The following is a 72,089-nucleotide window of genomic DNA, read 5'->3' on the forward strand; positions in this document are numbered from 1 at the left end:
CATTCCTCCTTTGGAAGTTAAGTTGAGCTCAAGGTTCAGGTTTTTATTTATTTTAATAACCCAGATACTTAATGTCATCTTTAGGCTAGGCTACAGCCTTCACTAGTCCTATAGGCTACTTGTGTTTAAATGTGTAAACATTTTCTAAATAACAAAGTAGGCTACATCTATCTGATTCCACTTTTTTAACTTACAGCTGGTTGATCTGATTGTTTGACAACAGCGCATCTTGGCTGAAGTATGGCACCATCTTGACCCCGCAGCAGGAGCACACGCTGACCGCCGACGAGCTGTCGGATCCGGACACTGCGCCGAGAGTCATACCGGAGTGGAGTGGACGGAGGAGAAGGGTGGCTGGTGCTTTTGGTCCACAGAAATCTTTTACTTCTTGCCAACAGTCATGTGCTCTGTTATGTCCAGAAGGCTGTCTGTCCACTGTCTTCTTGTAAGAACTTATACTTCCAATTGACGAAATACCCCGCGAAATAGACACCGCTAAAACGAGATGTTTCCAAAGTTATTTAGATGCTGTAGTTAAAAATGTTCCTGCATCCGACAGCATTGCCTGGCCAAACTTTCCCAATAAAACGACAGAGAGAGCTATTTTCCACATGTTTAAACACATCCCCTCTACTGAGCAGTAGATCTCCTTATGAAGACAGTACTAACATGTATTACTTAAGTCAGATTCTCACTCCACAAGGCACAGGAGGGTGGAGTTTGCGACATGTGTTTTGGGGGAAAGCGTGTTACCAATGAGGCCATCAGGGAAGTCCGACTGCCCTCTCTCCCACCCCTTCTGCATTGCCTTTCACAAACCCGGAGCCCCCCCACTCCACTCCGTGACGAACTGAAATCCGTTAGAAGTCACACTCCGAACTGCTGAATCAAGCAACCTCCATACCATATTCCTCAAGGAAAAATCATTAAAATCACTCTATATCATGAGAAAACTTTGGTAATACTTATTTCAATAAGCATTGTATGTTTTTTTCCTGATGATTATAATCTGTCTATATAATCAAAGTCCCTGTCAATTTTAAACATTTCACTATGAATAAACACGTGTGAGTGAAGACTAAAAAAATGACACTATTCATTTTTCATCTTTTATAATTCACTTTGAATTTTTGAAATAACACTGAGCGTTGAGCAGTGTCAAGGTGAGGACCACAGACTGTATATTAGATTAATATGGATTGCACAACAGCCTCCTGGGAATGAAGCCAAAGATTTAGAGCTCCCCCCTCTGCTTGGCTGCAGTATAAGACATAAACACTGCCTCCTCTATGTTAATACTATTACATACTGGACATGGTCAAACTGCACATCAGAAGTTTTTTTTTGTCATGGTAGTTAGTAATATGGCATTCTATGTTCAAGTTACCTTTTTTCTGAGAAGTTTCTTTTAAATAAGTTATCTGACTGACACCATATATTATTCCATGATTGACAGCTTTGTTGACGAATGTAGTTCCTGCAGTACAATATGCACCGGATTAGCAGAGTACAGCAGAAAACGGCAAGAGAAGACATAATCAACAACAACTCAACAGTCTTAGACTTCCATACTTGTCTGCTTCAAACTGACAAGAATCTGTTTTGCTGTGGACTGTACCCACCTGTATTATGGTACGTAGGTGCATTCTTTCATTAGCAGAAGCAGTGTCAATTCCACGGCCATTTGCCATTTGTAGGGCACATGCTCATTAACTTAATGAAATTGAGTCTATCACGTCAACACAGGTTTTTGCTTTGGCAGGTTTGCTCAATGGGGAGACTTACTCAGTAAGTACAGACCTTGTGATCACATTACATAAGAGGCCAGACAAATGAGAAACATGCTGAGGTTATTCTGACTCAGTGCCTGTAAGAGGCCAAAGACTTCATGTAGGCTTCATGTTTTAGTCTTAAGTGTAGAGGAGCCTTTACATGAGGGTAGTCAGAGAATAGGAAGATCACCTGAGATGCTAAATGGACAAAATGTGTGTTGGGTCATTTTATATCCCAATGACCATTCTTTATTCTACTGATGTGTCAGCATACATGACAATTTGTTCATCTAGGTGTAGTTCATTTCAAATGTAATTTCTGGAAGCCTATTTCCAATAACCAACACAATAACTTAAGCTCTTCTCCTGGGAACAAGACAATCCATCTCACAAATAATAAAAAAACAGCTTTACATTCCCATGAAGCTTAACCTGTTAAGATATAAAAATGAAGTCAAATGGCAGGTGACTGTGAACACTATACACTCTGTGTTCTGCCTACAGCTGATCTGATTACATCACACATAACACATAATGCACATCACACATGAACACACATGCTCCTACCATAACTCATCTTTGTTTGGACAACTTTTACATCACAAGTCAGGCTGTCCTATGAGCCCTGCAAGCAACACAGTCTCTCTCGCTCTTGTCATGTGGTTCCATTTAGTGAAGTCAAATTTACCAGCAGAGGAATTCATTTGTCCAGCGGCTGGTACATGAGTCTGTTATGGTGCACAATCTTCTTGTAGTATATCTTACAGTACTCGATGTGAAAGGAAGAAACATGCAGTTCAAAGGCACTGTTGTTCTGTAGTGATGCTGCCCCCCCCCCCCCCCCCCCGTTTAAAAAATGTAAAATAAAAATAAAAACAATTTAGATGGCTGTTGATCAAAATTGTCGATAAAGTTAAAGGTGAATAAAAGGCAAAACTCTTTAAATCAATCTCCTCAGTGTGTGCATGAAAAACTCATCCACAAAGTATTGATAGAAGCGGCAGATCATGTTTTGAGAATTTCATTGGCTACAAGAAATGTCAGTCATCAGTACAGTCAGAACAGGGGCTGGCCCCTCCTTTAAACAAAAGCTCTCATTGGCTGTGACGAAGTGCTCCAACAGCCAAATACTGATTCAATTAAAATACAAATATGTTGTTGCTAGCTCATGTAGCTTAATACCCACTTCTATACTTCTAACACACTATAAAACAATTGCTCAAAATATCCCTTCATGCTGTGTTAATTTTGGCAACCACTATCAATTTAGTCCAAGTCTCGGTCAAGATTATTTAAAAAATGAGTTTCAGTCACATTTGAGTGAGTTATAGAAACTCAAAACATTTTGGTCCAGTTTTAGTCTTCAAAATGTACTTACTTTCAGACTAAATGTTGTCTCTCTTCTGAAATAATTCAATCAACTTCTGCTCACATCAAACTCTTCCATGACAAAGAAAAAGCTCTACAGCAGAGAGACAACAGGCATTCAGCATCCTGTCCATGCAACATAAAGGCTCCTCTGTTGGGTTTGAAGCTTATGCAAACTGTAATCAAGGACTCACACAAACATTTCCAATGAGTCTTTTTAGGTTAAGGTGCTGTTACGTCAGAAAAAAGATTCTTAATTCGACGTTTAAAAAATGAAAATAGAAACAATTTGAATATATTGTGCAATGCTGCCACTTTTGACAAGTCATGCCGTCTCATATGATTTCCCCTGCAGTCACAAGAAAGGTCAGAAACAAACACCTTCTTTGTTTAGCAGCAATTCTGAACATTTTTCCCAACCATTTGAAGTCTTATTTAACCTTCAAACTAAGGTTGGTTTTGTAACTCTGGACAAAAAATGTCTTCACCAATGTCCCTGAAAGTCAATCCTGAGGCAGCAGTCTGTGCCTGAGAGTAATTAATGCATTGCAGTAACATTATACTCCAATTGTGAGGTGCAGGGGGGTACAGACAGCTGTTTGTGTGTGTCTGTGTGAAGAAGATATTGACAGAGGGAGGAAGAATCAGAGTGAGAGTTACAGTGTGTTACTGTGTTGAAAAGACAAAAGAGATAAAGACTTAAGAGAAGTTAATGTTTGAGTGCACTGTCAAATCCAGAGCTTTCCTCGGTCTCAGTGGACCTTTTACAATATATATTTATATTTTTTTATTGCTGCTTAAATCCATAGTAGGGTGGGGAGAACACCATTTGTTGGACCTTAACTCTTATGTAATCCACAGAAGGGTCACTCAGCTATGCCCCTGGCCCCACCCTACTTGCTAGAGTGCATAACCCTAACCCATGTTTGTGAGGATACCAGGGATGCAGTAATTGTCAATTTAATATTGAACAGTTTAGTACGGTATCCACATTTCAATACGTGCTTGTGAATCGAAAGAACACTCCAACAGCCTGGGCCTTCAAAACCAACCAAACCAAAAACCTGTGACCAAAAAAACCTGCTGAGATACATATTGAACCGTGGGCTGATAGTTCCAGAGTGGATATGTGCCAAAGCTGAGCAAATTGAGTATGATGTAACTGAAATTAATAGAAAAAACAGGACTATTATCATTTCTGGTGTATGGGACAGAAGCTTTATGTATTATTGTGTGTATGTGTGTGTGTGTGTGTGTGTGTGTGTGTGTGTGTGTGTGTGTGTGTGTGTGTGTGTGTGTGTGTGTGTGTGTGTGTGTGCGCGCACGTGCATGTGTGTCTGCATGCATCCGTTAGCATGATCACCAGCTGCTGGTGCTGTATTACCTAACAGATAATTGGGAGCATGTGTCCTCGGCACAAAAGCAGTGTTTGAAAAACTTGTTGAAATCTGACTGACAGTTTGATCTTTGTGGTTAAATGGGATTTGATATTATTAGAAATGCTAATGACTAATGCTTCAGAACACGTCTTTTCACATTTTGATAAGCCAGATATTTCAGAAGCTTGAAACAAAGGACTTAGGCAGGTGATCAGTTTTTATGTGAATCTGTTCACAGATGTGATGTTTTCAAAACAAAAGTTAAATTTTAACTATATGGTACATAAAAAAAACATCTAATTCAGTAAATTACTTAATTTTTTAGATTCAACATAAGCCCATTGATACCATAACCATTGCATATGCTGACTTTATTGTGCTCTATTTCTTTTATCATACATAGTAGAAACAGTAAAACAATTCAAAAAAACTCTTATTTCACTGGTTAAAGCAAACAAAGGGAATCTTCATTTTGTGATTCTTTGTGTGGATACCCTGGTTTCATCTTGATACATATCTTTTGAAGATAAAACAAACTGTGCTGTTCTGCATTTGAAAAACACAGTAAATCCAATGTACTACCACCCCCTAGTGGCTTCAGCCCTATCTTACAGGTTCTAGTGTGGTATGAAATAGTGTTAAAAAGAATCGTACCAAAAAACAAAAACAGACTGGAATCAGACAATATGGGAAGTGATCTTACCTCCTGGGCTGGAAATGGTGGTCATCCTCACAAGTGCCCGACTCCTGGAGAGGCAAAAAAAAAAGGGATGGAGAAAAAAAAGTCATGAAAGAATGCGGGATATTTATTCAATAACTGCATTAATTTCAACATGTCCTGTATCAGCAATTATTATTGTAGAGAGAGCACACTGTACCAAGTGTATAATCACATTCTGAGTAAGTCCCATTTAACCTTGTGTTATAACAGAGCTGAACTGGCCGACAGCTTGGCTACATCTAACCTTTCATCTGTGACTTAAAGCAAGTCCAGCATTGTATTTTACCTCTCAGAGGCTCAGAGCAGAGACAAGGGTCTAAGCCTCTGGGTAACCAAATTCAACTTTCCTTTGCAACCAGTCCAGTTTGCCTAATGGTCGCCCTAGAACTATTGAGTATGGATTGACACATGAAAAGCACTGACATTGGTCACCTAATCTGGTTGCTGATGCTGGTAAATGGTAAATGGACTTGAGCTTATATAGCGCTCTTCTAGTCTTCCAACTACTCAAAGCGCTTTTACACTGCAGGTCACACATACACATTCACACACTGATGGTAGTGATCACTATGTAGTATCATCAGAAGTAACTAATCCCATTCATACACCACCACTGAAGCAGCGGGAGCAATTCAGGGTCTTGCCCAAGGACACATCGGACATGTTGCTCAGCTGGGGATCGAACCCTCGACCTTCCAGTTGAGAGGCGACGACTCTACCAACAACCGCCCTGGAGCTGAATGGTTATGATAATAGATTAGGCTAATGGCTGAATGCCATAAATAAGGAGGGGTAAAAGCTTGATGAGTAAGCATTCACACTAAGCAATCAGTACTGTGCCCAAGCACGCTCCACCCTCAAAGTCCAGGTATGAGTGCTCCAGTCCGTGCTCATGCGGGGTACGCGTCCTTGGCCCTGGCGCGGTTGGAAGAGGTGTGCTTCATCACATTACAGTTGTTCATGCACGAGCACAGGCATGGGCACGGGCACAAAACTTTGGACAGCCTTCCATTGTCGAGAAATCCCAGAGTGTTATGTATCTGACTAAAATGAGTCAGTAAAGTTTCATTCTTGTTCTCTGTGTTGTTCTCTGATTTGAGTGTGCGTCCCTTCTTATTTATTTTTAGTTTTTTGAGTTTGCCTTGTCTTCTAAACTAAACATTCTTCATGACCATGTAAAGCCATTCATATGTTGTACAAAAGGTAACCATAGCCCAGATAGTCCTGGAGCAGTGTGAGTGCAGGCCAGCGGGGGAATGTGCTTCATCAAGGGTCAACAGGGCCTAGTGTGAGTGCACCCCCCCCCCCCCCACCCCGCTATCTACCCATAGCTGAAATAGTGTGGGTAGCGTCTGATACAGCCTCTGTCGGTAAACAAAGAGAGAAGTCTATGCCTCCTTGGATGGATGGATTGTAGTGCGACAGTATCATGTTTAATATATCCTATAATATATCATATAAACATCAGCCGTGATGCTTAGTGATCTAAGCAGGAGAGCAGCTCTCTCCTTCTCTCTCATGAGGCCATGTGTCTGTCCCTACCCCTCTATTTATCAAAAGCAAGATTCCAGTAAAAAAAAAATTATATATTATTATATTATTATATATTATACTTTTAAAAGCACAAAGATATTTTGAAAAATAAGCAAAAGAGGACACCAAACTGGATTATTATTATAATATTATGGTGCAGAAAAGACACAAATTGGAGAATTAAAAAAATGGAGCAGAATGCAGGAAAGAAACATGCAGAGTTGTTAATCAGTTAAAGGTAATCAGGGGGCTCTTTATGATCGATGATAAAGAATAACATTTGCATTTAAACATGAAAAATGTGTCACTTAAAAGTGAAACACAGGTTTTTGTTTTTCTTTAAATTAAATGTAACTGTGTTATATGATTACATAATATCGTCCGAAATCGATCGCAGGCCCCTGATTAGAATTGAATCGTAATCGTATCGTGGCAGACTTAGTGATATCAGCAAAATTCATATTGTTGTCCAAACAATCAATATTGTATCGTGATGAAACTGGTTATTTACACCAAGTCAGTGGTCTTAAAACAAATAAAATGGAAATTGTTGTGCTGCTAGGCAGATTAATAGCAACTACACTATTGAGTGGCTGTTCCCTGTGCTGCAGGCAGAATGCTGTATTCATTGATAGATCAATTATCTGAAAGTTCATGATAACAAAGGTTTAGGATGCAGCATACTGGAAACATTCTGCTCTGTTGACACATGGTTTGGTAGTGTGAACAATCATTTTTCCTGGGCCCGCTCAAGTTATGTTATCTGAACTGTTTGAGTTCTTGGATAGCAATGCTGCCTCCCACTGGTTAAAAAGAATGACACATTATTTTCAAATGTAAATGATACTCGGGTGCTTATTTAAATTTGCAGAAATATTTTCCAATGACATTTTATTAACTACAATTATAATAAGTAACATGCGTTTTATACCACAAGGTGTTTTTTAGGAATTTTAAATATGGAATACTTTGTTTTTGCATGTTGTAATATGCATGTTATCATCTTTATTATGTAGTTGTTAACATAATTAGGATCCCCCCCCCCCCCCCCACACACACACACACAGATCAGGGGTACCAGTGGTGAAAGTAAAACATTGTTGGGCAGCTGTGGCTCAGCTGGTAGAGTCGGCCATCCCTCAACTGGAATGTAAATAAAAAATAACACAAAGATATTTACAAAATACCTTTCAAATTTAAAAAGATCTGCAGTGATATCACATGCAGTGATATTTCAGGGGTGCTGGGATGAAATTTGAGGGTGCTTCAGCATCCCTATAGGGACTTAACTCAATGCTGTCCACTTGTGATCAAATCAGTCAAACATCTATTTGTTGAATAACAACTACCAAGTGCTTTTCAGAGTTCATTCTTAATTATCTGCATGGCTGTCCCATGTGATTCTCTATCACACCTGATATTACTACAAACAATCCACCTAAACTGGGATATGTAAAAGCTGCTTCAATTACTGTATATAAAAATGAACCCAGAACAGAATATAAAAATCTGAATGATAACATTTTACACATCATGATGTTCAGTGGCTTATTCTTCCATCTTTAATTATGACCATCCATTTTTCATCAAACAGTTTCATTTAAGATCACTTTCCCCAACATAAGCTGGGTTTTATTGGCCACATATCCCACCCTGTTGGTTTTTTGGTGTATCGTGTCCTTACATCTGGAGTAGCTTACATTGCCAACCACTGGGGGGATCAGAGCTCCATAAAGGCTGAGGGTGGATTCTGATGGGAGGAAATGTAACGCAATAATTGGACAATGGCTTCATTTATTTGTTAATGGCTGCAGGTAATTCACTACTTCCAAGATTGCCATTTAAGCCCATGTCTCTTTCTGTCCCCAAAGTGGAGTGACCTATTGCAAGACGTTGAACCCCAAATTGCTCCTGGAAGCAAAGTTATTGGTGTGTGAGTGTGTGTTGCTGAAAGAGACACAGACTGCAACAGACAATCACGACTGCAGAACAAATTCTTTGGTGTCGACCTGCCCCCCATCCAGGACTTATACCGATCCAGGGCCAGGAAACGGGCAGGTAGCATCACTGCAGACCCCTCACACTCTGGACACAAACTTTTAACCCCACACAGTTCACCGAAGTTAAATTCCTTGTGTGTGTAAGTATACCTGGCCAATAAAGCTGATTCTGATTCTGATTCTGATTCTGATTCTGATTCTGATGAGACTTGAGACTTGGGGGCCGTCGTTGCTGTATACTTCCACTGACACTTTCTTAGTGGACATCCTGTCAAAACATGTGAATCTTAGATCAGTTGAAATACATGGTTCAGGTTCCTGAATATAACAGAGGTGTTGAACTTTGGCTGTTTAATTTAGCAAACATATATGAATAATGCAATAAAAACGAGACCCTTTTTGCAGGATGAAAAAAAAAATGGAGTTAGTGTTTGACAAACTTTTATAAAGATATTTTGTTTTGTGGCCCAAGTATGAATTTTGGTATGAAGGCAGCTCAGTTCCTAAAAGAGAATAATGTCAGCTTTGGGTTTTTAAGTTTACAATTTAGCTGATTTTACACAGAAAATTCTAAAATTGTGGAAAAAAATAAACAACGCGTTATTTCAAACATCAAGGGATCAGTTACCTGTTGAGATGTTTTTTTAAAGGGTTAAAAAATTTAAATTTCTATTTTCATGGCCTTCAGAAAATATGAGAATCTACCTCGTATTCTTTGCTGAACTTTATGTCTCTAACTCCAGACAGCATATGATGACTTTACATACTAATTATAAACTCATTAATAAATCAGAATACAGACAGAGAGCAGCAGTGTTTGTAGCTCTTGAACTACATTTACTTTAATGACAGGTGGTTGTGTAGTGCACATCATTTAATTCTAACACAAATACCCACCAACTACAGCCTCCAAATTGACCACAAAGTTACATAAACATGATCCTAAATCAATTTAAAACAACAATGATGACAATTATGTAATAATTCAGGTAGACATCAGTCTGTCATTTGTATAACTGCTTTTGCCCCAATAAAGAAACTCAGCTAGCTTACAATTACAGAAAAAGGTAAGGCCAGGGCCACGTTAAAAATAGCTAATTTAGCCAAAAGATAACGATATTTAGCTGTAAAGATTTATTTTCCTGCAGACAAATTACTGCTCTCCACAAAAAGAAGCTTGGTCTGTCACATGCCAAACCTGCTTGTTAGCAAGCAAGGTAAGTTTGCTAGCAAGCAGGCGAGCATAACATGTAGCATAACATGGGGTCAGCCCTATGTTCCCACAGCCCAATGGTCCCACATTTCTAAGATTTTTCTCAAAATTAAACCCTATGTTCCCACATTTCTATTTGCGTCCAGTTGCTGCGCTTCATTCAACTGATCTGACCGGAAGCTAGTCAATGCGAGGCCTCTGTGCTACTTAGTTTAGTTTGTTTATTTAAAAGGACAATGTGCACTTACATTAAATGTTTGCAATACACAAAGAGATGGACGCACAAGATTTAGCTAAAAGCTACATTCCATCTGTAGTCCATTGCTACTGGATAATAGGTTGGGTGTAATTAGCTACCAAATTGGGAGAAAGGGGGATAAAATCTGATACAAATTTATGAAAAAGGAAATGTGGGAACATAGGGCTGTGGGAACATAGGCATGCTCCCCATAACACAAGCAAACTCCTTCTACACATATCTACTCTTACAATAATTTAGAAGCAGCACATGAGAGACTGAGCCTGCATTAAGACTTTAGCAGAATGTTCTCTTGGTAGGGGAGGTGACTTGAAAGTCTAGTGACTAACTCAAGGTGGAGAAACTGAAGTTATCAGGTCAATCGTATTGAGTTTTCTGTCGTTCTTTATCTGTTCTCACAGAAATGTGAAATGAAATGTCAAACAGAAGTAAGTTGATATAATAACCAACATCATGAAGTCAACATTACTCATTGAAACTATGTTCCTAACTTAAACGGTGAAGCCAAATCTATGAATTTGTATTTTTATTATCTTGCAGCAATGCGTCTAATAAAGCATCAGGACAAGTTAAGTCAAGTCAAGTTATGTCACCTTATTTATAAGGCACATTTGAAAACAGCAGCAGCTGACCAAAGTGTTGTACAATGCAATACAGAAACTATATACAGTATAGGAGTTTACATCAAATAATAAGAATAAAGAAAGAACAACAAAGAAAGCAAAAAAGAAAAAAACTGCCTGTTCAGAATCTGAATATGAGTCAAATGCTAACATATAAAACCATGTTTTGAGTCAACAGAGGGGGAAGACCTCCTGGTAGGGGGAAGGCTGTTCCACTGTTTAGGGGCTTTGACTGCAAAAGCATGATCCCCTTTGAGCCTGAGCCGTGAGTGAGCAACTGACATGTCGGCCTGAATATATTGTTAGGGCTGAGGAGGTCTGTTACAGGCAAGCCAAGCCAGTCTGATTTCACTGAAATGAAAAGTTTATCAAGGCTAGTTAGCAAACTCGTTGCTTGCTACTATACTCATCTTAGCAAGTAGCAGGTAGTGGGTAAATCAAACTAAGCAGGTTACTTAAGAGTACAGGCCTTCTTCTCAACACATCAGGTTGTTGTTAGTCTAAAATCCTCAAACACACCACCACACCTGACCATTCCTCATTTATCCTCAAGATAGAAACACTAACAGGGGCACAAGTTAATTTGCAATTCAAACAACACGGGCGCTGTGCGTTAAAATGACAACTGCAGTGGCTGGAAAATATCAATTGACTCTGCTGCACACCAAGACACTTTGCACCTGGTGTACGTCGGGCCCTGAATGAGCCAAGACAATGAGCACAAATATTGAAACATGCTGATTGAACATAGATACGTAATTACAATATGGTTCACCAAAACATTGGAGCATATACTTCCTGGATGGTCTGTTGGAAAATTTTACTACACTACAAGTCACATGTCTATTTGTATTGAAATATCTTAAAAAGGCAACACCACATACAAATTTGAAATGTCATGTTAAGTAGAATTAGAAGAAGTGACACTTTAAAGAACAGATAGTGGAACACATCTGGCTGGGGATTTTACATTTGGATTAAGCTCCAAGTGATCTCTGGTGAAACTACAGTATTTGGCAGACTGGTTTTGACTAAGTCAACTGTTTGTATGAGATAAACTAAATTAATTTAATTTATTTTTTTAAAGCCTTTTTGCCTTTATTACAGCTGACGAGAGACAGGGAATGTTGGGCGGAGAAAAGGGGATGATGACATGCAGTAATGGGCAGAGGTTGGATTAGAACCAACAGGACTGCAGCCTCTGTACATGGACTTCAGGTTATATAGTGCTTTTCTAGTCTTCTGACTACTCAGGGTGCTTTTACACCACATGTCACACCCTTTCACACACTGATGGTGGTGGTTGCTATGTAGTATCATCCATCAGAGGTAACTAATCCCATTTATACACTGCCACTGAAGCAGTGGGAGCAATTTGGGGTTGAGTGTTGAGTGACACATTGGACATGTTGCCCAGCTGGGGATTGAGCCCTTGACCTTCTGGTTGAGAGGCGGTGACTCTACCAGCTGAGCCACAGCCGCCCATGGGGTGAGGGACATAACCACTGTAGGCTATCCAGTTTACAGTATTCTTAAATTAATTATACTTTTGTTCTGTTTTCTTGTAAATCCTAAATATTCTGCTGTGATGAAGTCCTTTGTATTTCTCTTAATGTTCAAAGTTCTTTATATCACACACTGAGGACACTTCCACACGAGAACTGCAGGAGCTTGGGATTTAAAAACAAAGAATACATGTTGGAATATTATTAAGGATACATTTTCTCTATTTAAATCCTTGTGTTTCTCATCTCTTTACCTCTAATAACAATTCTACAAATAAGTAAACCTTACTGTATCTTGGTAACATTTATGTGAACTATGAATGTAGGAGAAGCTATGGAGAAAAGAGAGAGACAGAGAGTGTGTGTCAGAGAGAGAAAAGGGCCTCTGCTGCAGAGATAAGGATGTATTCTTCCTTCGTGCAAAATGAGTTCATTAGGGGAGTGAGAGACAGGCATTGCTGGAAAGCAAGGTTTCTGTGTGATAACAGGTAGGAGCGACATATTGGACTGACAAAAAAGAGTTTAATTTCCTCTTCTTCAGAGGCAGCAGCAGTATCAAGGGATCAGCAGAAAGGCTGGCGAGAGGGGGAAAAATGCAGAGATTGAGGGAACAGAAGGCACAAGTTAAGAAGGTAAATGCCAGGATTTTCTGTCAGAGAAAAAGAGTGACCATCTGGATTGCTTTCAAAACATATTCAAACCCAAAGCCAGGGGAAGACTGGCAGACAAAAAAGAAGTTCAAAGACATGTCAAACTCAGGAGTCATAGTGAGCTGTTTGAATACGGTACAGGGCAGATCAAATAGAATCCATTGACACATTTAAGAAAGAGAAATACATGCACACATAAACACAGAGTGTTGCCAAAATTAATATAGGAGAGAAGAAATAAGGAGATATGAGAGCTGGAAAGAGGAATGAAATGAGATGGTCTTGATAGACACCCAATAGTGAGTGGTTGATTCAGAGATGGCAGGTGCACCAAAGGTGGAATGATACACTGGCTGTGTTATGCTGTTTAATATAGATCTGCGGTGATAAGGCGAGACAGAGAACACAAGATATGTCCATGAGTCCCGGAGGCTCAGAGGAAATTGCTACAATAAAGCTCACACATTTATAAATAAAGGAGACATCCCTCCCACATAACTAAATGTGTGGATAAATACCATTTTGTGCACTCCCAGAGATATACAATTTTCCAAAAAATAAAAAACAAAAATTGAATTTTTGGTTCAACTTAATTTCATCCTGGTACATGCTAACATACGTACACTTCTCTAAACGTTTATTCTCACTACCTAAAATGTACTATACTCACTAGCTACATGTGGTTACTATGGGAAGTTTTGAGTGTCATACCCTTTATTCCCTGCTTTCTGGTGTACTTATTATACCAATTTGTCATTAGATTGTCTTTTTTTGTTTAAGGAAAATACAATTGCTTTTTCCATATAAACACCAAATGACATGTACTCTCTGCATGAATTTCAAATTCTAGCAAGGTTTGATAAAAGAATGATGAATGATGCCCTCACTTTTTATGTTGTACTAGAAGATGAACTTCTAACTTGATTGTAATTGATAATTCAGGTTTCATATAATAAGGGGAATTATCTTTTTTTATGTTGCAGGATTTAAAAATAATAGGGGAATACACAGTATAATTAATGTGAGCTGAAAATATACCTTTTGGGTAACACTTTACAATAAGGGTACATTAATTAACATTAGTTAAGGCATTATTAAGCCTTAACTAATGGTTACTAACAGTTAACTAATGCCTAGTAATAATTTATTAAGGGTGTTCATGTTATCTACAGTATTAATTAATACATTATTTAATCCTTATTAAGGATGCTATTAACATCAGTTAATGCAGTAATAAGCCTTAATTGATAGTAAATTAATAGATTAATGAACATTAAGAAACCCTTAACAGATGTCTCTTGTTAACATTAATTAAGGGTTTACATGTTAATTAAGCCTATTAACTAATATTACTAAATGGTTGATAAAGATGTTCATTTAGATGTATGTCTTGAGGTTCACAGCTAAGTCATGTCATTAAGACAAAACTGTTTTTATTAATGTTTATTAAAGGTTAATGACTGTTCACTTACTTGTCCATCCTCCAACTGATGAGTTATTTTTGGTAAAGGTTGAGATCAGTGGACCACACCATGGTCTTCATGTAGATGTTTGATTGTTCCTTTATCTTCATGTAGACGTTCTTAATTTACACCCTAACCTATCATTATTGTTGATGTTATATAAGCATTACTTAACCATAATTAACCATTTATTAATGCTCTGAATAAGCCTTACTTAACCATAATTAACCATTTATTAATGCTCTGAATAAGCCTTACTTAACCATAATTAACCATTTATTAATGCTCTGAATAAGCCTTACTTAACCATAATTAACCATTTATTAATGCTCCGAATAAGCCTTACTTAACCATAATTAACCATTTATTAATGCTCTGAATAAGCCTTGTAAATTTGAATCAATCACAGAGCTATTAAACCTCAGGGAAACATTAACAAATCGAATACAATCATCATGAAAACCATTTCCACACCAAAATTTAAAAAAGATAGCGACTTTTTACTTCTTGCTCAACATCCTTTATTTAGAAAATGTAAGAATTTTAGTGTTCTTTGAAAGGAATAGCAAAAAGGAGATTTAACAATTTCACTGTGTTTCTCACAGACGTGCCCCTTCCATCTTATTTTGAAAACAACATTTTCAACTAAAAGTAAAGAGTCTCCAAGAGGAGTTAACCATATAGAACATGTTTTTGAATGACCTCTAAGGTTAAGGACTAATTCACTTCAACATGAACACCAAAACAGAATACCTGCACAAGGTGGGTTTAAGAGAGGGTGAGGTGGGGTTTCTACAAGCGGTACCTATGCCTTGTGTCCTTAATTAATATTCCCAAAGGACCAGCTTTGTGACAGTTTGCTAGCCAGTAGGTCCACTCAAATAGTGAGAGATGATCTTTTAGCAGAGCCTCTGTCCAATTCCCTCTTCGTCACCATGCCTTCTCCTTCTATAAGTCCACTGCTCTCTTCAGGTTGTGTGTGGCTGCCTGTCACTGGGTCAATAAACCACCAATGGTGGTTGATAATAAAAGCGTCTGTATCCACGATTGGTCCGTACATCTCTGTAGGCCCGCCACTGTCACTGAGGATGGTGAGTCTTGGATGTAAATGGCACAAAATGAGTAAACTTTGAACTTCTGTTGAAGCGACTCTCACTTTGAATGGCTATGGATAAAAAGGGAACTACAGCATAAAACAGGAAACACTGAAAACTAAACTCAGGATTATCAACAGAAAAAGACACAGGAAACAGAAACACAAGGAAACAACTGACAAAATACAACTAAGCAACAAAAAGGAATAAACAAACTAAACAAGAGTAAATGATGACATAAGTTGGTTAAATGAAAGGAGCTCAGTGCAACACACTCAGCCTTCATTCTGCTGGGCCATAAGCATAAACAATTCAAATATTTTGAACTGAACATAGTTTTCCATTATTACTATTTATGTAATTGTTTTAACATTTTATTTGATGTCAGATGTGGTCCTGTCTTTCAGCAGTTTATTCTGCAGCCATTAGAATGAGTAACAGAGTTCTCACACTGTTAAACACAGTTACAAGGACAGGGAGCCCTTTGTGCCATTTTCCCATAGAGTTGCACTTATATAAGAACGATCTGATCCTGTTGCTGCATTTAGGCGACTTTGTCAGCAGTTTTAATCTGGCAGTGTTGAGGCTCAACATGTTACCACCTATTTAACCAGCATACAATCCTGCACACTGCAGAACATGAACATTGTTATCAGCCAATACGAAGCAAGAAATGTGATTTAATGAATCTAAATCACAAACAACACAATACTGTCCCTCAGTGTTAAGAACTATTGATGATAGTTTAAATAAGTTTTACCATATGAAGACAAAGACATTATTAAAAGCTTTTGTAAGGAGAAATATTTGATTCAATTGAAATGACTTGTGTTATTGTGGGCTCATTGCAGAGTCTAATGTACTAGTTTCCCTCTCACATGCAAACTGTTGTTGATATGTCTTTGGAAGACATTTTGGATTCAATGTCTTGATAAAGGACAAGTAGACTGCAGGAGGCGGGTTTCAGACCTCTGACCCTCAGAATCAGGAACAACCAACTCTACCTCTGAAGCAAAGCTAACAAGAATCTGCCCGTCCTCTTCATTGCGCCATGTGGTCTGCTTCACCCTCTGATATGTGCACTGATGGAGAACATGTTTGAATATGATATGTGTAATGAGTCTAGCTCCTGTGGATGGAACATGTTTTGTTGCAGAGCATTTATTTTCATGTTTAGATCCTTTGATTGTCATCACAGCGTCTTTTACAGTTAAGTGTAGATGTGTAGGGGCGCTGGTGGCGCAGTGGTTAGAACGCGCTCCCCATGTATGGAGGCTGTGGTCCTCCAAGCAAATCCCACCTGTAGATCCTTTCCCGCATGTCATTCCCCTCATCTCTCTCTCCCTTATATCCACTGTCCTATCTCTACAATAAAGGCACAAAGAAAAAAAAGTGTAGATGTGTACATTGTTTGAATATCTTTACAGTTAGTCCATAGACTATGGAGAGTGAACTTCAAGAATAAATAACACATTTGATACAATGTAAACAATTTAATGAACAAATAAAGACCTGTCACAGAGGTTAAAATCGTGCAAATCAATACTTTTCTTTTCTTTATGGTTTTAGTTCAAATATTTTGTATTGTATAGCACTGATCTTCACTCACTACATGTGCACATCAACTGTCTATGTTTTGGGTGTGGATATGGAAAGTGTTGAAATGTACACATTAAATGTTCACTATGTTGAAATCTGGATAAGTATGTTCCAATAAAACATGCTAAAGTAAACTACAGCAACATTATGTGTACATAGCTGACATATGACTCAAAGAATCAACTGACAGATGAGATACTTTGTTTCCCCATATATCTTTATTATCTGTTATTTCCAATATATTTATTTATCTTTATTCTATACAGGTGCACTTCTCCATACATAGATCGTACATAAACTGAGAGGTACAAGAGAGAAAGAGGCAAGAGGGAGTTAACATCCTTCATGAGATATTTTGGCAGTTCACAAGACAACAGGGAATCACAATAAACACACATCCACCCCCCCCCCCCCCCCCCACACACACACACACACACACACACACTTGAGGTACAGTATACACACACCACAGCATGCGCACATAAAAGTGGGCTTAACAACTCCAATCCTTTTTTTTCCACACAACCACCCATGTGAGCACCGGCACACTAATCAAGGTGCAAACTCAAGCACACCGAACATTCACACATCGATGGAGAGAGGAGACAGGTATTCACAGAATATATTACACCAATTACCAGAGCCACTAGTAAATACACAGGTAGATGTAAAGAACTTTTTTAACTCCTGCAAACACAGCTACACACATTCTCACACAGGCACATTTACACACACACATAACACACACAACTTTTGGTCCAAAGTAAAGAGCAGCTGATTTCCAACAATGCCTTGATGATGTTATTAGCTCTGATCCTAACGTTATTTAGACTATCATTGTTTTCAATATCAGTACTACATACTGTGACGGTTTTCAAACTGATTGTGAGTGGCAATGACACGTGTAAAAATAAATACACCTCATTTTACAGTCATTGAATGAATACACTAAACATTGTTGATTCTGTCTGAGACCCATTTTTACACTAGAAATAATAACAGTCTTTCTGTCATGCACACACACGCACAGGCACACACGCACAGGCACACACACACACACACACACACACACACACATTCTTGCCATTTTCAGACAGTGCTTCACATTGTTTGCAAAACCGTCATTCATTTAAGAGGTCACCAAAAAAAAAAAAAAACACACAGGCTAACAGTCATCACGATAACATCAACTGCAATATTGAAACATCTTAGGAAATGTAAATAAAACAGGTATCACATATTTGGCTTTATTAAGAGATGTAAAAAGATACCTGATTTTTCTCTACATCAACAAATGCATAACTTACCAGCATGATAGGAAAATATAGCTGTTAATGGTGAGAGAGGATTGGAGTGAAACAATCCGGCCTTCTCCAGTTTCTGTCTATATGAGCATTCATTTATATGAATGTATAAAAGATATGTGTCACCTGTTTAACCTGACGAATGGTTGGTAACTTTATGAGAAAGACTTTTGACTGGATAAAACACACACACACAAAAAGATGATGTTACCATGGTGATCTTTGACAACTTCTTTAAAACTGAAGGAACTAAACCAAGCTCTAACGCTGCAGCTCTAACTTCTCCTCTGGTTCTACACCTTGGTGTGAGATCGCTAACAACAAGAGGAGAAGATGCATTAAAAAGAGGCAAAGACGGTGAAAGGTAGCCCCCTTGTTAGGTAGTTTTGCAGTTTGTCCAGGAGAGGGCGCTGTGTGTCGCTGGAATGGCACCTTCTTTTGTTCAGGTTTTGGTCAGACTGCGTTGGTGACGATGAAGTTTCTCTGCTGGTCAGTGCTGGGCACTGGAGTGATACTTTTTAACAGACGCTGTGAATAAAGGAGAATAGACACTTTAGAGGCAGCAAGACAAAGTGAGGACATTGAACTTATATTTTCCTACTGCTAAAAACTGAAATGACATAAACTACAAAGAAGGCAAAAACAGCCTTGCATCATAAATGAATGAATGAATGAATGAATGTAGTACTTAGAAATTGGTTGAATAAGTCTTTAATCTATTTAAAGATTTATGAAATAAAAATCAAATAATAATCAATGATTGGTGTATAAAGGTTTTATAAACCTGAGCTGAGATCAGTTTTTATTTGAATATCTAGCCTACATATAATGTCCAAAACATGGATTTCATCTGGATTTTTGTATTTTATTATGTAAGGCTACAACTAGTGCTTATATTCAAGATCAGAAATCAGAAAGAGGATCACGTCAGTGGGCGATATTATCAACAAAGGACACAGTCAAAGGTCTGAATCTAGAATAATCTGCCTTTTTAAGTGAATTTTTAATTATGCTGATTTAGCAACATGTTAAATGTTGTGCAGGGTGCTCTGATGCTGATGCACTACTAATGGCAAAAAACACACATCTTAGTTCAGCCTCTCTCAAACCTTTATGAGTGAGTGTTCCATGTGTGTAAACCCTCCCTGAATACATGTGTGTAGCTCTACGGGGCCTTGACGTTTCACTGTTTTTTTCAAGCTCATCTCCGGCTGGTGCTATTCCCTCGCTCCTTTGATCTGATCTGATCTACTGTCATGTGTTCACTGGAGAGGGTGGACCCTGACAGTGCATGGAAGGGAATGAAAAAGAGGTAATCCCGTGTTCTTGGAGAGGTGTCAGTAATGGAATAAGGGTCAGGCGAGGATATGACTAAGAAGGAAAAGGATACAGAAAAGGGTCATGTGGGTTTTTAAAAATATACTAAATGAAATGTGAAGACATGCTGTACCTGTTTGAATGTGCCCTTGGCATTGAGCAGGTGATAAACCATGTAAGCAGGCACACAGATGAATGAGGAAACACCGATGCAGTATCCCAGGACAGTGGTCCATGGTGGGTAGTGGTAGTGGAACAACCTGACCTCAGGAGGAAAGGCTAGGAAGCTGATGATGATGAACTGGACACAAAGAGGTCAGATACAACAAGGATCAGATACAAGGGTAATTATAGTAGCTGTTCTAGCTACTGCATGTTCTTGTGTTTAGTCTCAAATTGATTTTTCCAGCTTTTGATTAGCCTCCTTTTAAGTGTGTGTGTGTGTGTGTGTGTGTGTGTGTGTGTGTGTGTGTGTGTGTGTGTGTGTGTGTGTGTGTGTGTGTGTGTGTGTGTGTAAAATCTGTACAAGAGCCTCACCAGGAGAAAGCAGGGGCAGATGGCCACCCAGCAGATCCTCCAGAAAAAACCAGGAGAGAAACCAATCATGACCTGGACGTCATTACAGAAACGGTTGGTACCTGGAACATACACAGACACTCACTAACACGCTCAAAATATTAGGACGTTTCTTTTTTTTCATTTTCCCTTTGTCATGTTTGAGCTGAGTAAATTACATATTGTAACCTCAGCACCACAGTGTGTATGTACAGTGTACATACTGTAAACTTATGTTAACACAGTGTTGTGTCATCTTCTCCAAACAACTTTTACAGTCATTAATAAGATGGTTTCAAAATGCCAACATCACAATGAACATAGCTGAAGTATACCATAGAACCAGGAGACAGCGATGACTTCTAGCAGGACCACAGTGATGACTGCAGGGCCTGTAGCGTACTCCTCAAACAGCTTCACAACAAACGCTCCTCCCTGACACAGAGGATAAGACAAGTTATACACAGGCTGAATGTCTGCTAAGCTCATTACTTAGTACTTGTATGGAAGATGTTTTATCTTGGAAATGTATGGTGATTGTTTAATGGAGCAACGACACAGTTTGGTCCTTATTTAATGTGGGTTGGAGATGAACAGATTACAACTCAGGGACTGGGTTTATCTCACTTCAGATGATTCTTAACTGTGCACCATCAAATTACCAAATATATAGTGGAAATGTGTAAGATACTTTTGAAAAGTATTAGCTTGTTGCTCTATTTTATTGAATGGTGTTAAGAGACATGATAGATATTTCTTATTATTATCATATTATGGAGATACAGCTGTTAATATACTTATTTGACTTACATATGTGAGTGTGGAGAGAGCTCCGAGGTAGCAGACACACACCAGGCCGAAGACAAACCACTCTCTCCTCTTCACTAGGAGATGGGGGAACTCATCTAGCATAGCTGTGATCACGCCCTCCAACCCTGCAAACTGGAGGACACAAGGGAAGTGATGGAGAACAACATGCGCAGAGAAGACACTACACACTACAAAACAAAACAAAAACAGATTGAAGGGGCCTAAAACCACAGAGGAAACTTAATATAAATCTTTAAGTTTTCAAGAATTTGTATAATCATTGGCATCAATCAGTTTGATCTATTCTATAGTAATAGTAGGATCTTTAACAATCAGAGCATGATTATGAATAACAAGTGTAGAGGCGATGTGTGTTACAGCCCTCGCACAATCACAGAAAAATAGAGGGACTCCATGTTAAGCCGATTGGACATGAAGCAGTGCACACCGACACGTTTTTCTGTATTATTCTCAGTGCTAAAATGAAGTAACATAGCAACCCCAACGCTGATTCTACACTGATTATCAGGACTTGATAAGAGCCTTATGAGTCTTTCCAGCTGGCTTCCTTGGAGCAGATAAACAGAGGCTTAGGGAGACAAGATCACCGCACAATATTAATATGAAAGCCCTGTCATATTGTTTTCATAAACTGTTAGCAAAACAAAACAGCGAGGAGGAAAAATCATACTCTTTATATAGCAGCAAAGGCATTTTCCTCTGTAGCAGGGCAAACATTAAACCTCTGTTTCTAGGAGAGCACATAAGAGCTGAGCACGAGGCTTCAAGAAGGAGGAGATGTGAGGATACATAACATTCAGACAACAGAATATTCTCTTGGTTAACCCCATTGAACATTGAAAGAGAAATCTGCAAACTCACTGTGCTATCCAGACCCAACATGATGATCATCAGGAAGAAGATAATGGAGAAGAAAGTAGCAGCAGGCATGTTTGCTATGGCCTCTGCATAAATGATGAACAACAGACTCGGGCCTGGAGAGAGAAGGAAATGTTTTAGGATTTAGACATTTATTTTATTCTTTCAAGATCCATGGTTTGAAACAATGCAAGACCAAGTAAATAATAATAATAATAACTTAGATTTATATCTCATGAAACCCAAGTAAAGGTGTTGTTGGGATTGTGTTGGTGTATTGTCTTACCGGCGTCCTTGGCAACAGCATCGACATCCTGCTGCCTCATCTCGGCCATGTAGCCCAGCACAGTGAAAATGACAAAGCCAGACAGGAAGCTAGTCAGACAATTCACAGAGCTGGTGACCAAAGCATCTCTGAGACGGGGAAAGCAGAGGAGTGGTGACAGTGAGACGACAGAAGTTCTCCAACAAATATCAACAGTGTAGCCATCGAAGAGTGTTTAGACGTGTTTGTTGAAGACATCTCACTTGTAACAGTTGTTGTGAAACGGGTTGTAGCTGGCAAAGGCAAGGAGCACGCCGAACCCTGGACCCAGTGAGAAGAAGATCTGAGCTGCTGCATCGATCCACACCTTAACAAGACAAGGAGTTTGTATAACAACAAAGAATTGTAAAATAATAATAATAATTATAATAATAATAATAATAATAATAATAACTTTATTTCTATAGCACCTTTTACAAAGTGCTTTGACAAACAGCAAAAACAAGAACAAAGCAAACTAAACCAAACACAGAAGAACAGAAACAACAGCAAGAACATAACAAATGCAAAATACTAAAAATAATTAAATACAATTCAACAGAAAAGAACCCAAAGTGCACGATACCCAACAGACATATATAACCCGAGCATCACAAGAACCATCATAAGAACCCAGGAAACACAAGAACCATCATAAGAACCATCATAAGAACCATCACAAGAACCATCACAAGAACCATCACAAGAACCATCACAAGAACCATCACAAGAACCATTATAAGAACCATCACAAGAACCATCACAAGAACCATCACAAGAACCATTATAAGAACCATCATAAGAACCCAGGAAACACAAGTGACAAAAGAAGCTGTGCTTGGTTGCATTAACTGACTTACTGTTGTGCTGAGCAATTTCTCCCAATCAGGTTTGAGATAGAAAACAACGCCCCTCCAAGCCCCCGGCAGGGTCGCCCCACGGACGAGCAACACCAGAAGGACCAGGTAGGGGAAGGTAGCAGTCACCCAAACCACCTAATAAGGCAAAATGAACAAGTTTTTCTTTTGAACAAATCGTTTGTGTAGTCAGTCAAAGATATTCAGTCATATCCTATAAATACTGTTTAGTAAATCTTGATAGCTCTAGCGCTGAAGTCTTAACAACACATCACTTTGTATGAACCAGTAAATCTTTCCTTGGTCAAATAAAATACATTTAAAAAAAGCTAGGTGCATGCCTGGCCCTTTATGGTTTGGTTGTGAAACTTCACATAATGAATGTTTTAACTTTAAGCCTATCAAACTGTATGTTGTGCTCATGATGATGATGTATACCTTGGGGGAATAAATGACAGGATAACAACATTTTCATAATTTTCTCCATCCATTTACCCTAACTGACTGCCCCATTAACCATGCAGGCGCCCTCTCAGTTACCTTTCCAGACGTCTTGACTCCCTTCCAGATGCTGAAGTAGACGATGGTGAAGATGAAGAGCAGGCAGAGGGCCAACTGCCAGCTCACAGAGCCCAGCTGATGCAGACCTGGGGAGCGATGGACCTGCAACACCTGGCGACTGGAGGGAGATGGATGGATGAAGGGATTGATTGGTGAAGACAAGGGGGGAGACAAGAATAGACAGTGATAACAGGAAAAGGGAGGACATTACATATAGGTTGAAGCCATGAACAGGGGGAGACACAGGGAGTGGTGGAAATCAAGAAAAAGGGAAAGGAACTAAGAGAAGGAAGTGGAGGGAGGCCAAACGGAAGGAGAAGAATGTGGAGAAAAATAGGAAATGATAGGGAAGATAAGAAGTAAGAATACAGATAGGGTGGATGAGGGGATGTTTTCCAAACATGGGAAGTAAAGGAAAAGGAAAGAACAAGGAAGTGCAAATATCTGATAGAGAAATGGACAGCATGAAAGTAAAATAACAGGACAGCATAGAAAGATATGGGAGTCTAAACTCTGATATATTCCCACACATTGATTACAAATACTGATTGAATGAGATTTAATGAAAGTTCACCAAAAGGGAACACAGACTAATTAAAAAATTCACAAGGAATTAAAAGACTTTGTAGCAAATTTATGTCAACGACCACACAAAGCAAAAAACAGCACTACTGGGCAAAAAGAAGGAGGCTGAAATGAAGAGTGTGGATAACATCTGGTCACAGGTTAAGAACACAGAGCTCGCATGAGAAAACAGAGATATGATTTATGTTGAAAACAGGAAATTCTGGCGCCAGACTGAGTCAGGGAATTTGTTTCTGTTAAACCTGAATTAGGAAAAGTCAACATAATCTGTCTCAGTGGATGGACACAGACTTAGTGTAGATAGAAGTTATATGACGGAGATAGTACTGAAATACAAAGACATTGTTTTTACATGTCTCAAAAGGAGTTCAGTGACAAGCTTATTACAGCTGATAAAACATGCCAAAGGTAAATTTGAAAAAAAAAAACCATGACTGACATAATATTTAAACAGATTATGTTTAAATATTATGTAAGTCATGTTTTTTTTTTTTTTTGGTAAAATGGAATATTTGGAGGTTAGGCAATATATTTGTGTTGATAATGTTTACAGTAACTATTACATTCTCATCCACCTTTTTATCTACCAATAAGGCCTGTCTCTCTCACTTCTTCTCCCCCTCCTCTGTCCTAATCCTCCTGCTCCTCCTGCACGTATTGGCAGGCTTATCATGAGTGAATTGAGAGTTATAGAACACAAATATTTTCTTAGTCATTCTTAAGATAATTTCAAATTCCTTTCAGTTTTGTTTATTTCACAACAAGGTTCATTCTAAAGAATTTTTGTAATCATTTTTACACAATCGTCTAGTACTGTGTTTATACACCACATAGGCTAAGTAACTTCATTAACACCTGATTACCTGCTGTTATGTTTCATTTTTCTATTAAAGTATGTTTAACTATAACAGTTTCTTTAACATGCATCTTCAGCCTCTCAGATTCTACTCTCAACTACTCAAATCCCAGAAGTGTCAAAAGCACTTTCTGGCACTTAAAGGCTGTTTTTACATTCTTGCAAACTAGCGTCTGATTGAACCCAGTTATACATTAGATTTAGGCTGATCCATGGATGTCACATTTTTTATAATTCTGGTGAATGCGTGTGAATGGATCAGTGCTGATAGGCAGTCGGGCCCTTTAGAGCAGCCTCTGCCATCAGTGTGTGAACGTGATCTGGTGAATGGGTCATGTAGTGTAGAAGTGCTTTGTGGACATCTTGGATCAGTGAGTCATGCACTTACGTATAGAACTCCTCTGCAGGCGATGTGGAGGAGTTGGACCAGGACACATTGTGGTCAGTAGACATGTAGAGGTTACAGTTTTCAGTGTTCCAGCTGTTGGTACAGGTGGTCCAGGGCAAGGTGGGCCGGAATGATGACAGTAGGTAGTACAAAGCCCAGGCCATAATAGTGTTATAGTAGAAGGCTATGTAGAGGGCTATGATGCAGATAGCAAAGCCGATACCTAAATGAATGCAAGAAAATATTGTTAGCACTTTATAAGCATTTAGAAAAATTCAAGCTTGCGCTATCTTTAATATCTACTTTACATTTAAAATAATGAAGCCAGCGCTTCCGAGATGTTCAAAGAGCATCAGTGGTATTTCAAGTCAATTCAAGTTGCTGTTGGTTAAGTGGCTGACATTTCAGAATAACAACAATTTACATACTATCATGTTTCTTGGCATTTGGCATTTGGCATGGAAATGTGACAATTTCCATAACAGAGACACACTGCATATTGCTAGATGTATAAGAACTTAGGGATGCTCTTCAAGAGAAGCACACTGAGGGCATGAACGAGGTCAAATGAGTTGTTTCTCACACTCAGCATCACACTGTCTGTCTGTCTGGATAAGAAGTGTTTGTTCTCTCCTCTTCTATTCTTACATTTTTTAACCAAGTTAGTAAATCATTTCCCTTTTTTCCCTCTCCCATTCCCCTCTGCACTCATTCTATTACCTTTGAAGATGGGACAGATGTGTTTCCAGATGGAGATGCAGCCACTTCTGTGGAACTGGCCAAGAGCCAGCTCCATGTAAAAGAGGGGGACACCTCCAAACACTGCCATCAGCAGGTAGGGCAGCAAAAAGGCACCTGAGTGGACGCACAAGAAGGAGAGAGATAAGGGTTAAATACAGGCTTTGAGAAAGGAAGACAAGTAAGAAGAGCATGAAAGAAAACAATAAAGGGATTGAAGCCTGTAGTGAAAATAGAGGGAAAACAGAGGAAAATCATTTGAAGAAATAAAGCATCATGGAATACAGCATGGACAGTAAATATTCATTATTTACCTCATGCACAATATGATTTGTGCATATGGTTGAGTTGGTGTGTGCCTTGTGTCTTTGTGTCATGAAAGAAGAGATAAAGGTTGATTGAGCAGCTGCCTGAGAGAAACAGGTTATTAAGCAAGAAGAAAGAGTCTGAAAGCGTTCTCATAAAAACCACAATTAATACTGTTGCCTCTATCAAGTGTCTCCCCGGTCCCCATCTCTACCTCGCTCCGGGAGACACACACAGAACACAGGAAATTGCAAAGATTTTATTATTGCAAATCCAATAAAAGCGGAAAGGGAGGCCCTGTGTGCTGTAAGGTGAGGATATTGTAGTCTCAGGGTGCAGGCCTCAAAGACTTTGTAAAAAAAACATATGCTCGCTTACATTAGCCTGAAAGAACCAAATAAATGAACGGATAGAAAGACTGTTAAAAAAGACTGTTAACTGCAGGTTTAGGTTTTTTTATTCATTAATTTATTTTGAATAAATGATTCATACGAGAGGAATTTCCTAACCACGTCTATCTTCAGTGAAAAAAGTTATGTTCACAAAAATCTGAATTATCATGTTGATTTAACATGAAGCACTAAAATCTACCTATAAAGAGTGTTTTCTTTCTGATTTTCTAAATGCTGTTCTTTATACCCCCCCACCCCCCTTCTATCTCCGTCTCCCCCCTCTTAAATATCTATGCCTTCTCACCTCCTCCATTTTGGTAGCAGATGTATGGAAAACGCCACACGTTTCCCAAATCCACTGCATAGCCGATCACAGAGAGCAAGAAGTCCATCTTCTTGCTCCAGGTTTCTCTGGGCCTCTCCAGGGTGGTCTGTTGGACCACCAGAGTCCTGAGGCCTCCCAGTGGCACAAAGGAGCCAGTGGCTCCTCCAGACCCAGAGGATGTACCTGCAGAGCAGGCTGCAGTCCCCGGTCCCTCCTTAGGACTCTGAGGGCTGGATGTGGTGAAACCATTGGAGACCTGCTGTGCAGAGCCGGGGGTGAGGGCTTTGGGTCCTCTATCTGTGAGACCGTCAGCCAGAGTCAGACCACAGACCCCTTGCTGCATGTCCTCCTTCTCTCCCTCCACCTCCTCTCTCTCTTCTCTCCTCTCGTCCTCATTCTCCCCCTTGTCCTTTGTCAGCAGGCTCGTCATGATGATGTCTTTCTTCTCCATCGGCTTGTGTTAGTGTTGGTGTTGGCGAGGCGGTTAGGGGTGGAGAGAGGCTCTCAGTGACAGTGAAGGGAATGTGGAACTGTTGTCTGATGTGGCGCCCATTAGTGGAACAGCAAGCAGTGACGTCCTAAGACAAATTCAGCTAAATGGGGTTATCCTTGTGGACAGGTAAGGAAGACGGGAGCTCTCCCCAGAGGAGAGGGGGGCTGCAATGAGGGAGGGTATGTGTTTATTATGAGTGGACTAAAATCTATAAGAGTCTTTTGAACGAGAAAAGAGAGAAGAGATGTTTTTGAGCCAGCAGAAAAATCTCTTCTTCACCGACTCCTTATCCTCTGAAACACAGAAAGAAAACAAAATAATTCAGTTTCTAAAATACCTTTAAGTAAAGACAGGATATATTATCTATACAATCTGTTTCTCCATGCTATAGGAGCTTTTACCATGACAAGGAAGTACAATTATGAAGTTCAGTGTCAGGAGTACTGAGTGAGAGGATTGTGCTCAGCTTTTGCTCATGTGTCTCATTTCACACGGTCTCTCATAACCTGTTGAGCTTCTCTGATCAAAGCAGTATACATGGATGTACATATGATGTATACATATGATGTATTCAGGTAAAAACAGAATTTCCCTTTGCAGGGATAAATAAAGTAATTCTATTCTTCTTCTTCTTCTTTAACAGAAACATTTTCAGAGACAAGAAACAACATAAAACCTCATAAATGAAAAAACAAAATTCAAAATGTCAAAAAATAAAACATTTTAATCAATTTGAATCATGGTAAAACACACAAAATGCAATTTACCCTGAGTTTGAACAAGTGTGAACGAGGCTACCAAAATAAACTATTTGTTTCAATACATTTAATGGATTATTATAACACATTTAGATATAGTACATGTAAAGATCCATAAACGGTGATGATGAATGCATTAGATTGACCTTTGTCTTAATTAAATGCTAATTAATACATTGTATGGACTTCATTTCTTAAAATCTGAAATGTACATAAATGGCATGATGAGAGAATATGTTCTGCCCTAGCACACATTTTGTCAGCAGCTGCTTCAGAAACACTTTGCCATTTTGAATTGGAAGGTTGATAACTTCTGTTGAAGGGAATAACTGTGCAACAAAAACAAATACATTTTTAACATTGACATTGTTTCCATTCAATATATATTTTTCATACACACACACATTCCATCCATATACTATCACAGGATCATTGAGTCAAACTGAGAAAGTGATATAAGGTAAATAAGACTTATGGTGTAAGTGGAATTAACAATTAATGCAACACTGCAGGAAGACTAAATTAAAACAAAATCGTCTTCATTTACAACAAACGTCCTGCAGTTTGACACAACGACAATAACATCTGATCATTTGAACTGTTGTGTTTCTGGATGCTGTGGAGGAAATGCAAAATCTTCTATTTTAACACTAGCATTTTATCATTTTAAAAATACAAATTTAACTTCCAAATGAAAGCAAATGTAATGACCTCAGTTTAATTTGAACCATTAGTCAGACAAAAGTCCAGTGAGTCCCCTCTGAAATAAAACTCAGTAACTTTAGAAAACTTAAACTTGATGGGAATTGTAAAGGCTGTTACAAAATAGCTCAATAATCATTTAATTAAATATATAAAAAAATATATTTAACTGAAAACTCCCCTTCTTGACTAATCTGTCATTAAAGAAACGACTGACAGCTGCACAGATGAAGATCAAGAAACACAAACTAAAGCTCGATAAAATCAAAAGTCCGCTCTGATCTGCATGTGAACACACTTAATCACTGTCTGAAAACATTTATGAAGAAGCAACACACATGGTTCCAATAAAGTTTGATAACTCTTATGTCCTTCGTCCCTAATTACAAAAACAACTCTACATATCGAAAATCAAAAATCTATCTTTTGGAATTCCACTGACAAGTTCAATGAAGGAACAAAGAGTGATGTGAGAAGAGAAAGTTATTAACAAAGATAAACCAAAAGAGAGAAAGCTAGAGAAATACCTATGAAAATCATTTAAAAATGTAGACACTGTTTGTAATCTCTAACTTTACTTTAAACCTGAGACAAATCATAAATCCCCCATTTCAACAACTAATAGAAAAAAGGTTGAATAATTGTTCCATACATTACCTTAAGAGACTGTAAATGAAACAGTGACATCAAGTAGAACTTGTTGCTGAGAAAAGAAATACAAAAAGCAGCAACTACAACAGTAAACTTAAAGAATCCTGAGGTAATAAAAGAGTCTGCTCTAGCACGTCAGGACCCGGTGTTTTCCCATGGAGCTCTCGAACCTCTCTCATTTCTCTCTCTCTCCCTCACTCTCTTTCCCTCCCTTGTTGTTCCTCTCATACAACCACACACACTTATACACATGTCATGTCGGGAGACGCACAGCCACGCAGGCATACACACAGAGATGGGCTTATGAACGCATGCACCCAGACAGAACATAACGAGGAAACAGAATGCAAAAAGAAGTTCACTTTAAAGCTTGGTTTGATACAAAGAAAACACAAAGAGTGATGATGAACTGTATGGTCATGGAAGCACACACTGAAGACAGGGGAAGTCCTACCCTTCAGACTGACTCTGTGTCAGGATGTTACATGCAATCGTCTTTCTAGTATGAACAAACAGACACATACACACACACACACACACACACACACACACAGACAATCATGAAAACATTGGCTGGTAAACTTGAGCTCACACTCCCTCTTCCATCATTCACTATCAAAACTCAGAATGTTTTTCAATCTGCCTTAAGTTCCAACGTTTGCCTCAAATGTTTGATGTTTTATTCTTTTGTCATCAAGCAGATATTATGCTTTTGCTGCTCTCACTCAAGTTACCTTTCATTTAAGGTCATGTTCACACCTCACACACAGGTCTCTGCAATCGATTCAGATGTTCCAGTAAAAGGTGTTTACAAGGGAACCCTGAATTTCCAGGTATTACTTTTTGTGTTTCTGCATGTTGAAAAATCCAGAGTCTTAGTCCCTGAACTCTCCTGCTTCCTGCAATCAGTGCAAGGCTGTGGTAGTGGTGGACACCTCCCTGGTTGGACGGCAGAGGCATAACCTTGAACTAGTTGATGCAGTCAGTTTGGCATGTTTGCTTGATTAAGTGAAGTCTTGTAAGAATCCTGTATAAGATCAAACTGCGACAGTTTGTTGCATGTCTTTTGTTGGGTTGAACCATACTCAGCTGTAAATAAACTAAACCAGTCAATAACTTAGAGTTGTATTTTGTTCATGGGCAAAGGCGGGAACACAAGTTTAGATAGACACAAGCGCAAACTTGTAGTATGTACTAACCACTTTAAACATACCCATGTTACAGTAACTATTTACAACATTGAAGATAATCCTATGCAATCTTATACCTCTTGTGATATGTTAAATGAATACATTTACCACAATTCATGCTTAAATGAAGAGTATTCCTACACTAGAGTACCCGTATACTGAACCACATTTGCATGTGTTTCTGAATTCCCCAAGAGATCCAGAAGGTGCCTGCTCAGTCTCCTTTTTACTCCCTAACAACTTTTAGAGCCTCGGGCCCGTTGCCAGCTTTTACAAACTGTCTGTTTTTAAAGTAAGGCCTACACCCTTTAGTGTTGGGTATGGATGCCAAGATGGTTCAGGAAAAATAATATTCTTATCAGGATCTGCTTTGGCAACTCTTGAGAGTGGGGGGCTCCTGAGTAGTTTCAGACTTATTTTCCCTGCTCTGTCCAACTTTCCTCTTGGTGTTCAGTTTTTCTTCATTTTGTGAAACTCCCCACACAGCTTCAGCTTAAGCTGCATTGATTTTTTGAGTAAAAGAGCAACATATTCTTCAAAGTATTATTAACTTCTAGGACAAATAAAGGGAAATTATTCTTCAATTTATAAAACACTCATTTTTGGGGGAATTTAAAGAAGTCTCCACAATAGTGGACATCATACCATGCAGTAATGCAAATATGATTTAAAAAAGAATACTATCTAATACATAAACAAATGAATAAAAATGTTTCTCTTTTCAGTTTGTCCTATATTCACTGGAGTGAATCAACTTGATATTCTTCTTCTTATATTTTAATGAGATAGTTTTCTGTCTTTTCTGTCTGTAATATCCTCAATATTCTTGAAGAAACCTAACTCAACAGTTTCAGCCTGTATGCTGCCAGAGCAGCACAACAGCAGACGTTTAATGGGAGAGCAAATATTAACAGGGTTTGGATTTGAATTGAAACTAACCGTAGAATAACACTGAAAGAAACTGATGTAGTTACAGGGATAGTAAATCTGTAAGTTAGTTTGATAACATAAATAAATCAGCTTACAGAAAAAAAATACCTCCACATCAAAGTCTCAATATTTATATTTATTGTAATAGAAATAAATCCAGCAATGCATGATGGACAAGTGATTCAATTTGAGTTTTCTCCAAACCTTAAATCATTACTCGGAAATTTGAAAAAATAATACTGCTCCTTAGTTGTCACTAGATGTTACAAAACACATCTGCAAGGGCCTTTATTGCAGATTTGCTCCCTATCCCTCTTCCTGCATCTTATCCCATCTCTCCCCCTATCCCTTTCCAAGCCCGGTGCAGTCTAGGCCTGTGAAGACTGTTTCGTCATGAGCCGGGGATCCAGCTGAAGATTTCTGCCTTTTAATAAGGCAGTTTTTTCTTACCACTGTAACTTTTGCTGCTTTGCTAAAGTGCTCATGATGGATAGGCTGGATCTTTGTAACATAACAATGAGTAAGATCTTTTACCTGCTTTTTGTAACATAACAATGAGTAAGGTCTTTTACCTGCTTTTTGTAACATAACAATGAGTAAGGTCTTTTACCTGCTTCTTGTAAAGTGTCTCGAGATAACACTTGTTATGAGTTGACGCTATACAAATAAAAATTGATTGATTGATTGATTGATTTATTAAAACAGGATTTGCAAGATTTTCCTGAGCTGCCATCTTGATTTGGTAATTTGATGGTTCACTTCTTACAGCAGGATGTACGGGATGAACCTCCTGAAGTGTTTCATGAAAATCCATTTCTTTAAAACCAACTCATTAAGTAGAAAAAGCTTGTGGTCTGTAGTGACAACGATGTGTGAAAGGGTTAACTCAGTGATTGTCATGTATAAACAAAACATAGGAATGAAAACACATATTTGCTCTTGTCATTAGGCATTTCTCTGATAAAAACAAACTATAAGCATCTGGTTAACAGAAAATACTGTTACTGAATAAAACCTTCATTTGTCTAAAAACACTAAACTCATTCTCTGACGTTTTGCTTAAATGAGATGTATCAGTGTAGCATGCTAGGGTTATAGATTTTAATACCACATCATGCTGAGAAGGGCCCTGGAAAATTAAAAATAAATAGTGCTCAAGTATTTGCAGGGAAACCTGTTAAAAGTATCGACTGAAATCCCCTTAACCTGCCAAGCTACAAAGAAGTAGTCTGTTGTACTGTGTTATAATTCAAAAAGAAACTACTCCCGGGAGATAACACCTTTGGTTTTTAAACGTCCCTGATGGAGGAGCAGTCTGATAAGTAGACATGAAAAACACATTTTCAGTGGCAGATTGTCAAAGACATGCATGGTAACCTGCCCTGAAGGAGAGATTAACTTCCTTTAGCTGTGCAGCGGTTGCACAAGACATTTGGAAATGTGGAAAATGTTAATGTGGGTATTATTGAATTATAGCACTTTTGCTTCTTCCATAGAGAAAATCTGCCTGTTGACCCGGTCATGCAGCCTCGACAACATGCCACTTTTAGACAGTGGTAAGGGACTCTCTACGACAGAGTATTTTATTTCAATTCTAGCTGCTGCATATTCAACAAATGCCCTTTGTTGTAGTGCTTCAATAAAGTTTATTTTTATTATTATTTTTTACAGCAACTGGAACCATACCGTTGCAGATTTACAAACCCAGTGTTTCCCCTACCATTATATTAGGGGGTGGCCCGCAATGGCAATGCAAACAGTACATCTTACAATGTGAAGAAAACATGGTATTTGTCTTTGATGTAAGTGAGTGTTCAAAGGCAGATAGTATTTTACAATTAGCTTTGGCATAAAGTCAAGTGCATTATGCAGAGACTAAACTAATTGGCTTACAAGTCATTAAATGACCTTTGGATTAGAGTATCACTACACACTCCACCTCGGAGTTGTTTTAGTAGTAAGATATTTCCACCCTTAGCAGCAACCTTCACTATGAAACATGATTATCACGACACAGGCTATTTACTGCAAACATTCTCATAGATTCATTGTTATATAGTTTAGGGATAAATGCTGTAGCGGGTTTGACAAGGTTTTAATTTTGGGGTGCCAGTCAGAGTCAAATCTGACAAATAATATTTAAATGCAAACAAAAAAATAGTCAACCTGCACAAAATATGACATAAGCAAGAGCCACAAAACAATCAAACAAAACAACAATGCGATTTCAAATATATATATTATCCCATGTATCAACCACACTGCAAACAAAATGAATGTGCGCAATGTGTGTGTGTGCGTTTCACAGTCTCAGCCGCTCCGGGAAGTCCGCTCCGGTAACCCACAACCCACAGTTCAGTCCAGTTCAGTTCAATGTTCAAGTACAAAACAAAAACTCCGCTCCGGGTTTTATTTCGAAAACAAATAAGGAAACAAACTCCAAAGAAAACCAGCGTCTCTCTTCAAAACACAAACAAACAAAAGACACAGCAGGTACTCACGGTACCAAAGTTTTTAAGTCAGTCAGTAGTCAGAGTCAGAGTTGGGCTTTGCTCCATTGCGACTGGCATCTCCTGACTCCAGGGAACAGCTGATCCGCCAGGAACAGGGAAATAAACAAATCCAACAGGTAATCGGGCCTGACAAAGACGGACCCCCAGCGACAAAGATGTCACACAAAACGGCTATAACACGAACATTCAAACACGCTCTATGCCGAGGTAACACTTCTCCTTCACTGACTTTCTTTCAATGACTCTCCGCTCTGATCACCGGTGACTTGCACCTATACAAATGCCCTTCCTGGAGGACGGATTCAGACTTCGCGACACTGTGACTGTTTTTCATAGGAGTGTGAGATGAGGAAGCAATGAATGGAGGTGTGTAGAAAGAGGATTCTGACTCTGCAGGCATGCCAATGCTCATTAATATTGTGAAGAGAGGAAATTAAGATGTGCCAAAGGGCTGTGCAATATGTCAATATGTTATTACTGAAGGTGTTTTTATGATCTCTATTTATGTACTTTTTAATTATCCTGTAACTGCAGGACATAGTCTAAGATAAATGTCCCTTTGGGGACAATAAAGTATATCTGATCTTATCTTATGACCTGTGGATGGGTTGGGCTTATGGCTTTACTATGAAACCATTTTAAGAAAATTAGAATTTTAACCACAAAAATAATGAGACAGCCAGTGAAAACCAAAAAAAAGTATTTGGATTCAACTCTCGATAATTTGTTTTGTCTTTCTTCCATTACCAATGGCACAAAGTGGTCATGTATAAATGCATATTACACAATCTAAATAGTTAATCAAAACACAAAATATCTCTAATGAAATCACTAACACCCAAATCTGGAATGTGTTACTGTTCCAAAAACTCATGCATTATAACTCCTCTAACTTCAAGTCAAAGAGGTTTTATAAATAATACAGAGGATGAAAAACGTTGAAAAGGAAGGCCACAAATAGAAACCATGCTCAAACTAGGCATACACAGAGAGAAGATCTTTTAAAAAACACCTCGTGACACTGGACCCATGCATGATTTATATCTCAAAGACATGTACAGGTATACGTTTATAGCTGGGACTAAGGGAAACTGTAAATGATGAACCTGCTAGAAATGATATCATGGAATGTTAGAAGAAAGGCAGTGTGCTCTTACCTTGATATTTATAGTTTGATGTTCTGCATAGAGTATCTGGTGATCTAGTGTCCAAGAGGCTGCCTGTCAGCAGTCTAAACCAAATCACACAAATCACTCATGCCTGGGCTTACAGCAGGCCGTACTCTTGCTTTGCCTGGCTTAAGACACAAACACACATACTCAAGCATGCAGGCACTAACACACACACATGCTGAGCTTTAGCAAAGGATCCTTGCCCCTAATCCAGGACTCACAGATGCATATTTATAAGAGGGCAAGATAGGAATAAGAGAGCAACAATAGATGAAGTCATAAAATGTGGAAAACAAGCATGGTGAAATGTGCGCATGATAAAATGTTTGATAGACAGAATAATCTCTCCCTCACATTCAGTGTGTCTGTGTCCTGGACTAACTAACCTGTTTACAGCCATCTATAACCTATTGGGCTGAAAGGCATAGTTCCAGGTACAGTAGCCCAGTCAGTCTAAGCCTTCATTATGTGTGTGTGTGTGTGTGTGTGTGTGTTTGAGGAGAGACATGTAAGAGGCAGACAACACTGCCATGCTGACGTCATATTTTGATCGATGTGTCCTCCTTCTTTCGATCTCACTCAAACACTCACACAGAGTCCAGGCCCACCTTTTTGTGAAAAGCCAGCCTGTGTATGTTCAGCGTCATTCCAATCAGTATTGGCTGAAGCACTAGGTTAATCCTTATTGCAACACACACAAATCCCCACATACAAGCATGAGCTCACAAACACACACACATGCACACACTTACACACACAACTGAGAAGGGAAGGAGAGAAAAAACAGAAATGGAATAATGAGTGCCAGTGTGATGAAGCCTCCTGTATGGTTTAAAGAAAGCCAATCACTCCTGTCCAGCACAAACAGATGCACATGGAGTCAACTTGTTCAGGTTCTTCTCAGAAGTCCTCATCACACTTTGTGACCTTCCTTAACCACCACCAGTACCCAGACTCCATCAGGCGGGTATACATGAAGACATCATGATGGGAGTCTATTCACCAAAGTCATTACACATTTCCCATCCTTCATCTTTGAAACAAATACTTTTACAATAAACAATTTGTGTAAATATAATCTTTAGTCTAAATCATCAATGAAAAATCACTTATTTCTAAAGATTAACCTTAAAGACAAATCTCTGCTATCTTCCTTTTGACACTGTTCTGTGGAAGTAAAATTAATCACAACTGTTTTGCTTGTGAGTAAGACGCTTGCCTGTTTAAAAAGATGCTGGTCCAACTGTAGAATAGAAATTTCAATTTAATATAAAAATGACAAAAACCGAGCAATTTAGGGTTTTCACAGCACAGATTTCATGAACTCTTTAATCTTTAGCCCAGTTATGATGCACTAAACCTCATTCAACTTTATATAGAACAACCAAATCATATTATATCATCTTATTCAACCATTCCAGAAAACAAGAATACAAACAAACACATGTTGTGGTAGTGTTAACTCTCTGTAGAAATAAGGAGACAGCAGACAAAAGCAGTGAAGTACAAAAGAAATCAAAACCTTTATTATTTTATCTAGAGGAACAGGCTTGTTTGGAAGGATGTGTGGGGTAATAATTGGAGAAGTCAAAGCAGCCAGGGAATAGGGCGGAGTTGAATAGATCCGAGGTTGGGGCTAAAACCTTGATTTCTTTAGTTAGGCCAGCGCCCCCATCGGGTCCCAGGCAGGAAGTACAACTGGCTCCTGTTGCATCACTTCCAGGACGTCGGAGGTTAGGAACTTTTTATCTACCACCACCTCGTACACATACTCGGAGAACCAATCATCCGTCATGATCAGGTAACCTATGAAGACAGACGGAACACAACCAAATTAAAAACTAAATGTAACATGGAAAGCAAAACCAAACTTTGTGCATCTGACCTACACTCTGTAGTACTTAATGTTGCCACTAGGAGGCAAGACTAATGTGTGAAGTTCATATAGCGTAAGCATCTTTATGGACTGATGCAAAATCTGGTTTGCACTAATCTTGAGTCAGTGCTCAGCTGATGAAAATGGTAATTATTGATCAAAGTAGGTATGGCTATTTACAGAAAATTTAAAATAACCACTGTACTAAATGGGTTTCAGATTTGAATAATACTTCTGCAGTGAATTTCTTATTGATGTGGGGCATGAATTAATAACTTTTTCACAAAATGTTTGATCAAAGCTCAACAAAGTAAATGGATATGCTGTTACAATGTTTGTCTTATACAAGGATTTTAAGTAAATAAAGACAAGAATACTCAAGTTTTAAACAAGTGATGCCATTCCCTCATGTAAGTAGGTGTATAGAAAACATGTCTTCACATGATCAGAAAAACAAAACCCAACAGCAAACAATACATGAACGTAGTGCCACCTTTATGTGCTTCCAGTTGAACATTACTCATAATTAATACATTCACATTTCATTCAAATATTCTATTTTTGTCTAAAGCAGTAACATCACATTTGATGACACACTGAATAACTAAAAGATTTATTTTTATGCTTGTAACCTGCAGAAGCTGCTTGCATCATTAATTCAGTGTTGGAATGACACTTTGGTGTTCAGTGTCTTGCCAAAGGACACTTGGACATGAGAGCAGGAAGTAAGGATTGACCAACTCTACCATTGAGCCACAGCATGTGGTAGATTCAGTTTCCTGACTCCTGAGCTGTTTGTGTCATATCACTTCTGTGGTTAGGTCCAGTGAAAAAAAGCAGTTGGAATAGTGTTATGGCGGCACACTGCTTCATCTCTTTATTGAAAGGCCTAGTGCCTCGTATTCCACGGCCCCATATGTCTCAGTAAGGTTTGTCATGATAGTTTCTGCTGCTTTCTAGATTCACACAAACATTTGACCATGATCTCTATACAAATTCTTAGTAATTTTTATTTCATTTTATTAGATAAAAGAGAGAAAGTGAAAGTATCTCTGCTTAGAACTTTTCAAGAAGTTGTATCAGTGTATGTATATTTTATTGCTTTAAGTGCTTTTTTAATCACACAATAAAAAGGGCAGTTTCAAAGGGCAGAAGGGTGGATAACGACAGGGATCCCGACCCCGTCATGGTTTACACTTCCCCATCCTGTAAAATGTGTAAAATGTATGAAACCCTTCTGCTATCACCTCTGAACGCCCACCCTGATAAAACCAAACAATGTCTGCCTCTCTCTATCTTTGTGTATGCATTCGTACAAGGTCAGTGTGGCTGAATGTGGGGTTGTTATGCAAGTGTATCCTGGACTTCCCATATTGTGATAACCTTATCTTCCTTCTGGGATGAGAATGTGCTGCAGCTCGTACTGAAATAATTAAAATGAACAATGTGTGTGTGTAAAATAAGAAGGACTTAAAGTCATGTGAAAAGAAGCTGAATTCAAAGTACACTGCTACTCAAAACAATTGAACACCTTATTATATCTATATCCTTATTATATCCCCACCCCCCCATCCATTCTTTACCCTCCTCATGTTTTCAGAGTTAGGCAAACATGAGCATCCCTCCTACCGTCAAGCCGACTTATTGAAGACGTTGGGGTGACCGCAAGAACGTGCCACAGTTCAAAACAATGTACCAGGGATGGCGTGTCTGTTGTGTATATGTGTTCTTCCAAGTACGCAAGTCTTGAATGGCAAAGTGCCTAGTTCTCACTGTGGTATCCTCATGTGTTGATGTGAGCCTTCCTGGAACCAGCGTGTTGGGTGGCATGTTTTGTGTGTATGTGTGTGTGGATGTGAGTTGGGTGTCATTATTTGTTTTCAGGGATAGGCTTACTGTCCCGTCTCAGAACAGATGGCTATACTGTGGGCTAGAGGAGTGCAGAGCAGCCGCTTTGATTTCCACCTTAAAGCAGCAACTCACAGCATAAGACTTTTACTGAAGTTTGTGTTTATTAACGATGTGCGTGATTAGTTGACTAAAATATTTAATGTCATCAGCCTCGCTATTTGGCACCAGAATGACTAGTTATTTCGACAAACTGTTCATATTTTTTGGGGGTTTTATGTCTAATCTGTAATGCATCCACCCTGCAAGAGCTAGGGCTGCAGCTAAGGCTGGTGGGTCTTTATTCCTCATTCTACTGCCTGGATCTGAACAAGCAGTGAACGGATCGGGGAGCGATTACAGAAAAATCTGAAAGCTGTTATTTATTTATTTATTAGAATTATAAGGGAAATCCAGTGTGTACCGTTCACTATTTCTCATGCAGCAGTTCTCATGAGCCTGGCGATTAGAATGCAGGAAAATCCCACACAAATGAGTCTTTAAATAGTTTATGATTTATTCTCTGTATTCATTTAGCAGTGGTTGTAATATCCTTTTAGATTACTTAAGAATGCTGGTCATCATGTACTTTTGTTACATCTGATTATTGTTTAAAAATGATGTATACATTGATCCTTTTTTACCCGATAAAGCAGATTAATAATATTCCATACAATCTAATAGTCTTTAACTTCTCCTATCTCTAAGTAACTCCACTGGTACTATGCATCAAGTTCTCTATCAGCTCCCTGATTTCTCCTGCATGCTCGCCTCTCCATTCCTCAGCTTTAGTAAAACAAATAAACCCTCTGGATTCCGAAGTGAACTTCACTTCTTGAACTTTTGTTCTCAAACACTTTATTAATCTGGCTGTGGATGGGCTGGGGGCCCTGGACCCTCCTCTCCTATCTAAGGGTGTCTATGGAATAATATATGTGTGAAATACATTTGATTTGATGAAGGGCTATTCCCATGTTTTCCCATCAGTCACTGTGGTTTGTGGTTTGTTTGTGTGGACAGGAACAGTCTTAGACATGGATGTGGAGAACCTGCTGTGTTGTGAGGCTTGTTGCAGAAAGACAAAACCAACCTGACAGACTTTGTTCCCATGATGCATCAATTTGTCTCCTTGGTGGCTAAATCCAAAGTGACGTTGATTTCAGAATACGAATACAAACAAACGATGACAACAAAGAGCTAAGAAATGGGTTCAACAAATCCTATTGAACATACTTCATTTCTCTTTTGAATTAACCATATGTTCTGCAACCATGCCAGCTTCCTGCTGGTTAGCATTCTCTTTGTCTTGCAGAGCTTTTTCCACCTTTAATTCAACTCTTGTAAGAATAGGAGTAAACAGAGGGGAAGAGACAAGTGAAGGGAAGCCATTGTTATTAGTGCTCTCATGTCTCATTTGGTTATTGTGTCAGTGGTTAGCTTGCTAGCTACAGTAGCTCAGCTCTGTGAGTATTCAGTACGTCAGAGCTTACAGCTCCACTGCTTATTTTTCTTTTATAGAGTATTATATTTATGCAACTGGACCCAGATGGACGGAGTAAAAATAAGTCAAGTTAAATAAGGACAGCTGTGCTTGTGCTTATGTTCTTGAGTCTGTAGAAACAGGACAAAACCAATTACTAGTTCATTTAACAGTCTAATCCTGTTCCTAAATCAATTATAAGGAGACAGTGTGGTGTGAGAACGATTTCAAAAGAGAGAGGGCAGACACAGAACTCTGTTGGAAAAGCCTGTCTACTATTTCAAGAAAAAGATTCAAGTGCAAGCTACGGCTTAGATGTTTTCAGACAGCTACTTTCACACTTTTACATCAGGTTGAAGGACTCTTTAAGGTCAAAATTCATTTTGAGGTGCAGTTTTGATTTCCAAAGATCTACAAAAGTGATAAAACTATTATTGTTCCTCATTGTTATCAGTGTGCTGCACTTATTTTATTAAAGAGCCCATATTATGCCCTTTTTGGGGTTCGTATATTTAATCTATGTACCTACTTTTGTACGTTCACAATAGCTAAAGTTCTAAAAAGTGTCTGTTTTCATGTACTGCACCTCCTTGCTCTGTTGAGCCCACACTGTTAGACCCCACGTGGGCCAAGTCTGCTCTGATTGGTCTGCCGAGCCGCTCTGTCGTTATTGGTCAGTTGCTCAGCACGCTTCTTGGAAATTTCAACATGAGCTGCAGGGCTTGCCACAACGAGCCAATGGGCTTAGATCAGTGATCTCACACTGACAATGACGTCGCGCTAACAGGAGGAGGTAGGAGAAGCCGTGTTTACACAGACTTTGAATTTTTGCACATAGATGTGCCTAAACATACACAGGACACTTGGAAAACAGAGTGAAACCAGAAAAAGCATAATATGGGACCTTTAAGTGAAATACACTTGATTTATTTGTAGTGGTGCACTTATGGCTCTCTGTTTTACATGTATTCAGGCATGTGGTTCAAGGCAGACTGGAAATACCTTTGTTATAACACAGAAAATCCACCACATGTTCCAACAGAATGGCAGTATAAAGAAACGATGTCTTTAATACTCATATTGTTCTTCTTGTGTGATGGTGCAAAGTGACATCTGACTGTATATTGCATCTATTAGGGGAAGCAACGCCGGCTTCTGTGGCTGATATTCTCCATTGGGCACAACTGTTTTTACTCCATACTCCATTTACCTCCACTGGTCCCATGAATAATATCCTAATTACCATCTGATGGCTGACTGAATGCAGCTCAGGCCTTCTGTGGCATTTTAAGTTTTGACAGAATCATCATGTTAAATAATTGTGTTCCTAAAAGTGGCTTGTCTATTGTTTTTTGATAATATACTAACTAAGATTTATGAAAACAAGTAACTCCATAAACACGCTGCATGTTGTTCACAGGTTACACTCATAGAAACAAAATCACAGACCAAAGGACATCAGAAGTTTAATAATGTGTTACCTTTGTTCCCACGATCATCTCCCCAGGAGTTTTCCACCCTCCACTTCTCAAAGCCTTCTTTCCCGTCCTGAAGGAGAAAAATAGTGAGCTTGATTGGGAGATAAGAGTGAGAAGCTGAGACTGGAGGAGGGAGAGTGTCCTTACAGCTGGGGTTACTTACCTGGGGGGAAATTGACATCACTATGAAACACTGCAGCAGATTAAAGCAGAATAAACACGCAGCGAGGCTTTGATACATTAAACCCTGGAAAATTCTGAATGTGTGTATTCCTGTTGGTTTGCTTGTATGTGCTCTGTATATGTAAAAGAGTTTACGGAGCTGTCCCACACCTGAACTGTGCCTTTGTGTATTCATACCTTGTCTGTGACAGCAGTGAGAATCATGGCGTGGGTCATGAGAGAGTCTCCAAATATCAGTCGTTCTGCCTTCGAAAGGTTCTTCACAGAGACTCCAAACACGAGCTCATGGTTGAACCTGCATGTATATAAACACACACAAAAAAAAAAAATCCTATTGCACAATCTCTGAAGATGAAAAAACAAGAATATCAAAATGTGCATTTAATTGACTCTTCAAGCTGAACATTTCAGATGTTTTTGATAACTTCATGTGGAGATTTTCCATATCATATCCAAACAATTAAAATAAAGATTTCTGGAAAAGCAACAGAAGAATTGTGATAACCCTAGTCCGGGATTCTGCATGTGCTGAAAGAGTGCTCTCTTTATTTCTTCCCTGAGATGGAATGCAGAAATGAGGCTGAATTAAGGATCAGCTTCTTTCCAATTATGATGATTCGGCACCAGAAAAGATCTGTCCGGAAGACGAGCGTCAACAGAGATGGTTCCAGACTTATGGCCCCATGCTGGTTTGGATCAGTGTGCAAATTAAAACCTGGCGCCAGCAACTCAGACAGATGCTTATGCACCTGAAGGTTAAAGATGAGCAACTTTGTCCCTGTGAAGAGGCTGACACCTCATGAGGGGAGATGAAGTCTTCACTTGTCTGCCCAGATTCAAGTGGAAATATTTACTACATCTCTTGTTTTAGGGATTTCAAATTTCTATTTCATTTTCAGTGAACAAAATGAGAGGAACATGTTTTCAAGAACTTCAATCACAGTTGTTGTAAAACTACCATGGCCTGTATGACCAAGAAGCTTCAGACATTATTCATTATTCATCCACTTATATCTACTCCTTTTATATTTTGTATTTTAAGTTAAGTTTAAGCTTAAAGTTGTATTTAAATTGACACTTTATATTGTAGGTTTAAAATGTTTCGTCTTCCTGCACTGTTGTTAATTTACTGCTCTGTGTGCCCCCTGGGGACAAATTAAGGTTTTTGAATTGAATTGAATCGAAGACATGTTTATTTTGAACCATATTTACTCTTTACTTTATATTATTTATAATGTAGATGTAATTTATCATCAGAATGGTCAGAGCTAATGTTGTAACAAATATCATTGACACAAACCACATTATTTCAAAACACATGACAGAGATCATTTGGTGAAAATGTTGGCATTGTTAAACTTTTGCAGCATTGAGTAAATGATTCAGGCTTGTCCTCCTTCTCTTGCTGCTGTTGCCCTGCAACTTCTTGATGTGAGTACAACCACCCACTTTCTATCAACCCCATGGACCCAGGCAACAATTAGTCTATTTACTGGAGACCATATGCGACTGTGAGCAAAGAGAGGGGAGATTATTTTTAATAGTTTATTCATCTTGAATGCTTCTGTGTCGCTCAAATAAAAATTAAAAAAAAAGAAGAGGAGAAAAGACTTTCGGTCTCAAAATGTACTTTTGCCTTCAATAATATACACGGTCCTAAAGTTAAGTCTATGTATGGAAAACCCTGAACACACATCTTTCTCATTTTGCATGCCAATAATCCAATAAAGCTTTACATTTACTTGGACTTTGGGATATTTATTCCCATTACAATACAATCATTTCAGAGAGTCTACTACAAACACCAGATGTTTTATACTCACACATTCAAGTCATTAATGCCCAGCTTGCCGTGGAAATGTTTTCCGACGTCACAACCAAACCACACTGCCTGAGGAAAAAAAAAGCAGCCATTTAAGATTTATTATGTTTTTCCACATATGCAAACAAATCCAGTCATCATCAATGTAATGGTCTCTACTGTTCTGCCTGCCCTAACCTACCTCTCCGTCCTTGATGGAATCAGCCGCAGCCTTTTTAAGCAGCTGGATTGGCTGATTGTTATACAGAGTGCTGCGGCCACCAACCATGTTACCTAGAAACTCAACACTGTACAGCTTCCCGTAAGGGTTTTGGGGTCGAGGGTCGTTCACAAGGCAAACCTGAGAAAAGAGATTAACCACATGATTTAAAAAACAAAGGGCTGAATTTCACAGGGTGTCAGGAACTGTGTTCAACACAGAGGGGACCAACAGAAAGCTACATGGCTGATTCATACACCTTGTCCTGAATGTTGTATAGGGGTTTGACATGCTCTCTGTAGAACTCCTGAGGGGTGAGTGGTCCCATACGATGGAAGTTCTTGTCCTTGTCTCTGTATTCCCAACAGATGGTCTCCGGGGGGCTGCCTAGACAAACGCTGGCCACACGGAACACCTGAACAGAAAACACAGTTCAAACATCAACATAACTACAGACTAGGGTCACTATTCTTTTTTCCAACAATATAACAGTTAGAAGACTTGTATAAAGACACAACCAAAAGGACTAAAATCAACCACTACAAGAAACAAACCAAAACAGACAATACAATTAAAACCAGAAAAGGCAAATGAAGTAGGACATAAAATCCCCCATTTCCTCATCATGCACACTTCAAGGTTTTATTAACCTGCCACAGTCCATTACATTTAAATCCAGCCTCAGCCTGAATGGGAATGTGCAGTGCCCGTATTCAGTCCAGAGAGCTTCCAATTCAGGTAAGAGAGGGGTCACTATTCTTAATCATCAATCAATAATCATCTAATGACAGTGTTTTTCAAAAAATATTTGTTACTACAGACAGTTCATACTCTTAAACCTGTTGAGGAGAAGCACTGCTGAAATGACTTCTCATCTACTCTATCCCCCCACGTTCTCCTCTTTTCCCTCTCTATATTGCAACCCACCCATCCACCTTCTTCATATCACTCTATTTGCTCATTTACACACCACAGCTATTCCCCCTCTGTACCGCTTCCTGCGGTGTTGAACTTCAGACTGGGTTCCTGTGTGCTAAATCTGGTTGTTTAGACTGTCTGTCAATCTCGCCCTTCTAACCTCTGTTATAGTTTCAGGAATTTCCCACTTTTGCTTTTCCCTTCTCCATTCTGCAGGAAGCAGCCGATGCTTTCTTATCAAAATATGCAAAGAAGGTCCTGAGAAATAAAGATCCAGCACAGCCTCTTGTCAGTGGCTGACATAAGAAGCGCCAGTGCTTAATTTGTTTCACAAAGTGTACGGTGAGCCACAACACAGTAATGTTCTGACTGTGGTGATTAATGGTGAAACATCATACTCTTAGAGGACAAATATACCATAGACCACAACATGCTACTTTTTAGAGTGCAGCAGCTAATATCTAGACATATATAACTTCTGTCAGGTTACATATTGAGCTGACGGGGGAATTATTTTTGGCTCTGCCTGAAGAAATAAAGTAGCCATGGAAGCAGTTTTTCAAGCTAAGTCAACACATATTAAAACCTGATTCATAAAGAAGACATTCTCGGTTTCTGGTTTGTAGTTACAGCGCCCTGTGAGCCCAGTATCTCCACCCCCCCAACCCCCATTACTGGGCACATGCTAGCCTAGCACAGAGACAAACACAGGAAAGGGCATACATTAAAGTCAAATTCAAGGTTTGTACAAACTATCCCCTGCTTCATCACTGATAGTGTATTCAAAAGAATACAGACACACACAAAAATACATGTGGCTGTGTCAACCAAGGCATCTGTTTAACTCCCAGCCCCCTATACATCTTCTTACTTATTCAATGACTTTGTTTACATTTTGTTTCAATGTTTGTCCAGATACCATAGCGCCTTGACTTTAGATGTTTCCATATTCCTCCCTCCCACTTCAAGGAATAACTCAAAAGCAACTTTAAAACCTTTCAATGACTTTACAATTATTTTTCTTAAACCCTGAGCCTTGTGTAAGGACCTCTCTTGATGCCAATTCAGCGCTGTCACCCACTAATATTTACAAGGTAAATAAAGTAGGTGTGAGGCAGAGACAGACAGAAAGGTCTAAGTCAGGAAATAAAGAGCCACAGGGACATCAGAGAAGGATGAATATTAAAACATCTGCTGCATCGATGACAGATACACATAACTGACAGAGAAAGCAGAGAAAGAGGGAAAAAGGTAAACGAGGAAAAAGGGGATGGAGAGAGAAAGAGAACGGCAAACAAAAACAGTTGATTTACAAACCTAAGAGACTTACAGTAGAGGAAGTTTGATTGATTGATTGTTGGTCACGTTTAATAAACTCCTCCCACTGCAATACTTCTTAGATATAAAGCTATCATTATTTCACATTTTTCTTATTTAATTAGCTTTTGAATCACACAAAACATTTCCACAAAGAGCAGGGGGTGTTTATGTTATTAATGAATACTGATTAAACTTTGTGACATTTGTCATCACATTAATCTTCACTACTCTTGCGGACTTTAACATTCATATCTTTTTTTTTTTTAAAGATTGATTTTTGGGCTTTTTGTGCCTTTAATGTAGAGATAGAGTGGATAGAGTCAGAAATCAGGGAGAGAGAGAGTAGGGAATGACATGTGGGAAGGGAGCTACAGGTCGGATTTGAACCTGGGCCGCCCGCTTAGAGGACTACAGCCTCCAAACATGGTGCGCGCACTAACCACTGCACCACCAGATACCAACATTCGTATCTTAACATTTCAAAGACCTGCAAATCTTACTTGTTTCAAGAACCATCTGTCAAGTTACTTTCTCTTGGACTAATCAGAATCTAGCAGAAGGTCCATCCTCAGGTCAGCATTAACTCTGTGACAAACAATAAGCTGAGCGGCTGCATACTATCCCATCCTAAACACACACAATGTTATGTTATGATAGCATCTGTGCTCCCCTGTTCACTTTGAATTGTTTTAATTGTCTTAAAGGTCCCATATTCTTCTTTTTCTGGTTTTATATGCTGTTTAGTGTGTTTTCCAAGTGTCCTGTGCATGTTTAGACACATCTATGTGCAAAAATTCAAAGTCCGCGGAAAAGCGGCTTCTCCTTCGTCCTCCTGTTAGCTGTAGCATTAGCTGCATGTAACGCTCTGTTCTAGCCCCCCTCGATAAAAATTTGTCAGTGTGACGTCATTGTCAGTGTGAGATCACTGATCTAAGCCCATTGGCTCGTTGTGGCAAGCCCAGCAGCTCATGTTGAAATTTCTGAGACGCATGCTGAGCAACTGACCAATAACGACAGAGCGGATCGGCAGACCAATCAGAGCAGACTTGGCCCACGTGGGGTCTAACAGTGTGGGCTCAGCAGAGTGTCGCTGACGGACTCAGAGCGTAGAGGGAGCAAGGAGGAGCAGTACATGAAAACAGACACTTTTTAGAACTTTAGCTATTGTGAACGTACAAAAGTAGATACATAGATGAAATATACGAACCCCAAAAAGGGCATAATATGGACTCTTGAATAAAAATCCCCTAAGTAGAGTAAAGCAGTCCTAGCCAATGAAAACACACAACAGTAAACTTGGATATATAGGTAACTGTGGGCAAGGCACCCCACTTTACAAGATAGCTGTGGTGCTTGGCTGCAGGAGTTAAGCCCTCCTTTTCCCCCGGACAATCTGTGTGGTCCACAGAAAGCAGTGACACACTTTAACCAGCTCCTTACGGTGATATGGTTCAAAGAATAAAAACAGCATCTACATTAAAAATATTCAATGACTTTTGTATTTAGTACATTTCACTGTACATAAAAGTGGTGATTAAATAAAAATTAAATCTTTAATTAAAAACATTTGTACATTAGATGTATCCAACTGACTTTAAGCAGGATAAAAGCTCATCCAACAATGTTTGAATAAACAATTATGGCCAAGCCAAAGAAGATATAATGAGGGTCTGCAGCTGGCTCTCATCCAGTTTACGCCAAATTAAGGCAAAACATGCACCCAATTTGTACTCTGCATTCAATTTATAACGATTGTCTGAAAGCTGGACTTGTGAGTGTAAGCAAATGACACCATACAAACAGTTTGGATAAAAATGAGTGAGGTTTTGATTACATTTCCATATTTTGTAAACATGAAACACATGTGGTCATTGTTAAAGTGGAACATCGGTGAAAAATAAATTTAGAGTGTAAGTGGACATCACTGGAAGAGCAAAGCTATTGTTGCAGCCCCTAACATTGACACATCTACAGGAAGCCACCCACAGCGAACAAACATATCAACAGAGCCCACGGCCAGCAGCACTAAGACACAGCAAGGTTGCTCCTCTGTGATTTTTGATGGCTGTCTCATGAATCACATGAAGTCAGAGCCGAGAGCAGAACCGCACATGGTGAGTCTGATTCCATGACGCAATGGAGCATGAAAAGGCTACAGTTGTGGTGTGAGGGATACCATCTGTGTGCACTCATGTGTGTGAAGAACTGTATGGCACTGTACAGTAACCAATGAATGTATGTGTGTGTGTGTTGTCTACATTAGTGAGAGTAGAAGAGCAGGGACACACACCAGATACAGAATGAAAGAAAAGACTTGCTTTGAAACTCAAACTAATTAATTCTGCTTGAATGATGCAGCGTATGGATCCTGTCGTCCTAGAAGCTACTACAAAAGGAAACTTGAAGTGTGTATCAGTCAAGATTAAAATGAGGAAAGCTGCTTTTAACCTAAATGTGATTTTTTTTTAAAGGTTCCTTTCTGGCATTAACAAAAAGAAGCAGTTCTTTACACGCACAGGGATCCCTTTGAGTCGAGCGCTACCTGTGTACAGTAAGTGGAAGCAGAGATGTTGACCCCAGTTGCCTGTCATGGAAGTGTGTGGGGTCTGAGATGATGAAGTGCAGGGTATAATCACATCTGCCAGTTGGGAGGATGGACAGCATCACTTCCACACATACCAAAGTAGGACTGACAATTTGATCGTGAGAAACACATGTGCACACGTACTGTAGATGCAAAGAGACCTTTTTCTGCTGGGGTTAAGTTTAATTAGATGGCTTTCATAAAATAAGAAAACAATTAGAACTGTTGTCATGGTACAAAAACTAACCTGTTAGTATGTATTAAAAAAAAGCAAACCGAGCAAATATTTACCATATATTTGAAATCTTCCATTATATTATATATATATATATATATATATATATATAAATAAATAAATAAAAGAGTTAACTTGTATCTAATAGACAAATGGATCTATTTTTGAAAAGCGTGCTCAACAAATATAAATATAGAGACATGAGGTCATAAGATGAAAAAATCATGGAAAGGTTCAATTTGATCCATGATTAACATCAAAGTAATGTGAATGCTGAACTGTTCTTCTGTGTTACATTAACGCCCACTGGACTTTAAAAATGTATCTTCCTTACATGCACTCTGTGAGTAGTTACACACACTAAGATGTTTTCTCATAGTCCACTGCACAGCTCCTACATTACACCTTTTGTACATTTTGTTTTTTATATATTGTAATATCTTCTTATTCTGTATTATTTAAGTTGTTGCTAGTTCTGCTTTATTTCCTTGTTAATTGATTAGCACCAATACACCAAGTCAAATTCCTTGTATGTGTAAATGTACTTGGTAATAAACCCCGATTCTGATTACATGAATTGGGGGGGGGGGGGGGGTGGTAACATTGAACAACATTAAATAGCTATTAAAATGATTTTGGTCGAATGTACGTGACACAACTGTACAAACCTGACTGTCCTCATGGCAGTCGTTGTTATGAAATGACCAAAACCTCCGTTACTACTTGGCCATGATAGATTGGCATTTCATAAAACAAACCACTTCCAGGTGGACAAACAAAGACCCTGTCAACCCCCTGCCCCTCACTCTGTCGTGCGGTGCAGTGTGAGCAGTCTTTACTGTTGTACAACATGTGTTTGTGTGTGGGTGTTGATGGCTGGGCATCCATTGGAGGCACTTTGAGATACAGTGGACTGTTTAAACAAGCAAGCAGCCAGCAGCACAATGCAACCAAACAGCTGACAACAAAGGCTGCTTCACCAGACCCCTGCTCTGCGTGAATCACCTCAATAGGAGGCTGATTGACTGACTGGCCCCGAGCTTATTCAAACACACCGGAAGCGTAAATACTGCTTCATATGCATACACACCTACTGTATAGAGTTGACCTGTACAAGCCATGAAAAAGCACACATTGTAGGCAAATGACTGCACGTCACTGCTTGAATACAGGTGTGATTCAGTGTGGAAGAACCTGTCCACATTAACATATTCACCTTTTATTTATTTATTTAAAGGATTTCATTTATTTTCAGTCAGTTTCAGGACAGACTGTTCCATAAACAAGATTGCCATCTTTAACCGTGTAACATCTGGAGCTTTGGGCTCGTGGTTATCTCTTCTGCACAATCTGTTCACACACGTTTATCAGCTCATATGAGATAGGGACTTTCAGGCATACTTGGCTTTCATTCAACAAAATAATACTGGGAACAACCTTATTATGCTACATTTGTTTAAATGATATAATTCATGCCTTTATAAAAACAGATCTAGTGTGCTAAAAATGAAAAATAATTTTCCTTAAAAATATCTGCAAAAATCAAAGTTGTCGGCGGGCAAGAGTGTCACCTGTGTTGCTTTAAACTTGTTTGCTGAATAAAGTCATTATGGTATTAAACACTAATTTGTAGGTATTCTGAGGTAATACAAATAAGTATTACTAAAGCTGTATACTGAATAAGAAAATATCATATGATGTATCCCAAGTAATGGGTTTAGATTGTTTGACTATATGTTCTTTTAAAAAAAATAATCAATAGCATTAACTTGAATCTTAGGTAAGGGGAAGAGAACCTTTAACCTTGACCTCAGTCTTAACACTGAGTCAGTTCTGACAAAGGCATCGATTCACAGTCATGTCTTACTTTACAGCCCCCTCTTCTGGTCAAAATAGAACAATGCAACAAGAAAGAAGAGTGTTCAAAATAAAATAACATTTCTACCAGTTTTTTTTCTATATACACTCAGAGGCCCCGGTAAAGGTTACACTACAGTCTTCTGCAGTTAAATAAAACCTCTCTGCATTCAATTCTACATTTCAACTACAATTCAAAAAAGCTGAAAGTGCTTCATTATTTTGTCCAAAATGTGTTCCTCCAATTATGTTTGTTATTGAGGTCATAGTTTAGCAAGGTGTCTTTCCTTGTTTTGCAGCAGAGAGAAGAAAAAAAGCCTGCACACTTGCTCAAATGCCACAAAACGTAAATCACAACATTTCGACTAGAGGGCTCATTCATGGGAACATTTTTATAGTTCTACATATAGTAACTAAAATGTATAAAGTGACCTCTGGTTGAAATGTTGTGGATAATAAAACTTTTTGTGGTAAAGTAGATGTGTAACTTTTAAATTGGCCACAGAGTGTTTAAGAATGCATGTACTAGTGCGTCCTCTCTTTTTAATCATTTAATTCAAAGGATTTATACTTTATCACCATATGTAATCATTTTATTAATAGGGCATTGTTAAGAGAAAACCTCACTTTTAATGCACTTTTATTTCTTTGCAATAGTATAAAACGGTCCATTTATTGAACTAGGATGTTCGAGTCTCTTTTGCAAAATGCTGTTCATTATTCACTTTCCTTTTTATAATAACATTACGAGACTTATGACAGGTAAAGATGCAGCTCTGAGCCCTGGTTGTTGTATTCACAACTGAAGGCTATGGTGACTTAAAGCATGCTAAATGTGAAAACAAATACTAGAAGCAGGGACTCTGACACCTGGAGCTTTCAAGACAAATTAAGGTGTGTCTTTAGTTTTTCTTAATGAACACAGTTTACCTTTCTGAGTTCCTAGAAAAGATCTTGATTCCCTCTGAAACATCCTGGATAGGGCATGTTAATGATCATTTTAAAATATACTGATTTTTTTGGGATCTTCCCAGCGACCAATGTCCCCGTTGATTAAACAGAAATTGAAACGACTAATAAAACTCTTTAATACGACGGAAGACTAGGGCCATGTTAAAAAATATATATATTTTTTTAAATAATCTCGTAAATTAACGAGTCCGAGACCAGCCTGCACAAAAATGATGAAAGTAGAAAATGATGAAAGTAGAACTCTTAAAGTCTTTTCCTCTGCAGACAGCTTCCTCCCAGTCAGTGTGGATCTTTCTTCAGTTTCTTGCAGAATCTTTTCAGGGTCCTGATATTTTATGACAATGTGAAGATGATGATGTGTCAAAAGCATGTGTAGTTTCATATCTGCATAAGTAAACAACACAACTATTTGTGTCTGTTATCGGTCTGCCTTGTTAAAGTGTCTCATGTGTAGAGACAGTTTGTGTCCTGTTCATCATTTTACAGATAAACAAGGTCTTACAAATTGAAGTGAAAACTTCTCTTCAACTGTTTTTACCGACTACACAAGGAAGTATCCTATTTCCTTATTAGTGAAACCTTTAGGACAAGATGCTCTTCTGATATAGACTAAAATAACCACTTTATTCTTTTATTCTTTAAAGACTTCTACTTTCATCATTTCCGCGCAGGCTGGTCTCGAACTCGTTAATTTACGACTTTAATCTCAAAATATATATATATATATATATATATTTTTTTTTTTTTTTTTTTTTTTTTAACGTGGCCCTAATCCTCCGTCGTACTTTAATAATGGAATTGATGGTTATTTTAAATGCCTCTAAAATGTGTGGCTCTTTGTGACATGAGTTACCCCGTGGGTAAAATGTGCTGTGGCTAATATTAGCAGTGCTCACGTCACCAGCCTTTAGTCCTCACTAACATCCTCATGCCTGTGCTGAATGTGGTTAGGCATTACTCCAGCTGAGTGGTTATATACCAGTTTAAACTGACGCAGCTTTTATATGAGATGCCTTATTTAATGTGCTGGTTTACACCCAGGCGGAGATTACTGCTTTTAATGGTTTAGTCATCTAATTGTGCACATTCACAATAGATAGATAGAATCTTTATCATCCTTATATAATGATGTTTCAGTCTCACCTCCTCGATCATGGTGTCCATAGCATCATGCAGTTCAGCTTTAGTTGCATCACTGGCCACCATGTTCCTCAGTCTTAGGCAGTATTCTCTCAGCTAGAACACACAGTCAGACAGAAATATTAGCTTTACCTCACCGATTACATGCTGCAATAATGGGGGTTAATTATTTTTGACTGAAGGAAATGTGTAAACATACCTTATGGTTAAGGATGTCATTCATTCTCCGTGAGGCCTCTGAGCTGTGTGACTCTGGAAAGCATTTCTTTGGGATGACTCCATATTTTTCTGAAAATAGATTTACAGACATTCAGACATATATTTCACGATGATTTAGAATAAACCTTTAACTGACAGCCAATAACTTTGAAACTGCACAAGCTCATTGTTTAGGACAGTGGTTCTGTAGGGCCCCCTTATGGAAGATGAAAAATATTTTCAAGCTCCCCACCTTTCATCATAGACATTGACACATATACATTTATCACACTGTCAGTCAAACACTTTGCCAACAAATTCCTTTATTAATCAAACATCCTCTGCAAAAAGTACAGAATAGCAACTTCAGTGTTTTACCACATAGTGAAAAAACCAACTAACAACGTGCATCTTTTAAAGAGGAAGCAATCAGAGTGACACCATGCAACTTCTCCATTTTTAATATGTAACAACAGTCATAGCTTAAATCTTCAGCCTGACTCTATACCACTCGAAGTTCATTTTCAATGTCCAGCTTTGATCTGTATTCTGTGGTGATTGAAGCAACTGCAGGAAAATCTCTCACACAGGTAGGATGGCAAAGGGAAGGGGTGTGGCTTAATTCAGTACCCACCATTGAACAAGTGAAGCCAAGGGCGCGATATGACTCATAATATTTTCTTTGTCTTTTTTAATCGTAGTTGTGACGTCTGGTGTAGATTCATTATTAGCCTCACGTTAACCTGTAAGTACTTTTAAAATGTTCCCCTGATTTGCTGTAGTTGTGAGTGATATGGAAAGATATATCATGATATTTTCATGGCAGGAACTCATTCACAGTTTGATGCATTCTATGCACAATTTGAGCGTTTTCTTTTGGGTCTTTAAATCTATTTTAGAGTTCATCAGGTACATTTTCACACCTTGATGTATTCACTTGAAAACATGTGGACTTCAGCTTCTTGTGTTTCTGTACTATTTTAGCCCTACAGAATTCCTACAACTGTAGTTTCATATACGTAACCTTTGTTGACAGCAGGGCTGTACAGTACGACATATATGTCACACGTGCTGTGCAACAAACGATTTTACCTCATTGCATCGGTGCGACAGAGAGGCAGATAGAGCTTTTTTAGAGAGAGATGGAGAGAGAGAGAGAGAGACCGACAAAGAGAGAATTAAAGTAAATGTAACTGGGTGATTTGTGGTAACAATGTAAACTGGATCCCTGATGGGTTACGTGCTTTAGGCTCGGTGCCACTTCAGCGAGTACAGCAGGGATTAGCATCTCCATTAAAGCAGGTCCACCTGCTGAAGGTCTGTTCAAACTGAAGTCTCGCTTTTCAAGTTCTTAAGATGATTCAAAGAAGCGGGCTGTGGCTCTGACTCATGGGCAAAAAAGTGGTTGTGGATGCTATTACTCCCACCAGCATCATCGAGAATCACCGCTGAGTGCAGTTCTGCATAAGCACAAAGCGGATTCATTTAGAAGCTTCAGCCTGCTTAGAGGTAAACACAGTGACTAAAAACAAGTCATAGAAGCTCAAATAGTCTAATTTTAAAACAATGTGACATTACTGGATTTATTTTAGTTTTGTTTATGGACTGGTAAGAATGGCAACAAAAACAATTCAAACATAATCCAGAATGTAAGTATTCTGTGACACATCTAAGTAAGTTTTACTGAAATCTTGAGTTTTATTTATAGAGAGGTCGGGACAACGCTGATTGACAGACAGCATCACCATGGTTACTCACTCTCACCTGCCTGCTAGAGTTGTTGACTCACTGACATCGCTTCAAGCATTCAATGCATGAAAATAAATGAATGTGCTGTTCAAAACATTGTTTTAACAACTGAGGTCAGGACCTCGCTGAAGTCATAATGTCGTTTCATTCTTGATTCCTCAGGTGAGCTTTGAGTGGAGATACTAACTAAACCAAGAGAGGGCAGAGAAACACTGGCAGAAACAGATTTAACAATGGGATTTTATCTCCCATCGCTGACTGTTTGTCTGAGCTCTGCGCTGTCTGACTCTCAGCAGACTGTTTATAAAAAAATGCAAACCTTGACAGTGCAAACTCTGCAAATAATTGTTTTCTTGCACCCTGTCGAATTGGAAAAATCTCAAACAGTCCCATGTAACTAAATAAAGTTATTTTCACAGACTACCTCTTCATTTTCATTTTCCTTTTTAGCCATGAATCCCGCGCCGCTGTGAAGAAAAGCGGAGGGGAAACGTCTGTGTAGGAGTATAGAATTGCATCAGATAGAATGCACACTGTTGTTGCTCAATACTCTGATATTTCTACTTTTGCAGATCGACAACCCATTCTAATCCTTCACCATCTAAGATTGTCTTATAGCACACCCCTGCTCTGCTGGCAGAGCAAAACAGGGGTTAGGCAAGTTAGATTATGTGTCATGAAGAGAACTAACCAATGAGGTTGGCCAGCATGTCCCACTGTCCTCCATCATTGGTTGGATTCGAAAGCAGGAACTGGACTAGGCGTCCGTCCACTGGGGCTTTCCTCTGTGCTGTCTCCACACAGGCCTGGAGGAAGTAGTAGCATCGCTCGATCTGTTCAAAAAAACAAAAACAAAATAGAGAAATACAGTTAGTTCAAAGAAACAATGTCACAATGTCACAATGTTTTACATGTTATGGTACATGCAGAAATGTACACTGGAATTGGACCTTTCAATTTCCCATTAGGTCAAAAAAGTGTTTTATATCACATATGTCTTGCATTGAGCTATACTGCATATGTCTGTATCTGGCCTGACAATAACAAAAAAGGCCTTTTTCAGAACTTTTTTTCTTTTTTTAATTCAGGAAATATCATCTTGGAAAACATAAGATTATGCCTTATCCTGCAGTGCGGGGCATACATGAAATGTAGTGTCCAATGAAGTGTCTCTCAGATTTATGTCCCAATGACTAAAATGTTCTGCCAGTTACTGGGAAAATAATTTCTAACTGGTGGGTTAGTATCACATCCTGGCTACACCCATGATTTTTCAGAGACAGAGATAAAAACATTTAGCTTGGTGTCACTGTGACGTCACAGCTGGAAGAGCCCTGACAACAACACAAAGAGGGTTTTAGGTGGACAATGATGGTATAGTAATAGATGGCAGTACAATAACACAGTACCAATGCACATTCACACACAACCACACACATGGTGTACTGCCTATAAAACAACAAAAACATTCATCAGCCAAAAGTTTACATCACTAGAAACCTAAAACTTAAGAAAGTTAGAAAAAATACACAAAACCAGCCACAACATTAAACCAATGCTACCTCCTCACACACAAGTAACCCACTGACTATCTGTATACTCGCTGTGAATGTAACCACAAAATAGGGAGAAATTTGGAATGGAGCAGGAACAACATATAGTTGCCCTCTAAGATGGTGAAGAGTGTAAAACCAAACATGTTAAGTGCTGTGCTGTGTCTTACCTTGTCCCAGAAAAAGAGATACGACTGACTAAACTCAAACTCTTCTATGTTAAACTTCTTCATGAAGGGAAGTCGCATGACATTGAGGCACGAGAAGATCCAACATCTCCCTGGTGAAATAATGAGACAAAGAACAATTCTAAAAACTTTTTCAGATCATTAACATGTTTTTATGGATACATCAGTAGCACTGTGTGTGATCTAACCATCTTATGAGGATGCCTTCTAAAGCTTGCTGAAAGTTTGAGCAAACCTCCAGGTCTATTTTATGCATTATGAACAAATAAATGATTTTCAAAATAAAACATAAACCAGTGATTATTTGGAAGGAGAGTTGAATAATGCTAAAAAAAAAATGTCCATGCTTCACTCGATGCTATAAGTATGCTATGTATAGTATTTGTCATTCTTCCAATATTTCTTTCCTACCTGAGTTTTTCTGGTTGGTAATGGGCTTGCCTTCCGTGGGAATAGAGTGCTGAAAGATATGCACTGTATCCTGGACAGTCTGCCGGTGCAGACAAACCTCCAACGGGTCAATGCAGGTTGATACGTTTTGGGCCAACAGGTAACGTGGCTCGGCCCGCAGCCGCTTAAGGAAGGTGGCTACCTTCTCCTGACTTAGACCTGGAAGAGCAAAAAACATGAAACAGAGAAGTGAGGGTGAATAGAAGAATAAAAGATAGGAGGAATGAATGATATAAGGAATAGAAGAAGAATGGAAATTTTAGACTTTAGTTAGGAAGACTTTCACAGCTAGATAAACAGGCTGTGGATGATGTTTATGCACACTGCCCTCTTAAGATGAATAAGCACTCTCAGACTCAGAAGTCACAAAAGAACCAGGAAAATACCAGATCAATAGTCATAACATAGTAGCACATTGTTCACAGAAGAATACTGTACAACCCTTACGTACATGGACAGATTATATTGGATAAGAGTCGATTAAGGACATCAAACACAATCATGATAAGATGTCGTAAAGAGAACGAAGGGCATACTAAGAGAGGGAGGGACAAACAAAGAAAAAATCTAGAATGCTTCCTAATGGTGCGATAAGTGCCCTGGTAAGAGTGAACCAGAGCTTGATGGTGTCATTCCTCCAGCTCCCTGTGTGCGAGGAATACTTTGGAAAGCAAGTCGTCTCCCTGGACAGGAGAAGTGGTGCACACTTTGACAAAATCAAACCTGCACTGATCTATGGCTTGAAATTTAGTCAAATAACTGTGCAAATCAATTTAACACTGACAAGAACATTGCCTAGTCATGCATGCTGCCTAGACTTCAACCCCTCTTTCAGTTGTGTTCTGTTGCTTTCCGCCCACACAAAGTTCAGATGCAGAATAGTGTCCCTGCCAAACTAACTTACATTCATACTCGTGTCATCATATAACGGGCCTATGGCCAGATAATATATTTTTAGAACAGGCCAGCATTGAGTTGTGTGTCAACATGTTTTTTGTTTGCTTGTGGCCCAACAAGTTTTGAGTCTTCTCAGTCAGTAATGTAGTTTGTCAAGTCATTCAACAAGTGGGACCATGGATGATCAGAGCACAGACATCACAGTGTTTTCTATGGCGAGGGGCCAAGCACGGGTACATTTACACATCAGTGGATGTACAATTGGCTTTATATTACCTAAGCACATCACTACACCCATAGGGCTAAATGTCAGCTGGCATGGTGCCTTATATCGGGGCGGGTACAACAATAGTGTAAAGGTCAGAAAACCACGACAATAACACGACCTCATTTTAAATCTTACTTCAAGTAGTCAAAACCCCACAGTATTCATACATCTCTTTAATCATCTGTCTGAAGTTTGGACATTGGCCTATCAACAAAAAATGGAAGTAACCTATAATCGAAACAACCCAATTCAATGGACTTTGCTGGTTTACACGAAACTTGGACGTTATTGGACGCATCAGAAGAATGTTACAACATTTTCAAAGTCGCTTTTGAGGGTTACAATTGTGCTTCCAAACGAAAACCCGCTAAAATGAATCTGAACTATTGTAAAGAGTTTGACAGCTTCATTCATGACTAGCTAATGTTAGCCACATGAGCTAACGTTTCCGGGCTCATGTCGCCGACACCAGATACACGGAATAAAAGTCCTAGCTGTATTTGTCTCAAGTTTGGATGAGGGTGCCTTCCTGAAAAGTTATCGGCACTGACTGTCATGTTACTAGCATAGTAATCTGCGTTGAAATCTTTCTTTTATGCTGCCATTAAACGCAATTAATGCTAACTTAGCAAGTGGACGTTAGCTTGTGTAAGTGTCATCCTCCAGCTGTTAAATACAGGCTGCTGCTACCGGAAACACAATACTGATTAAAATAATGTACACTAAACCTACCAGTTTCCATGTTTTTGTTTAGCTTGAGGAGCGTTTTCTGTTAGCCTGAGAAGTCACCGGCTCTTTGTTTATTTCATTCACACACAGTCACTCAGTGCACACAGGGTGCGCTCGTTTATCACATCACCGTATATTTGTGACGTAGCAGCTGGGCGGAGTTCCCAATCGGCAAGATCCGCATGGTGGTAGCCATAGACTGTAAATATGTTACATCAGACCCTAGACATCAAAGTAAGCTCCTATGCAATAAATAATGATTTCTGTTACATTGTTATGGATGTCTTTCATTACAACCAAATTTAATAAAACGATTGGAACAGATCGATGCATATTAGCAACATTATAAACTATAAAATGTAACAATCCTTGATACATAAAGACAATACTGTACAGTTCATGTGTGATTTATATGATTTTATTTAACAAAATAATCCTGACAGATTAATACTATCTTTTAAAACAGGTTTGATTTGACCACTTTTTTTTACAATTTATATAGTCTAGATTATTTTACAAAACCCATTCGGCTTTAGTGAATATTTGATATAGTGGGTAGATATACATTTTTTACAACCCTAATTATGTTCCCTCTGTGCACAACGCCAGACATAACTACCAAAATTCCAGTTTCTAGAATAACAGTCAAAATATCCGAAATTAACTGATATATGTACTTTATTTTAACATAGATCATATATGTACTATGCAATAAATACTTCAGCCACACGAGATCCGTGACATATTCAGTGAATATATATTTTGTAAGCCTTTTATAATCCTAGTTACAACCTTTTTTTGGAAACGGAAAAGACTACAATTATGGCACCATTCAGTATCAAGCTGTATGACTTGACTCTGAGGAATTGTAGTCTTTTAGACAAATCTCTACTGCTACTGCTGCCCCAATTGGATGGTTAACACATTTATGTTATCAGATATTTAAAAAAATTTTTATACATTTGTTAAAATGCATTTTAACCATATATAGCAGCTCCCCCTGTTGTTTTGGTGAGCTGACTACCCTCACATGGTACTTTGATTGATTGATTGATTGATTGATTGAACAGTTATTCCCATGTCTGTATCCCCTTTTGTTGCTGAGGCATAAGCCTTCAAACATGCCCTTGGGTCAAGGTTCAAAGGGCATTATTTCAAAACAGGGTTCATGTTGAAACCTCGTTGAATCGATAGTGAACGCGCCCTCGGCCTTTAAACCGACAGTGGGCGTGACTGCACGATTGTGCATGTCAGCAGCACACTGGCAGACCATAGCATAATGGGCTTTTTGAATGGGTTTTTGCTTAGATTCCTGGAATGGGATCTTTGGTTAAAAAACATCAGTAAATACCCCCTGAAAGATCTAATAAAGAGGTCGCTCACAAGTGACGATTATCAATACGTCATTATGTGATGTCAGTGTCATGCGCCCGTTTGTAGTTCTTATCACCGGCCGGTTACTTTATTGATTGCATTTTCTGGTATTAATCTAATCCGTCAGGATTATTTTGTTAAATAAAATTATGAAATCATATAAATCACACAAACTGTACAGTATTGTCTTTATGTATTGTTACATGTTATAGTTTATAATGTTGCTAATATGCATCGATCTGTTCCAATCGTTTTATTAAATTTGGTTGTAATGAAAGACATCCATAAAAATGTAACAGAAATCATTATTTATTGCATAAGAGCTTAGTTTGATGTCTCTGATGTAACCGGTTTTAAGAGCCGCGAACCGAACGTCCACTTCCTTCCGGTTCGTTGTTGATAGCGTCCATAGCAACCACCATAGTAACAGTAACGTAACAGTCCAACGTTTTTCTAGAGAGACCTGAAAGAATCTTCATAGAAACGAACAAACTAAAGATCATAAACATAAACCGAACGAAGATTATGAAGATACAATGTACATTTGTCACCAGAAAGGTTATCAAAACGACACTTAAGCCTCAAACTATCTTAAAATATTGCATTTTCCACCGAAAATAGAAGGGATGTCCGCCATGTTTTTTTTTTCGCCAGGGGAAAACTGGGCAGTCACGTGACCTGAGGTATGCCTATACAAAAGAATAGACAAAAGGAAACGTAGACATGTCACAATTTTAGAGCCCTTATTGTGAAACTACTCCGTTTTGCGCTGTGGACCAACGTAGGTATTACACATTTTGACATGAGACTGTGTTGACATGGATTATTCTTGTCTGTGCAAGTGCGGTAATTTTAGCTGTTCCAAAAAACCTTTTTTGCTAGCTTTTCATCTTTACAAAAGTGGTAAAACTAAAGACATTCACTGTGCTGCTATCATACTATGGAAGCGATTAGTGATCAGAATTCAAATGATAAAGCTAATTTGAAAATTCAAATGCATTAACAGAAATGCTTTTTAACTTTCAGAATATGGGTGTATTATTTGACTTAAAAATAAAATGATGATTAATTTATCTAATTTGAATTTTAGTTTTCAACTTAAAAAATGCACATTCTTTGACTAAATTAAAATGAGGAAGAAAATTACATTTGCTTTATCATTTTCAAAAAATGCCCCGCTAAATCTGTATCATAATACAAATGAAAAAGCTAATTTTAAAATGAAAATACAGTAACAGAAACATGTTTTCATTTTCAGAATATAGGTGCTTTATTTGACCTATATTTAAAATGAATATTCAATCATCCAGTTTGCATTATACTTTTACTCTCTATGTATGCATATTGTATGACATAATTCAAATGAAAACTAAAAGGTCTTTGGCTTTTCGTTTTCAAACTTGCCGTGCTAAAAAGTGATCATAATTCAAACCAACTCGAAAACGAAATGGCAAAGTGGACGGCGCAGGTAGGTGTGACCTGCGGTTTAAAAACACTTTCAGTGGATTTCAGTAGCATGTGTACATAGTGATTTTTTTTTCTTCCACAAATTTTTCAACAGAAAATAAGCTAAGGCATGGAGTTTCAGTTTGAAAACAATAATTTTTGTATCCAAAAAGAATAGCCTATATGAATTTCAAACGGATAATGCAAAATGAAATTATTCTATTTCCTCACTTGGAGTTTAAAAAAGTCCTGAGGTGCGGGCATGGGGGAGCTATGAAACCACAACCTCCACAGTATATAGTGTTTACTGGTGAGGATGGCTGTGCATCTTTCTTTGACTACTTGTTGTTGTCTATTGATGGGGTTTCTAAATTCAGGTTGAAGAGATAAGAAAATACATAATGCATCACTCATGAGGAATCAGAGGTCTGATTTAGGTTTTTCATCTGTAATGCATCATATATCCACAGCAAGTTTTTCTTCTAGGAATGGGGGAGTAGCATCCATAGCCCTGGGGCCTAATGTGGTATTAAGGTGCCTGAATGTGTTTGGGACAATGGGCCTCAGTTCCATGTAAAGATACTAGTGTGGTTATCAGCGGCCAAGGGTAACCACAACCTAAGTGCCGCTCTACACTGTCCTGTTTAAGAGCTTTCCACTCCCCTCTTTTATATCTCTATCTTTCTCTGTCTTTTTCTCCATATCCATCTTTCTTTTCCCGTCTCAAGTTCAGTACAGTAGGCCTAGCTTATTAAGTGCTAGGCCTACTGTACACATAATAGCTTCCAAACATACATTTAGTTGGTTCATGATAATCAGCATTTTACTTAATATAATAATTAATGTATTTTCTTTTTGGGTAACTTACTGTTTTTCTTCTGGTGAATAGGCCCACTACTTTTAAATCAAGTATAAATGTGTAACTTGTTTCTAAGAACAGCAAACACAAAAAAGAGGTGCAGACAGGTCCAGAGATTGAATTTGGTGGTACCCATGAATGGATAGGATCAATCAATCAATCAATCAATTTTTATTTGTATAGCGTCAACTCATAACAAGTGTTATCTCGAGACACTTTACAAGAAGCAGGTAAAATACCTTACTCTTTGTCTGTTAACATTACAAAAGAGCAGGTAAAAAGACCTTACTCATTGTTATGTTACAAAAAGCAGGCAAAAGACCTTACTTATTGTTATGTTACAAAGATCCGGCCTATCCATCATGAGCACTTTAGCAAAGCAGCAAAAGTTACAGTGGTAAGAAAAGACTGCCTTATTAAAAGGCAGAAATCTTCGGCCGGATCCCCGGCTCATGACGAAACAGCCTTCACAGGCCTAGACTGCGCCGGGCTTGGAAAGGGATAGGTTCTGGCAGGCTGCCAACCCACGATCTTGAGGAGCCTAGGAGAGCTCAAGAGCTCCCAGGAAAGTAGGTGGTTAGTGACTGAGATTTATAGATAGATACATGCAGTAATATGATGTACTGTATATGCACAGAGAGAGAGAGAGAGAGAGAGAGGAGCTCAGGGTGCCAGTTCCCCCGGTAGTCTAAGCCTATAGCAGCATAACTAAGAGCTGGTCTACACCAGCACCAGCCCTAACTATAAGATTTATCAAAAAGGAAAGTTTTAAGTCTATTCTTAAAAATACAGACTGTGTCTGCCTCCCGGACCCCGGCTGGAAGGCGGTTCCAGAGGAGAGGAGCCTGATAACTGAAGGCTTTACCCCCCATAGTACACTTGGAGACTGTAGGTACCACCAGCAGGCCTGCACTCCGGGACCGCAATGCTCTCGAGGGACAGTACGGCACTAGTAGCTCCTTCAGGTAAGATGGTGCCTGGCCATTTAGAGCTTTGTAGGTGAGAAGAAGGATCTTGAATTCTATTCTAGACTGTATAGGGAGCCAGTGCAGAGAAGCCAGGACAGGAGTGATGTGGTCCCATTTCCTGGTTCTGGTCAGTACACGAGCTGCAGCATTCTGGACCAGTTGAAGAGTCTTTAGAGATTTGCTAGAGCACCCTGACAAAAGAGAGTTACAATAATCCAGTCTGGAGGTAACAAATGCATGAACTAGTTTTTCTCCATCATTTTGCGACAGGATATTCCTGATCTTGGATATATTACGAAGGTGAAAATAGGCTGTTCTTGAAACTTGACTAATGTGAGAGCTAAAAGACATATTTTGATCAAAAATAATTCCTAAATTGTTTTAGGAATTGTTTGTTTAGATTCCTAACAGTGGTGCTAGATGCCAGGCTGATGTCACTAAGGACAGTCAAATCACTAGAAAAAGTCTCTCTGAGGTTCTTAGGACCTAGCACAATAACTTCAGTCTTGTCTGAGTTAAGTAGCAAAACATTTCTGGTCATCCAGGTCCTAACGTCCTTAAGGCACGTTCCTAGCTGACATAACTGACTTGTGCCATCAGGCTTCATTGATACATAAAGCTGAGTATCATCTGCATAACAATGAAACTGTATGGAGTGTTTCCTCATAATATTTCCCAGAGGAAGCATATATAATGTAAAGAGAATTGGTCCAAGCACTGAACCTTGTGGCACTCCATGGCAAACTTTAGTGTGCATAGAGGACTCATCATTAACATGTACAAACTGAGATCGGTATGATAAGTAGGATTCAAACCAACTTAAAGCAGTCCCTGTAATTCCAAGCAAATGCTCCAGTCTGTACAACAGGATCCGATGGTAAATGGTGTCAAAAGCAGCATTAAGATCTAACAAGACGAGCACAGACAGAAGTCCCCTGTCTGAGGCTAGAAGTAGATCGTTTGTAACTCTAACTAGTGCAGTCTCAGTGCTATGGTGGACTCTAAAACCTGACTGGAACTCCTCAAATAAACTGTTGTCATGGAGAAAGTCACACAGCTGTTTAGCTACCACCTTCTCCAGGATCTTCGAGAAAAAAGGAAGGTTGGATATAGGCCTGTAGTTAGCCAGAGTTCCTGAGTACAGAGTAGGCTTTTTAAGTAGAGGTTTGATTACCGCTGTTGGGCCACGCAGGCTTAGGACAGTCAAACCATGGACTTTGAGTTATTTACTGAGATGGCCTAAAAGAACTCTTTATCCCAGAATTCCCTGCGGCACTTCACACCTACGTGTGACGTAAAGGGGGGACCGGAACCTGAGGGAGACCCCACAGGAAGGCGGCCAGGTGATAAAACTCTGAGACTCCCCTCGTTCATCCTCTTTCCACGCGCCGACTTAAAGTGCTCGGAGATACAAGCTCACCTCCTGTTTCCTGCAACAAACTTCCTTTGTTTTAAAGTTTTTGGCACGCAGGTAATCCGCGGCCGGCAGTGTTCCAAATTCCGAGCTCGGATTGTCCAGTGAACGCATCTCAGTTTCTCGGAGAGCGTTAGGCTATAACAGTTAATCAGAAAGATAACGGCCTTATTCCGTCCTGCACGAAAGGACATAAACGGACATCTTTCCCCTCGATGGAGAACCAACGAAGCCGCTCTTGCCGTAAGGAACCCTCGCCGCCATCAGACGCCTCTACACCAGGACGGACAGAAGATCTGTTTTTATCGCCGGACTCCCTTTTCCTTCACCAATCGCAGGCAAAGCGATCCCCAAGTGAGGCTTAATTAGGTCTGGGCAGAATTAGCTTTAGAGAGTGTTTTTAACAATTGTTTGATTTGTGCAGAAACTGTAATTTTTATCTTTGTTGGACCGCTGCGTCCTGAGTTTTACCGACTTAAAACTCTTGTTGTTGTTTCGGACCGCTGCGTCCTATATGTGTTCAGCGTAACAGCGTTATAACCGGGTATTATTCTTCTGATCAGAAAGACCAGTGTAAGCCGTATTAACTTGAATTCGGCCACTGGTTTGTTTCTGTGAATGAAGGGAATTACTCTGAGTTGTGACGCGGGAGTTAGACTGTGATCCGGCCTCTTCAGGCACGCATTTCTCTCTTCCTCTACGCTCCTCTTTTCCTCCCATTTTCTCCCCTCTTTCTTTCACACACATATTCTCGGGTAGACGTATATCGGGAGACTAACTCCCCCACCGCGCCATTACGCACATAGGCCATACGTGCGCACACACAAAGAGAGAGATTTATACACTCAAGGCTATCCAGACGCCTCAGACACACATATCGTGTAGGGCCGAACTCGGTCCCTTTCAGACATTAAGGCCACATTAGGTCTTTGTTAGGCGTGCGCCATCGGAAAGGCGACCACGCGGGACGGAGTAACCTCCCCCCCCTCTCTCTTACGCACACGCACGCATATACCCAGGCCTTTGTTAAGTGCACCATCGTGAGCGACCACGTGGGACGAAGTGATCTCCCCCTTTTCTTCTCCCCCCTCTCTCTCTCTCTCACACACACACACACACACACACACACACATTCACACCCCTTCCACAAGCCTTGCTTGGTAATGTTTGTTTGCTTAGATTAGTTTATAATAGTTATTTGTTGGATTAAGTTAATTGATTTTGGATTGATGTTGCTTTGTTTAAATAAATTCTGTTATAATTTAAGAGAGCAGTGTTTGTGATTACTGGTTGTATTTGCATTGTGATATAGGCTGGGTGCGAAGGCTTTGTGTACGGATTTCACGCCTTCAATTTATTAAATATAGTTATTAATTATTAATAATATTAGTAATTAAATAACTAATCTGAGACTGATTTGAGTGATATTTTGGTTATATTTCCCTGAGTACAGGGTGGTGCCCCAAAACGAGATTAAACATAGTTTAATGATATTTAATTTATATTATTAATAATTAGAAATAATTATTAAAGAATATAACCAAAGTTGACTTGATACAACCCCAACAAATGGTGCCCCGTGTGAGGCCTTCAATAAACCAGCTTTATTGCACTGTAAATGCACAGTAATCCGAACTTAAATCCTAAAAGGGATCTTTCTGAAGAAAATTATATTTTCTTTAAATTTTTTGTTGTTTAAGCAAAGCAGACATCAAGCTGTGGCTTAGTTGTGTTGTATGTTGTTGGTTAACAGTTAAAGCAATAACTGTTGTCCCCTTTGTGTCCATACAACAATTGGACACAAGGATGCAGCTAGTGTGACTTTCTCAATGAACTTGATTTGTTGCATTAATCCAGATTTTGATCCTGAAGTATTCTACTAAAGGATTGTGGTGCTCCTTGTTGTTTGAGAGCCATTTGGCCAGATGAGAGTGTAACCTCATCATTGTCGCATAGCCAGCTGTCCGAGAGGTGTGAGTTCCTCCCTTCCTTTGAAGACTTGAGGTGTGAATCCCCTCTCTTATCTTGTGATCAATTGTGAAACCTAGATAAGATTTGCTCTGGTGTTGATCTAGCTTTGTTTAGCTTAGCGTTTTTTAACAGTAATCCACTGTGGTTCCATTTTATCACGAAAATGTGTACCAAGACCCTAGGTGAGCCGGGAGCTGAGACTCCTTTTGGATCAGACGACGGAGCACTGCAAGAAACTGCTGCCGGTCTGACGAACCTCTCCTCAGAGGAGAGTGCCAACCTATATAGCTATTCAATTAGCATTAGGGATAAGAAATTAGAGGAGCTAGTTGATCTTGTCAACCACAGAGCCAGGATCACCCCTAATAAAGACAGAATGTATGCAGAAGACATACATCAACTATGGGCCAAGGTTCACTGTGGATCTGACGATCCACCCCTTCAAGACGTAGTTGCTAATCTTATCCACCTCCCTATAGAGCAGCTCGACAGTCTGAACTCCTACACCCTCAGCACATGTGAAGAGAAACTAAAGGGCTTGGTTGAATATGCAAATCAACCAACTGGGAAGCCAAAACGCACAACTTCATATGTTCTAGTTAAAATTCTCCTCCTTTATCAGCGCAAATCAAATGTGCAGAACGAGATACACCGGGCACAGCTAGCCCGGGTACAAGAAGAAGGACAGATCCTGCGGGACGACTTCGAAAGATTGCAGGATAAACTAAAGACCTTGCAGGAAAATTGCATGGCCCTGCAGGAGGAGAATAAAACACTGCATGAAAGCAGCAAATCGGCCGAACAGAAGAAACGAAGTGACACGGTACCCAGATTTCAGGATAGGCAGATAAGTACTGCAGCCCCCATGTCAGCTGAGGAAACCTCAGACGAAGGATGGGAGACTGAACCAAGCACATGGAGGAGGGAGACAGACATGTTGAAGGATCTGGAGGAGAGGGGAAGATACCGCCGGGTCGACCCAGGCACAAAAGCGCACACGTCCTCAGACTACCCGGTAAAGAGCTGGGTGAGTAAAGATGAAGGGCGCCACGCCTCCCCAGACCATGAAGCACCGTCATGGGGAAATGCCCCAAGGCCCCCGCGTTCTGCAATACGCTTTGAGCCAAGAGAACCCTCACCCCGCAGGAAGAGGGACTTCACGCCCCCTAGAGACAGGGAGGAGGCACGGGTCCAATCGGGCACTGAATATTACCTGTCCCATGATAGACGGCCACGTCTGAGCCGAACACAAACCCCGCCACGGTTGCAACCGTACTACCGTGACAACCACAGGGCTTACGATTCGTCAGACGACTCGGACGGCCCTCGCCAGCCTTCGGGTCAGGGTCTGCGAACCAGGCAGATAGAACCTCAGGCCAAAGATCTGAAGCGTTTTGACCCAGATAGCCCAGATTCAAGTATTAACGACTACCTTAGAGAAGTCGACCATTGTCTCCTTGACCTGCCTCATGCGTCCTCACAGGACAAACTGAAACGGATCTGGAAGACTACGGCTAGGAGTGTCCGTGCTTTCATGGGGACACTCCCACCAAAGGTCCGATCCTTGCAGAAAGGAAACAAATCTGTTAGTCAGCACTTACAAACTGCCAAGCAGAAAGTGTTGGACATGTTTGAATTAATTCAGGGAGTACAGGTAAGCATGGAGCAAGACATATCGTCAGGATATGACTCCGATCCTGGACCAAGCCCCTCAAGAGATCAAACAACCCTGCTGAAAAAGCTCAGTAAAGAACCGAGCAGCCAGGACAACCCAAGGACTGAGGAAATAAGTCTATTTTTCCCTGATTTTGACTGTGGAGCCCCCCTCCTTGGGCAAACACCCCAGTTCCCTGACAGCTGTGACACCCTTTCACACCTTCACAGGTTGGAATCACCACATAGGAAGGGGGGTGACTTCTCAGCCCCCAGAGGCAGAGATAACACCCGGCCCCCTCCTGCTACCTGTAGGTTCCCATCGCAGGATTCACAGCTGAGGAATATCCAAACCTCAGATGACTCGGATGGCTCCCTTTTACCCAGAGATCAAAGAATGCGCATAAGGCTCATTGAATCTATGGCACAGGATGTAGAGCGGTTTGACCCAGATAACTCAGACCGCTGCATCGATGATTACCTCAGAGCGATTAACCTGTGTCTCAGTGATGTACCTGATGCATCCACAAGAGAAAAACTCAGGCTGATCTGGAAGACAACTTCCAAGAGTGTCCGTAACTTCACGACTACCCTTCAGCCTGAGATCAGATACCAGTACTCTGCGATCTGCAATGCTTTGCGCCAGGAATACTCCACCTACATTGACCCTGCATCTGCCCTTCTTAGTGCTTTCAGTGTCCTGCACCAGAAGCACGAGGCCCCCAAAGATTATTACTGGCGCCTAAGATCTGCATATTTCCAGGGACGTGAGGCTCCAGGTTTGGAAGAGAACCAAACTTTCAAGTCCATCTTCATGCACAATCTGCATGGCTGCGTGCGGTCAGATGTCACCCTGCATAGTCGTACACATCAGCTTAGTATGAAAGAGATCAAGAAATTCGCACAGGTGGTTTGGCAGACACGCTTATGTCACGTGACACGTGAGGGCAACAAGAGACCACATCACTGGCAGAATAGAGAACAGAGCCAGGGGGGTGAACGTGGGACTCAACCACAGAGTAGGTTCCAGCCTGGAGAACTGAGAACTACCAGATCCAAACGGAACTCTCGGGATGGCCGTAGCCTGAGACAGAAGGGTAGGTATAACCGGAGTTCCTACGAGCTCCCTAAGGAAGCAAGTTCTGCCAGGGAGTTGGAGCGCATGAAAGAGGTGGTAGGTCAGGGGGCCTCCCTCGCTTACAGAGAACCCGATTCTGACTCCACATAGGAGTGGGGTATAGCCTCCATTCTGGAAACACAACAATGTCACTCTCCCGACATGAATGTTTCCTAGTCCCTGTTTTTGTGTTTTGACATTGGTAGGGAGACACATAATGTACATTTACACACCTACATGCCACAAACACCTTCCCACAGGCTTACTCCTGCCCAGGCTAGGAGTTCACAAATCTACACCTGATACTCTTCTCTTTCTCTCCTCCTCTTGTCTGTTTGTTTCATTTGTTTTGTTAAAGAATGCACCTTGAGTAGCAAAGCTTTGCTAATGCCTGGTTATGTTGTATGCCTAGCTTTAGACATAATTAGACAGTCTGCCCAGACTTTGCCTCAGTGTCTGCCCAGACCGAATGCCTCTCAAAATGTATGGACTGTTGCTCACTAACTATTTGAACGTTTGTCTCCTAACACATGGACTGTTGGCCCTATTTGCCCTAAAAACTGTGACCCGCAATCCCATTCTTCAGGACAAAGGGGGGATGTTGGGCCACGCAGGCTTAGGACAGTCAAACCATGGACTTTGAGTTATTTACTGAGATGGCCTAAAAATTCCGAGCTCGGATTGTCCAGTGAACGCATCTCAGTTTCTCGGAGAGCGTTAGGCTATAACAGTTAATCAGAAAGATAACGGCCTTATTCCGTCCTGCACGAAAGGACATAAACGGACATCTTTCCCCTCGACGGAGAACCAACGAAGCCGCTCTTGCCGTAAGGAACCCTCGCCGCCATCAGACGCCTCTACACCAGGACGGACAGAAGATCTGTTTTTATCGCCGGACTCCCTTTTCCTTCACCAATCGCAGGCAAAGCGATCCCCAAGTGAGGCTTAATTAGGTCTGGGCAGAATTAGCTTTAGAGAGTGTTTTTAACAATTGTTTGATTTGTGCAGAAACTGTAATTTTTATCTTTGTTGGACCGCTGCGTCCTGAGTTTTACCGACTTAAAACTCTTGTTGTTGTTTCGGACCGCTGCGTCCTATATGTGTTCAGCGTAACAGCGTTATAACCGGGTATTATTCTTCTGATCAGAAAGACCAGTGTAAGCCGTATTAACTTGAATTCGGCCACTGGTTTGTTTCTGTGAATGAAGGGAATTACTCCGAGTTGTGACGCGGGAGTTAGACTGTGATCCGGCCTCTTCAGGCACGCATTTCTCTCTTCCTCTACGCTCCTCTTTTCCTCCCATTTTCTCCCCTCTTTCTTTCACACACATATTCTCGCCTCCCCCCCCCTCTCTCTTACGCACACGCACGCATATACCCAGGCCTTTGTTAAGTGCGCCATCGTGAGCGACCACGTGGGACGAAGTGATCTCCCCCTTTTCTTCTCCCCCCTCTCTCTCTCTCTCACACACACACACACACACACACACATTCACACCCCTTCCACAAGCCTTGCTTGGTAATGTTTGTTTGCTTAGA

The 72,089-nt window shown here is 39.6% G+C and overlaps 3 protein-coding genes across 4 annotated transcripts in view; all 3 read right to left on the minus strand.

The window, feature by feature from the left end:
• The window catches only part of ssh2a (slingshot protein phosphatase 2a), a 21,064-nt gene extending 20,241 nt beyond the window's left edge, over window positions 1–823 (minus strand). Inside the window, exon 1 of the mRNA XM_061045820.1 lies at window positions 195–823. Within this exon, the coding sequence (XP_060901803.1) occupies window positions 195–322 (128 nt within the window). The 5' untranslated portion in view covers window positions 323–823. The remainder of the gene's footprint in view (window positions 1–194) is intronic.
• Window positions 824–17,377: 16,554 nt separating this feature from the next.
• slc6a4a (solute carrier family 6 member 4a) lies at window positions 17,378–36,209 on the minus strand. 2 transcript variants are annotated; one of them, XM_061045831.1, is made up of 14 exons: window positions 35,751–36,209; window positions 27,336–28,142; window positions 26,316–26,450; window positions 25,596–25,818; window positions 23,746–23,884; window positions 23,209–23,343; window positions 22,573–22,676; window positions 22,331–22,458; window positions 22,048–22,160; window positions 21,166–21,297; window positions 20,691–20,790; window positions 20,338–20,438; window positions 19,934–20,101; window positions 17,378–19,011 (listed from the first exon to the last, which is right to left on the minus strand). In XM_061045831.1, exons 2-14 carry the CDS (start codon window positions 27,805–27,807, stop codon window positions 18,937–18,939), a joined length of 2,025 nt encoding a protein of 674 aa, XP_060901814.1. In that variant the 5' UTR covers window positions 27,808–28,142; window positions 35,751–36,209; the 3' UTR covers window positions 17,378–18,936. The 2 variants fall into 2 exon arrangements, with proteins under 2 accessions (XP_060901814.1, XP_060901812.1); XM_061045829.1 differs by lacking the exon at window positions 35,751–36,209 and adding an exon at window positions 29,967–30,499.
• A 1,055-nt stretch (window positions 36,210–37,264) lies between these two features.
• blmh (bleomycin hydrolase) lies at window positions 37,265–59,909 on the minus strand. The gene is made up of 12 exons (XM_061045832.1): window positions 59,752–59,909; window positions 57,816–58,013; window positions 57,387–57,496; window positions 56,355–56,496; window positions 53,916–54,004; window positions 53,720–53,812; window positions 44,950–45,105; window positions 44,673–44,831; window positions 44,493–44,560; window positions 42,847–42,964; window positions 42,490–42,556; window positions 37,265–37,571 (listed from the first exon to the last, which is right to left on the minus strand). The coding sequence occupies exons 1-12, from the start codon at window positions 59,759–59,761 to the stop codon at window positions 37,423–37,425; spliced, it is 1,359 nt and encodes a 452-aa protein (XP_060901815.1). The 5' UTR covers window positions 59,762–59,909; the 3' UTR covers window positions 37,265–37,422.
• Window positions 59,910–72,089: the final 12,180 nt, after the last annotated feature.

Source organism: Labrus mixtus, chromosome 9 (genome assembly GCF_963584025.1).
Source record: "Labrus mixtus chromosome 9, fLabMix1.1, whole genome shotgun sequence".
NCBI classification, from domain to species: Eukaryota; Metazoa; Chordata; class Actinopteri; order Labriformes; family Labridae; genus Labrus; species Labrus mixtus.

Coding starts and splice junctions, on each gene's coding strand:
- blmh (XM_061045832.1), bottom strand. Junction 45,106..53,719: donor TGGACACCATGATCGAGGAG/GTGAGACTGAAA, acceptor TTTTCTGTTCAG/GTGTTCCGTGTGGCCAGCGT. Junction 44,561..44,672: donor ATTCCATCAAGGACGGAGAG/GTAGGTTAGGGC, acceptor TTTTTTCCTCAG/GCAGTGTGGTTTGGTTGTGA.
- slc6a4a (XM_061045831.1), bottom strand. CDS start 27,807: ATGGAGAAGAAAGACATCATCATGACGAGCCTGCTGACAAAGGACAAG. Junction 23,885..25,595: donor CCTGCAGAGGAGTTCTATAC/GTAAGTGCATGA, acceptor ATCTCCCTCCAG/TCGCCAGGTGTTGCAGGTCC. Junction 20,102..20,337: donor TCTGCCCCTGCTTTCTCCTG/GTGAGGCTCTTG, acceptor CTTTGTGTCCAG/TTCATCATCATCAGCTTCCT.